At 43.3% G+C, this 71,851-nt stretch overlaps 5 protein-coding genes and 1 pseudogene across 8 annotated transcripts in view; 3 read left to right on the top strand and 3 right to left on the bottom strand.

Annotated features, from left to right (window-relative positions):
* mtres1 (mitochondrial transcription rescue factor 1) overlaps positions 1 to 782 on the bottom strand; it is a gene marked incomplete at its 5' end in the record, with an annotated part of 2,760 nt that extends 1,978 nt beyond the window's left edge. For 2 of the 3 annotated variants that reach the window (XM_083633652.1, XM_083633654.1), the window contains one exon: positions 573 to 782. The remainder of the gene's footprint in view (positions 1 to 572) is intronic. The other variant, XM_083633653.1, reaches the window with a different exon arrangement.
* Positions 783 to 6,278: 5,496 nt separating this feature from the next.
* LOC310772744 (transmembrane protein 151B-like) lies at positions 6,279 to 8,414 on the bottom strand (the record flags this gene model as incomplete). Its single annotated transcript, XM_083632652.1, has 2 exons — positions 6,279 to 7,688; positions 8,337 to 8,414. The coding sequence occupies 2 exons, from the start codon at positions 8,412 to 8,414 to the stop codon at positions 6,279 to 6,281; spliced, it is 1,488 nt and encodes a 495-aa protein (XP_083488778.1).
* Positions 8,415 to 13,460: 5,046 nt separating this feature from the next.
* On the top strand, positions 13,461 to 27,421 carry utp25 (UTP25 small subunit processor component). The gene is made up of 12 exons (XM_083633400.1): positions 13,461 to 13,592; positions 15,112 to 15,151; positions 15,349 to 15,514; positions 17,057 to 17,305; positions 17,482 to 17,570; positions 17,741 to 18,151; positions 18,812 to 19,028; positions 20,750 to 20,952; positions 23,283 to 23,465; positions 23,746 to 23,855; positions 24,345 to 24,590; positions 27,152 to 27,421. The coding sequence occupies exons 1-12, from the start codon at positions 13,486 to 13,488 to the stop codon at positions 27,405 to 27,407; spliced, it is 2,277 nt and encodes a 758-aa protein (XP_083489526.1). The 5' UTR covers positions 13,461 to 13,485; the 3' UTR covers positions 27,408 to 27,421.
* Positions 27,422 to 28,352: 931 nt separating this feature from the next.
* Positions 28,353 to 29,359, top strand: LOC310773507 (b(0,+)-type amino acid transporter 1 pseudogene; annotated as a pseudogene). The gene has a single exon. The product of its transcript is annotated as a b(0,+)-type amino acid transporter 1 pseudogene (transcript).
* A 6,685-nt stretch (positions 29,360 to 36,044) lies between these two features.
* LOC310773506 (b(0,+)-type amino acid transporter 1-like) lies at positions 36,045 to 41,795 on the top strand (the record flags this gene model as incomplete). Its single annotated transcript, XM_083633401.1, has 6 exons — positions 36,045 to 36,761; positions 38,116 to 38,249; positions 40,088 to 40,217; positions 40,432 to 40,556; positions 40,982 to 41,069; positions 41,565 to 41,795. 6 exons carry the CDS (start codon positions 36,045 to 36,047, stop codon positions 41,793 to 41,795), a joined length of 1,425 nt encoding a protein of 474 aa, XP_083489527.1.
* Positions 41,796 to 49,679: 7,884 nt separating this feature from the next.
* adprs (ADP-ribosylserine hydrolase) lies at positions 49,680 to 71,456 on the bottom strand. The gene is made up of 6 exons (XM_083633567.1): positions 71,148 to 71,456; positions 70,345 to 70,441; positions 61,991 to 62,198; positions 60,537 to 60,724; positions 55,274 to 55,374; positions 49,680 to 51,232 (listed from the first exon to the last, which is right to left on the bottom strand). Exons 1-6 carry the CDS (start codon positions 71,341 to 71,343, stop codon positions 50,841 to 50,843), a joined length of 1,182 nt encoding a protein of 393 aa, XP_083489693.1. The 5' UTR covers positions 71,344 to 71,456; the 3' UTR covers positions 49,680 to 50,840.
* Between the last annotated feature and the right edge of the window lie 395 nt (positions 71,457 to 71,851).

Genomic DNA, 71,851 nt, shown 5'->3' with positions numbered 1-71,851 from the left:
TAGGCTCTGGAGGAGAGCTTTGAAATCACCACTTTGTTTTTATAGTTTTATGGAATGTCCTTTATCCTACTGTTTTGCTACCCTGTGTTTTTAGTTTTATTTATATAGTTTATTTTGAGTTTGATGTTTGCATTTATTTGATGATTAAAGCACTTTGTAACGGTTTAAGTGAGTGCTCTAAACATAGTTTAATGTTATTTTGTTTATTTCGATTTCTGTAACTAGCCACGTCAAGTCGGCTAGCTAGATGAATAACGAGCAAAACACCGGACGTACAGCGATTCTGTCTTCAAGATAAGAGCATAACCATTACGCCAAAAGTCGTTGCAAATCATGCTTGCAATGTTTTATTTTGAAAGTTATCACAGGAAGTTATTGTTTTCCGGGTTGCTTGACACCGACATGTAGTAAATAAATGAGAAATAAAAAAATACCCCCACCTCCAAACATTTAAAAGGCAGCGCTGTCACGTTTAAACCTTTAACTCTATTATGTGGCCGCTTTATTCAGCAAAATCATAAATGTATCACAAACCTTTTGGATCTTTACTTTAGTGAGCAGATCACCCTTACCTATAGCAGATCCAGCTAGCAGCTAGCAATCACTGTTTTCTTAACCGTCAACCAATAATGTCCATCCATGAGCGTACTCACCAAACCAGACTCTATTGCCAGTTTCACCTCGTTAAAAACAGCAAAATAAGAAGTCCGTTTCAATCATGCAAATATTGCTTGGTTAAGTGCACTGTTAAGTGAGTCTGTTGGTTAAATTCTTCGTTTCAATCTGCTCTTATTATCAGTGCTGTTTGTGTGCTAACTGATGTGTCTGTGCTGCCACCTAACGCACTGGAGGGGGACGACATGTGACCCAACTGGTGGGTGGCAGTCAAAGGGAGATACTAGTCTGGCAAGACTACAGTCAAAGTAGTGTTCCCCACACAGAGTAGTCAAAATTGAAGGGGTTATTGTTTCTTACTGTGATATGGCATATACCATGTCACTCTATCCTTTTGTTAATACTATCATCCATGTTATGATGCACTTGTTATGATCATTAGCCTCTGGGGCTTATAGCTTACTCAAGGTCATTAGCCTCTGGGGCTTCATACTCAAGGTCATTTGCCTCTGGGGCTTATAGCCTCAAGGTCATTAGCCTCTGCGGCTTATAGCCTACTCAAGGTCATTAGCCCCCGGTCATTAGCCCCCGTTCACACAGTACGCCGAAGCAACGCTCAACCTAAGCTGTACCTACGCTGAACCCACAAGTTTAATTTAGGCGTCCTTGTTTTTTTTTTTTTTTTTTTTTTATTTAGCAATTTAGATTTTTTAGAACACAGAAAAACAAACCAAAAACAAACACAGATACAGTAAAAGAAAAGAAAGAAAAAACATACATACACTAGTACCACCAGTTACAGCTTGTAAATATACATAAATTATGCTTGCAAACATATATACATATATACAAATGAGTGGGATCCCACGCGAGGGAGGAAGACCGGCCGGGCGAGTCACCCATCACCCCTAACCTCGTCAAGGTAGGCCAGAAACGGGTCCCAAATAGTTTGAAATCTCCCAGGTGAGTTGGTCCTCAAGAACCTGAGTCTCTCCATTCGTATGATGGAGATCATGTCCGCCAACCACAACTGAAAACAGGGTGGAGTGGGGGACTTCCATTTCTGCAGAATGAGTTTCTTGGCAACAATTGTCCCCTGTGACAGAGACTGCTGCACAGCTGTAGGGAAGTTCAGAGAGGACTCCGAGCAGCCGAAGATGGCGAGTTCTGCCTCTGGCTGAAGGGTTATTTTGTAGGCCTTAGAGTACCAATCAAATATTTTGGCCCAAAATCCGGTCAGTAAAGGGCACGACCAAAAGGCATGAGACAGAGTGCCCTCCGACACCCGACACCTGTCACACAGAGGGGGGATCGATTTTTCCGAGTTATGTAGGTATAATATCACATCGTCGGCATACAAACTGATACGCGTCTCAATACCACTGACCTCCAGACCTGCAAGGCTTGGGTGACTACGTATTTTTAGAGCAAGGGGCTCGAGTGCGACAGCGAAGAGGGCCGGCGAGAGAGGACAACCCTGCTGGACCGAGCGAAGTAGTGGAAATGTGGTTGACCTGTCACCATTGGTTATGACTGAACATGTTGGACTATCATATATGAGCTTTACCCAAGATATAAATGAATCGCCAAACCCAAATCTGTGCAGTGACTCGAACATATAAGGCCACTCAACCTGATCAAACGCTTTCTGTGCATCAAGTGATAAAATTGCTGCTCCGCTAGTCTTATTGTGATCTGCGTATATGGTGTTGAGGAGGCGTCTGACATTGGCGAAAGAGAACCTGTTCGGAATGAACCCTGTCTGGTCAGGATGAATAATAGACGACAAATGTTTATTTAGCCGGGTAGCCAGCGTTTTAGTAATTACCTTCCTGTCAAAATTCTGGAGTAATTTAGGCGTCCTTGTTAACAGGCGAAGTCATTCACACCACCCGCGTGCGTGCCACGCTGACACCTTGCCGAAGCCACGCTCACACCACGCCGAAGCGATCACTCAGGATTGACGCCGATTTTCCAAGCATGAATTAGCGTCATTAGCCTCTGGGGCTTCCTACTCAAGGTCATTTGCCTCTGGGGCTTATAGCCTACTCAAGGTCATTCGCCTCTGGGATGTATAGCCTATAAGGTCATTAACCTCTGGGGCTCTGGCTGTGATTATCTTCGGCACTCGGCCTGCGGCCTCGTGCCTACGACTGAATCACAGCAGTGACGATATTAGCCAACAACAGCACTCCCTCTCATGTGATATTGCTTATATATATATATATATATATATATATATATATATATATATATATATATATATATATATATATATATATATATGTGTGTGTGTGTGTGTGTGTGTGTGTGTGTGTGTGTGTGTGTGTGTGTGTATATATATATTCAAAAATTTCAAATATGTATATATATATTAGTAATAGAGTCCAGCGCGCTTCAGCCAGGTTCGGAATAAAAAGGGTCCTGGTGCTCAACAGTGGAGGACAATATGCATAAAATAATATTTTACCTGGGCACTTCACACAGACTACCCGAAGTAAAGACACCGGAGCACTCTTTTCCGTCTGCACGTTTTAATAGAAGGGGCTGACTGACGTTTCGACAGACAAGTCTGTCTTCCTCAGAGTCTGACTCTGAGGAAGACAGACTTGTCTGTCGAAACGTCAGTCAGCCCCTTCTATTAAAACGTGCAGACGGAAAAGAGTGCTCCGGTGTCTTTACTTCGGGTAGTCTGTGTGAAGTGCCCAGGTAAAATATTATTTTATGTATATATATATATATGTATATATGTATATATATATATATATATACACACACATATACACACACACACACACACACACACACACACACACACACACACACACACACACACACACACACACACACACACACACACACACACACACACACACACACACACACACACATATATATATATACTTACATACTGTACATGTATACATATATACATATACATATATTTTGGGGGGTTTGCTAAACACGCATATTTTTTACGGCACTGGCCTGCCTTTAATTTTTATATTTACACACCTGGGAGCCCCCCAGTACCAACAGAGACTTATTGTTGGAGCAGTAGAGGGTGGAGTGCCTTGCTTAAGGGCACATCAACAATAGTTGTTGAAGGAGGTGGGGACATTATTAATTCGCTCTCCCCGCCCACGTTTTCCAGACAGTTTGTGGATTCAAACTGAGTGCATTTTTATTTATACCGGTATGCGGGAGCTTTCTAACCCCAGACATTTATTGCAAATGTTCTTTTTCCAGCATAAGAGAGACGTGAATACACATTTTAAAAGGTAATCAAACTATTTACACATCCCATTTGATTATTATGACAACAAGAACATGTTAACATTTGACAAGAAAGTAAGCTTTCAGTGGTCATGTATTGTAGCGTATGTCTGAACAGTTGTGCAATTGTCCATAATAACAGTGTCATCACATTACATTAATACTTTATTAATATATTGGAATTTACATCAACATTCAGCTTGACTACGATTCATAATGTCTAGTGTCACTTCAAGTGCATAATACTGGTATCACTACATTATTGAAAAAAATGTAAGAACAAGATGTTATTTGCTAAGATGCATATGTTTCCGTTAGATGTTATAAAAATCTGACTTATAAAGTTTGTATGTCTGTCTGTAAACCTAAGTGCATTTACATCCTTGCATATGCTGTCTGTAAACTCTCTATTCAAAGAGCCAAGCTCCAGATACAAAAATCAAATATCAACAACCGAACTCACTAGTGCTTTTGAAATATTGTGGCTTGTTAATGTGTGGTGTGCTCTCTCACTATGTGAAGACATTCAATATACAATGAATAGTGAAACAGCCACTTTACAGATTAAAAATGGAGCATCATTCCTTTAGTGTGTAGATACATAATGGTCATATACTGCATTATATGCTGGTGGTTTACATTCAGGTATGACTTCTTGTGGACTTTGTCACATTCAGTTTTAACAGTAGGAAATCATGCAAATTTGAGCACAGATTTGATGTGAGTCTTTTTGCTGCTAAATAAATACACACATAGTTTGGTTGTTTGACAGATGATAATGATGTGATTAATATGAAATCCCCCATTTCATGTCTTGTTTGATGTAACATTTGATGTAAACCTGTTCTTGTCTTTCCTTACTATGAAATTAATGTAATGCCATGTCCATGTGTTTGTCCCACAGTTGCCGGCAGGTTTGTCATGGCAGTAGGTAGCAAAAAAGTCAAATTTAAGACTAAATGTATTTGATATTCACACTTTATATTGTGTACATAGTGCACCCCTTGAAAGCACTATGATCAGACCTAGCTAAAATAATGTACTTGCTTGATTGGATGCTTGATTGGGGGGAAAAACACATTTTTTGTTTAGTTTTTCAAGGTAATATAAAAGTAATACCACAAAACCAGTGTTGGTGTTTGCAACTTCTGAGTTTCTGGGTCAGAAAAGCCAAATTGATCAAAGGTCAAAGGAAAAATCCACTATAAAAACATTAGCTTGGCAATGTGCCTTGCATTCCTGGGCTCTTTTTGTTGTTTGGTGATGTATTTTCTTATTCCCAGGCAGGGATAACTGGTCAACACATCATGTCAACATATTTCCAGCACAGATACAAAGGAGTTCAACAGTAGAAAAACTTTCAATTATCTAAAACATCAACAGTAAATGTCACGTTTTGGTGTCAGTCCTTCAGGATCAAAGAGCAAAGGCTTCTGTCTAGAGCCGCCACTTCGCACCAATGTTCAACAGGGTCAAATTCATAGAAGAGGAAGAAATACCAATTTCACCACCTCAATAGACCAGAATGCAATGCAGCCACAAGACATGGTGTGTTTTGAATAAATCGCTCGCTCTACGTACATGTCAAATCCACAGCTGTTCAGTCCATTCTATGAGTGTTGTCAAAAGTCATTCTGGTAAATGTAGGAAAATACTCCTGAATCTATTGAATGTCATAGCTTGATCATTTAGAACAGTGTAAGAGTATCCTAGTGTCGGTTTTTCATTTAGATATTTAAGGGTTCGATATTAACCCATGTCTCATTGTGATATGCATAAATGCAATATTTTTTGATGGTTTGAATGTATAGCACTATGTTCTTCATCTTGCTCCTTCTATTGAGATTATCGTATTCATTTTCACAGTTATTGCTGTAAATAGAAGTTGGCGAGCCGCAACCTTTCCAACTACATTTCAACAAATTTGTGGAAAAGTCCTAAAAATGTTTGTCGGAGAATGATAAAAGTTTCTCAGAGCAGCTCCACCTTTTTGTTTGAGTTACGGAGAGTCCAATGTATGAGTGAAATATGTTCTGTAGATTTACACCTGCCCATCTGCTCCGTGGTCCTTGAAGAGGTCTTTTGAGGTAATTACAGCTTCAGTTTCAGATGTACATAATGTTTAACAGCTTTTGTCTACATAGTTTCCATTGGACGCCAAGCCAAACCACATTCACTATGCTCTCCACCCACATATCACTCTGTTATTGCTTGGTGTTTCTCTGGTATTTTTTCTTAACAGAACAGAATCACAATGCAGCATGTTTGTGTTCTATACATGTAGGCCTACATCTCACATGAGACCTTGTTTTTACACTCTGCATCTGCTGTCCAGTTTCTTTGTATGCTACAGAAATGCCACTGTGTTTTTGTCAGTGACTGCATAATCATAGAGAAGTCTCCACACAGGAGCCATTTCTGTGGAAGGACCTGTGGTTGTGACAATTCTCGCTGCAGTGGACAATGAGCACTGGAAAGCAAAGGGCGTCCTGGTAGTCTGGGGGATCCTCGTCGTCTGTGGTGAGGCGCTCTGACAGGCAGCGGGTGTTTTCACTGGGACTCTCCTGGTCCTCCAGGCTGCCACTCCTCCAGAAGCAGCTACGCTGGGAGCCGTAGCGGCGAGCCAGGGAGAAGCGGCTGCCGCTGAAGGGAATGCGGGAGCTGGCACCGGTACAGATGCTGAGGGCGCTCCTGGAGAAGACGGACGAGCAGCTGATGGCTCTGTGGCAGCGCTCACAGTTCTGACGCAGGCCGCTGAAGCTAGTGGGGCACTGGGCCAGGTCCATGAGGCCAGCCTCCGAGTAGCTGGGAACGAGCTGCTGGTTGGATCGAATATGCCATTCCAGCTCTGTGCTGTCAATGGTGTTGACGCGGGGGATACGGCGGCAATACGGCCGGTCATCACAAGGGGTCACTGGAAAGTAATCGTGTCCAAAGAGCTTCTCGACACGATAGTGGACATATGCAGTACGATACTCTGTGAAGACTCTCAGAGGCCAGGAGAAAGTGAAGAATGAGGCAAGCCAGAAAACATAGTGGGACAGATACCAGGGGTGGTGATCTGGGTCAGAGAGCACCATGACATACTCCTTCAGGTCAATGTTTTTCAGGTGCATGCCCTCCCGGGCTTCCATATAGTCATCAAGGCCCTCGTTGTCAGTGAAAAACCTTGCCCGCTGAGTGAGGTAGGAATTCTCCGACTCTACATTGGCAAAGCTGAAGCACTTGGTGAACCGCAACTTTGTAAGAGCCGACTTCTCCAGGCCAAGCAGCTGTTTTGAAACATCCTTCACGCCACAATGACTGTGGTCAAATTCAGCTTCTGCCACGTGGGTGTTGACACGTTCATGGTAAACCTGGGTACTGGTGTAAGCGTCTCCATTGCGATAGCGTGTGACTTGTCGAGTTCGGCGAACATAATGATAGCTGATGGCCTTCCACCAGATGCAGGGTTTAGCTTGCTGCATCCTTTGGGTACGCTCATAGATGCCCTCCACGTCCCCTTTGTGCTGCAGCTCGTTCTTGACATGGCAGTGCCAGCACTCCACAAGGTAGACCAGATAGAGCATGCCCAGTAGGGCCAGGGGGATGTAAATATAGCCATCAGAGCAGGGACTGTCATGGTACATCATGGATTTCCCTTTGAAGGCACTGTCAAAGGTGAGGCGGGTCACCTTGGTGACCTGACACCACACCATGGCTCCCATGCAGCCATACATGAGGACGGACAGCAGGAGGCATTTCCAGAAGCTCTCCCGGCATAGTGACTTGCTCAAAGATGGCTTCAGAGGCCTTTGCTGTTGAGGTAAAGCACACACAAAACCAGGTGGGAATTGAGAATAATTTCTTAGCTATTCAGTGAAAGTGAATGCAATGTGCAGCAGGACGGAGCGCAGTACACTTGAACTGCTGCTGCATGACAACATATGAATATATGAATATGAATATGGCAAACAAAAACAACAACAAACATAAATGAATCACTCCTTTTTCGATGATAAATGAGAAACAAGTGGCTGGGAAGCAATTGCTTTTTCCAGCTTTGCAGTGATTTCATGCCATTTCTATGGATCTTCTCCTGCACAGTGCTTTGGCAGGGTTATGTGCTGAGGAGAGAGATTAAGTTGAAATCAATGCAATTGGCCCACTACAGCAAACGACAAAGGCAGGTTAAGAAGCCCTGAGCCCTCAGAAGGCCCTGGCAGGTTACCAGTCACATGTAGGCTAGCTTAGGAGACACTGATTCTGAATTGATTGATGTATGAAAGCATTTCTATCTTCCCCTCAAAGTATAACGGGGGTCTTTTTTATTATATAAGACCATAGAGAAACCCTTCTGCAGTGTGTTACAGCCTGCACACCCTGCCACGAGATCTAACAAACAAGCCATAATGAAGCCCATTTGCTCTAGCAGACGATGACAGAAAACCAACAGTATAGCCTACCTCCTCTCTGGTGTCTTCCTCCAAGACGGTGGTCGCACTGCTTTCACTGGCTATCGCAGCCGATGCCGGGGGGGACATGGTGCTGGTATTATGATGATAGGGCGTGGAGTACCTTTGGCTCTGCAGCGTCCCTCAGCCAAGACGAGCTGCTTGGCACGCTTGCATTATATCTACGACCATTTGGATGCACCCAACCCTAAAAACATCCCGAGGTTTAGCAGGTGGACGCATGCATCTTTCCAGTCGGTGCAATGAAAAAAGCGGGCGGGACTTGGAGGGGAGTCCGCATCTCCCCACACCACGCTGGAGCTGTCAGTGCCGCAGTAACATGATCGTAGATGATTAGGCTGTATTAGCTGGTCGACTCGTCACTACAACACGAGCATGCCCTGCCCCTGGCGGCCTGCGCTGTAGGCTGCTCATCAGTATGCAGGAGGTAATTGTGCTTACTGCTTGTGCTTACTGCTCTATGGAGTGCTGGCTGGCAGGTCGCTGTCCATGGTGCTGAGCGATGAATCCATCACTTCAAATGGCTGCAGTAATCCCATAACGAGTTTTAGGAGGATACTATAAGAATACCAAAATAAAAACTAGTGATACCATTGGGGAGGATTAGACATTTATAAAAGGCACTAGGTGATCATTACATCAATAAAAATAATAAAATCAAATATGCTTTCAGAAAAGCATGATGCTGTTTCACCCTCTTAAAGGACCCTTTCCTCACATTCCATTCCCCAGTGTGTTTTGAGGTTTTGAGAAAGGTGAGAGAGAGGAGACTCCTTTGAAATTCACATCAATAATATAATTAAGTAACTTCAAGTGCCAATCACTATCAGTGGAACTGTGTGTGTGTGTGTGTGTGTGTGTGTGTGTGTGTGTGTGTGTGTGTGTGTGTGTGTGTGCGTGTGCGTGCGTGCGTGCGTGTGTGTGTGAGAGAGAGAGAGACTTCAGCTCTACACAAGTCTTCTTATATGAAGTAACACAAGGTTCTATAAAACGTTAAGTAGGTGTAAATTGTAGTAGTCCTGCAGGTCCAGTGTGTGGGTCGAGTGATACACTATGGACTGCAGAATGTATGAAGCCAACAAAGAAAGGAGTTAAAAACTACAAAATTTTAATCATTTTAATGCAAATGTGTCAAAATAAAATATATATTCATACAGCTACACAGAGTATGGTAATATTTATGTTATAATATTTGAAAAACAATTCTCAAAAATTATTGTAAGGAGTCCATAAATGTAATGGACAAGGCAAAGGCAACACTTGTTCCCGGAAACCAAACCACTGTATCAAACATTAACTGAGTCTGATGGAATGGAGCCATTAGCACAGAAAGGTTCACATCTTGTCTGGATATCTGGTTATGGATTAGAAATAATTGTGACCACAACAACATTCAATATAGTATAAACAGAGCATTACTTCTCATAAAAAAAACATTACAAAACAACACACAGCTTCAAGATTGTTCAGATATGTGTCATGCAAGAGACCCTCCAGCAATAATATCATAATAGCCTATATAACATGTCAGGTCACAATTGTACTTACAAAAGAAAAATACAAAAAAAAAACTTTCAGAAACCAATTCAAAGTCTCACAGATTAATACAAGACGGGACTCCAAGTTGTTGGCTTGCAAGCTTTGTTGTTGTTGTTGTTGTTGTTGTTGTTGTTGTTGTTGTTGTTGTTGTTGTTGTTGTTGTTGGAGGAGGACAGTCAGTCTTACCCATTTGATAAAGAGTGAGGATGTTGTGTTTTAATGTTTCTGAATTGTTAGGAGGGAAGAGTCTTTCACCCATCAAACCTTCTGAGATATAATGACGATTGAAGTTCTGCAAATAAACAGTGAGCTCCATAAATGCTTGCATATAACTACATGCTGATATTTTGGCTCCACACTTGTATTACTTTGGGCAGGAAATGACAGAATGACCCTGTGGTTGAAGAGCAGACTGTCAGCTTTAATAAATGTAGGCTTCTTTCTAGAACCAACGCTCAGCAATCATACAGCGAGAAATCAATCAGAAATATCCATTTCTCCATGACAGCAGCCTCAATAGATCAGAATGCTCTTTCGATGCAATGATGCGATCACCATTGCTCTTTCTACCTTTATATCCTGCAGCTGAAAACAACAAAGGTCAAGCCAGTTCCTGGGAGTGGTTGAAAGGCATTCTGGGAAATGTAGGAAAATTACTACCTGAAGTAAGAAGTAGACGAGGCAGGTCGAGGGAAGATGGAGACAGCAAAAAGGTAAATTAGTCTACACTCAATCACAAAAAATCCTGGAATGCACTGAACTTCACAGATTGGTGAGAAACGACAACGTAGGAGTTTTTGACTGTTTTTCCTTAAAGGACAACACATTATTTTTTTAACCCATTCTGAACAAAGTAGCCCTTCCAAAAAAATAAATAGTATATGGAGTCAAAACATGTTGCTTCTGTTTGTTACTGACCAAATACTTCTGAGTCATCTTAGGAAACAATGACTGAGCAAGATAAACTTCAAACTCTGTGGCCTTTGATTCCTGTTGACCAAATCGTGTGAATACAGTACTCCTACTTCCAATCTGTTCACTCCTTTTCCCAGGGTCTCCTGTTCTTGTGACGAAGGGTCCCCTTCAAGAGAGAGCCATGACATTATTGGTTATGATCAATTTTGAGATGCTCACAATAGGGCTGGGCAATACAGACCAGCCCTGTATTTAGGGTGAATTGTGATACACAATAGAAATCAATAGAAATGTTCACATAAGTCAAAGCCACATGTGAGATGTCACAAGCACTTAAGATATCACAATATTTTGACCAAATACCTCTATGGATATTGCAACAACATTGTAGGGTAGGGATGACTATTGGTGATTTCACTAAATATTTAGCCTACACAATGAGATGTTTGATAAATAATCATCAGTAATGTGGATATAATGACTAAAGGCAAATAATAGAAAAGCTAAGTTCAGAAAATGACATCACTTTACTGTAATGCAGGAAAAGTCAATACCTGCAATATCACGATATTACGATATGCAAAATCTAAGATGATATCTAGTGTCATATCAATACCGATACATTGCCCAGCCCTAGGTCACATGCATACATACTACTTTTCTGCCACGAAGAATCAACCTGGGACCTTCAGAGCATGTGAAACTTACAGAATACATGTTGGAGAGGTTGGAGAGGTTGTTGAAAAGCACTTGACCCGCGCTCACTTTGTTCCTCACGCCTCGCACGGTCCCGTTCTTGCTGCAGATGTTGATCCGCTTGTTGCTGAAGAGCAGCTCTCTCTTGGCACTGGCGTACAAAAGCAGGGGGTCGTCTGGCTCGCCCCCGCTGTCCTCCTGGATGGCCTCCCCCAGCAGACCACTCAGGTGGCTGTTGGCTTCGCTGCAGCTGGGCGGCAAGCCGTCCCGCTCAGCCTCCGGGCTGCTGGTGCAGTCCGAGTCCAGCGAGTCGCAGTGCCACGCCGTCTCATCCTTAAACACCTCCGTCAGCACGCGGCCGCTGTTCGCAGATGCCACCCGAAACCGCACCGTTCTCCCGCTCTTCTCTTTCTCCTGTTTCACATTTGGCCCCTCCATTGAAACACAAGAAAAGGTGTCTTACATGTTTTAAGTGCCACTCACCGAAGCCAGACGTGCTCTTTCAACCTAAGCCATAGCGGTGCGCAATTATAAAACAATAGGCTAATATCCCCATTGACGTGTCAAAACTGAGCCTGGAAATGGCCAGAGTGGGAAAACTGGACACCAGTATGGTTAATAATAAATGAGGTTCTGCCATGGTAACAGCTAAAACAGGCAAACAGTAAATTGATATCATCACGTCAATAATTTACCAAGGTCACTCTTCGAACACCAGACAGACTGTTGTCTAGTCTTTAGGTACTCAGATAGGCTACAAGCCATGATTGGCTTAGGAGCAGTATGGACCTGTTTAACCTGTTGCACTTTGCTGTACTCTCCATTACCCTTGAAGGCGCTGTCCAAATTTGATCTTGTAGATTTGGATGTTAATGGAGAGCAAAGATCAATCAAATTATTGTCAGAAATCTATTTGGAAGCCATATCTTATGAATAAATAAATAAATAAATAAATAAATAAATAAATAAATAAATAAATAAATAAATAAATAAATAAATAAATAAATAAATAAATAAATAAATAACAACAACAACAATATTCATTGATTAATTAATTAATTAATAGAGAAGTGTGCATGTGTGTGTGTGTGTGTGTGATTGAGTGAGTGAGTGAGCAGAATTTTGGCTGGCCACGGCTATGCCGTTTTACATATGATCGGGCTGAAACTTTCAGGGGGTGTAAAGAGCACCCGTGCGGGTGACCTGCATGATGGTGCTGGATTTTTTAATTCGGTGATTGCCCTAATTACCTAATGATGTGATGTCATCAGTAATGTCATCAGTGTTGATGTCATCAGTGATGTCATCTTTCTGAGAAGTGATGATGTCATAAGTGATGATGTCATCAGTGATGTCATCTTCTTCTTTTTGGTGTTTTATGGCAGTTGGTATCCTCAAAGTTGCATTACTGCCCTCTTCTGGATCCATCCATCCACTGTTTCCCTGCCGAGAGCTTGCTCTCTTCTTTTTCATCTTTGGTGCTTTATGCCACCCGGCATCCCTCACCTCCTCTTGTCATGTCATCAGTGATGTAATCAGTGATGATGTCATCAGTAATGGCCCTAATTACCTAATGATGTGATGTCATCAGTGATGATGTCATCATCAGTGATGCTGTCATGTTCCAGACCAGGGGGGCTAGGGGGGGTCCCCACGGGTCCCGCTAGTAATAATAATAATAATAATAATAATAATAATAATAATAATAATAATAATAATAATAATAATAATAATAATAATAATAATAATAATAATAATAATAATAATAATAATAATAATAATAATAATAATAATAATAATAATAATAATAATAATAATAATAATAATAATAATAATAATAATAATAATAATCCATCTTGTCCGACGTAAAATTAGTCCGTTCCGGTCCGTCCTCAATCTTTGTCCGACTCAGCGCCCGCATCGTCAGCATGAAAGGAAGCATGTGTGCGCCAGCCGCCTATCAAAAGAAAGCTACATCCATGCTGTCAACATGGGTAAGGGTAAACGAAAGCAGAATAAGCAACTTTTTATGAATTTGTCAAAAAAACAGAAGAAACATCTGAAAGAATTTGGAGAGGAGCACCCGTTCCATGACACGTAAGCAGCACAGTCACCTAGTCTTGTGTTAAAGCAGTATTTCGTATTTGTATTAGCTGTTTGGCTAGCTAACTTAGCCCACACTAGCTAACATTAGCAATGAAGGATGCCATTAACGATAACGTTAAGTCGTTAGCGTAACTTACAAGGTGTCTGGAGAGTCATAACATAGCCACGTACAAGTGACAAGTATGGGTACATGTTATAACGTTAACGTAAAAAAATGTTATAACGTTAGCGTTACTTTCAAGCAACCATTCACTACCAGCCAGGGACGAACCTTTTCCTGCATTGATTTGAGAGAACATTCACACTCATTCAAACTCATTAAAAAACCTGACTTTTTAACGTGGACTTGCTTATCAGCGAACGTATACGAACGAACATGAGAGAAGACCTTTTTACGCATTGTTTGGATTCCCCTTTGATTTGGGCATCTGATACACTGACCAGAACCTATTTCAGCAATATACAAACTTTTAGAAACAGTTCTCCTGTCCCACACATAGACATCTGATCATCAAACACCAAGTCACCGTGGATGTTAGCCCCATAATGTTCCACTGTTCCGGAGGGCTATGTGGATGTTTAGTTTTAATAGTTTTTTTTATTAACTAGCTCAATTACTTATATGGTGACATTTAAGGTCCTGCAGCCTGTTGCACCAGCTGAACGTAAGTTCTGTCTTAAGTTAGGGTGTAAAGTCCACACTAACTGCTACGTTCAAACTAGTTAGTTTGACACTAAAGTTGTGTCTTTGTTTGGTTGCACCACGGAGACGTAAGGTACATCTTAACTAGTAGACCCTAAAGTCCATATACTAACCAAAATAGTGTCGCAGACAATGACGTGTACAGTATCTGTGACCAATCAGTGAAAAGCACGGTGGAAACGGTGTTTATTTACGGTTGTTTAAGTAAGTGGAGTGAAAACAGGACATGTTGCCCACCGCAAATTAGTGCTTTCATATTTCATCAACACTAATCAAATGAGAACGTTATTGAGTAACGTTCGTTTAGGTTCATATTACTGTTAACGTTTATCTGTGAGCTCTTCATCAGTATTGTAGGCTAATTTACCACCATCCTAAATTGTTGCGGTTATTTTAATTTGTATGCAGTGCTGCAGCTTGTGGGAAACAAAAGCGTGAGTCATAAATATCAACGGGTGTAATAATTGATCACGGAGAGCGCGTTGCGGATGCAAAACAACGATGCGCCACGGTGCCAAGTTGCAATCCGTGCCAACTGCTATTTTACGGAGGACTTTACACCTAGTAAGACGTAGGTGTAAATTTTAAGTTCTAACTTATGCCTACGTTGTAACTATTTCACTTGGTGCAACCCAAATATTTTTAGTAGTGCGTAAACTCAGACTTAGTGAGACTTTACGTTCAAACTAGCTTACGTTTCAACTTACGCACAGCTGGTGCAACCCACTGCTGTCAAGGTTAAATACCATCCAATGTTACTAAACCACATAACTGAATTAATTCCAAGTGTGATTTATGTTTTTACAGTGTCAACGAAAGACCTGAGAGAACTCAAATAGTGGACCTGGTGAGTAGCAATGACGAAATCCTATGTACTGTAACCCCATTTTATGAGATACAAGCTTGATTGATGCATACAGGTGCAGGGTCAAGAATTGGCTCGATTTGTTGAGACTAGATGTTCTCGGCAGCATTAACAGGGATCTAGAGTTTGTTGAAGGACATTTTGAGCCATTCAGTTTGACCATCTTTTCTCTGCTACAGCCGGCAAGCCCAGAACAGTCTGACGTTGAGAGCGAGGATGATGAACCAGAACAGAAAACAGCCTATCAGAAACTTCTTTCAGCTCTCGGCCGACCTGCCAACAACGACCAGAGTGAGGAAGAGGATAGCACGGGTGATGAAGAGGAGGAGGAAGACGAAGTTCTTGGTGAAGGCAAAATGTTTATTTCTGGCTCATATATAAGAAAAATTTACTTTTTGTGTTCCAAAAAAGATGAAAGGGTAGCACATCTCAATTTACAAAGTCAAGGAGGACAAAATACTCACATTTCACTTCACACAAATCATTTTTATTTGGCTCACATCACAAAAAAAACACGCATTTCGGTAGAGCCTTCTTAAGAGCGTTTGAACTATACAGGTTCAGTTTGGTATATTATAATACTTTTTGTGTGAGGGCATTTGTACAGATTAACATAGCTGTAAGAGATAATCAATTAGTAGGTGTGTGTTACATGGTTTTACATGGTTGTACGGCACAACATGGAGGCAAAGAACCACCCAATGTGAAGCCGAGTGTGATTCAAATAATTCCAGTCCCTTTTACAACCAATCTGCAATGGGGTAAGGTTGGCTCCATCGCCGTACACAAGCTAGTGTTGTTGCGATCTCAGGTTTAGCCAATTTTCTCAGCAGCTGAGCAGGAAACGGATTTCACCATTGAAATCGGTGTGAATTGTACTTGTTAGTCAGCTAGTGTTTCAGTCACTGGTGTTTTGAGAAATCGTTGTTACAGGTTGAGTAATGGATTAATTTAGAACGGTGATTAAACTTGAGCCGAACTACGTGTGCAATATACACAGTTTTAATCCACACCTGTCAGAAATCAGAAAAGAGTATTCACACTAGGGCTGCACGATATGAGGAAAAGCTGCAATGTGCGATAACACTGCGATGACGATATGACCTGCGATAAATAAATAAAATGCTATAAACAAAAATATTAATGGGTAGGGGTGCTCCGATCCGGCTAAGCCACGATCCGATCCGATTCCGATTCCTGGGGTCATGATCCGATTCCAGAATCGATTCTCGATTCCAACAATTCTCGATTCCAGAATCTAGAATCGATTCTCAATTATGTAGTTTTATATTGCAATAACACTAAATCTAAGACAAAAAATGACAAATGTATTAATGCTGAACTTCAAATTCAACTTCTGAAGTATTACAGTGAGGGCCTAAATTCATTTTGCAATATGAGTGTGTTAATTTAAGCATACGTATCAGTAAGTGGCACGGGATTCTCAAAGCCTGTGTTGAGGGTCATACGAACAAAAATGCACTCTTGAAGCAAAAAAAAATCCAAAACCAACAAGTTAATTATTTACATTTTTACTTCAATGTAGAACAGTCATTTCTTACACATGAGATTACTTTTAGCCTTTTAGTCATAACGATTATTGAAAGATATTCCATATTCCAGACTGAAATGTTATAACAGAAGTGGAGTATTGGCCAGAATGACATGAACATTTGGACACTTATTTAGCCGGTATCTTGCATGTTGCGTTCAGGTGCACTGTAATTTTTTTTTTTTTTTTGCGATAACACGTGACTTTTACGATGTGTTCATCGTGCATTTTCATATCGCGATGACGATGAAAATACGATTAATCGTGCAGCCCTAATTCACACAGACCATGGTATAAAGCAATTGAATCAATCATATTGCGGCTTGCCCTTATAGGGGAGACTGATGGAGTCGGTGAGGAGGATGGTGATGAAGGGGAAGAGGAGAAGCTGAAGGACGGAGATGAAGCTCTGACTGAAGCAGTGGAGGAGGAGGAGGGGGCGGGAGTGGAGGAGGAGACGGCAGGAGAAACAGAGGAGTTCACAGACAAGGAGAACGAGTCTCAGTTCTGTCTGGAGAGCAACTTCACGAGCGAGGGAGAACCGGAAGATGCTGAATGCACCGCTAAGCAAGAGAACAGTAAAGGTGAGTAAAGAGTTAAATACGTCATCTCAAATGCAGTATATTGTTCAAAATCTTCCAAATTTAGAGGACTGTCACTTTTTTCAATGGAGGATATACCTCACGTTGGAATGAAAAGCTTCAAGTTATAATGCATTGTGAATATGATGTGACTGAGGTATATTTTTCTGTGTATGCAGACACATTTTTGCATCATCTGAACACAGAGATTAGTGAAGAAGATGTGCAGAAGATTACTTCTGGTGCCAAAGCCAAGGCTCCGATCACGGTATAAATTCCACAGTTTTACTTTAACTATAATCTCTCCTCTGTCAAGTGCTGTTTGAATGTAAGCTACCTGTTCTTCGGTTTTTCAGTCAGCCAGATTTTTCCCTCAGTGTAAATCCTACAATATAAAGGCAGTTCATGTGCTTCTATCTTTGTCCCACCTACACGCAGTGGCCAAAACTGGGCACTCTGCTGTGCACCAGCCCCCTGGAGAAGTTTGGCCCCATTGGCCAAGAGAAAGACACCAGCCCCCCTGCTTTCCACAAAGTCCTGGAGTCCCACTGGAAATCTCTGAAACAGACCTCCAACCTTGAGGGGGTGGCAGAGGAGATCAGCCCCATCCAGCTGGAGCTGCTGGCCCTCATGGGCTCATACAAGGACTTGTACTACCCAGAAAGCTCTTCTCTGAGTCAGGGCCCACAGGTTCGCAGCACCTACTGCCTCCATGCGCTGAACCACGTTCTGAAGGCTAACTCCAGAGTCCTGGCTCACAACGCCCAGCTGAGAGAACGGAAAATTGAGGTGAAAGCTGGAGCCGAGCCACAGGACGAACCAAGAGACCAAGGCCTGACCCGGCCCAAGGTAAGACACTCATTGAGTTTTGGTTTGTTAACACTGCTACTTGTGTGGAGAGAGGAGGTCGCACACTCGTAGCCACAATGAAAAAGTTAAAACATCAACGTTTCGCTTCTTGTCAAGATATGTTGGTCTTTTACACATTCTATTTTTGTGCCAAGTGCAAATGCAGCTTAGGTGTAATAGTTATTTAGGTTGTATGTTACACATCCTTGACAGAATTCTCCACCTAGTTCTGAAGTGAACTCAAATCAGGTGCGCTTGTGTTATGAGCCAAAACAGATTTTAAGCACTCTGCAGTCAGACTTGAGTGGTTCACTTCTTACCTCACAGAGAGCAAATTGTCAAGCTGAGGATCTCATGTAATCCATAATTAATTTTGTGTTGCTGCTTAACGTGTGTAGAACTGTCATCAATAATACATCCCTCAAAATTTAATGTATTTAGTCATTCAACGTTTTTGAAACAAGTTTGATTTTCTGTATATTTTGCATCAGTCAGTAGCCTTTTGCGAGCTGTTTGACCCATCTGTGTTTTCGGATGACCGATTAAAAAGACGCATATGAAAAAAACGGACTCTGTGTGCAAAGACCTGAGCCACAATGTTTGAAAATGCAAAACCTAATTTCTTTCTGACCAACCACTCGGCTGTTACGCCCATGCCAGGTCCTGATCCTCGTGCCGTTCCGAGACGGAGCCCTGCGAGTCGTGCAGACACTCATCTGCCTGCTGGAGACCAAGAGCAAGAAGATGGTCATCAACAACAAGAAGAGGTTCAAGGATGAGTTTGGAGAGGAGCCGGGAGACAAGCCCCCCAACCTGCAGAGACCAGACGACTACCACGCCATCTTCTCAGGCAACGTCGACGATCACTTCAGGATAGGTACATTTAAATACAACTTCTACATGTTACATTTACAGCTTAAGCCTGCAAACATTACAATAAACATCAATACAGAGTGCAAGGGTCAAGGTTGCAGTGCTCTGAATGAAATAGGTGTAACAAATATTCCTATTTACCTAAAATGATCATGTATGATGGACAATTAAAGCCAGAGTTGTTGTTATTAATAAAGAAGACAAGACATTTCAGTCCAAGTAGAACAGGAAGATCTGGGGAGGTATAGGAGTTTTTTGTTTTTTTTTTTTTTTTTAAAGACAACAGTTTTTACATACACACATTAACCCTGAGGAGAATTTTTTCTGAGATTTTCGGAAATATCGCGATATTCTGGAATTATCACGGTTTTGAAAATTTGCTGTCAGAGGCTGTAGTGGGCTCGCTTTTAAAGCCAGAGAGTGAAGTTTCTGGTATCATAGGAAACTAGAAGACCTAAGGCAGGGCTATTCAACTGGCGGATGAGTTCTAAAAAATATATATATATATATATATATATATATATATATATATATATACCGTATATATATTTTTTTTTTAACAATTGAACCTCATTTACTTATTACACCCGACTGGTTGTTTTTCAGATGTGATCTAGCTAAAGTGATCTAAACAAGTCAGATCCATTATAAATGTTTTTCAGGAGATGCTGTGATGTAACCACAAGAAAGGTGCAATATAATGTTTTTCAGGAGATGGCGCTGTGATGTAGCTAATCAAGAAAGATGCATTATAAATGGTTTTTCAGGAGATGTGTGCTGTAGCTAGCTAGGTTCTAAACAAGAAATATGGTTAAAATGTTTACAGTAGTTTTCCTTTCTTGTTGCACTACAATGTTACAATGCTGTGAGACATAGCTAAACACAAAAGATGCAATATTAATAGTTTTTCATGAGATACTCAGTATTTAATACTGTGCTAGGTTCTAAACAAGAAATAATGTTTACAGTTTGTTTCCTTTCATGATGCACTATACATTTTTACAATGCTGTGGTGTAGCCATTTGACGGCTGACATGTGTTGTAGAATACTTAGATTTGTTTCAAATGTGTTAACTTTTGGGGCTTTAACACAGCTTTTGTTGCACAGAAATTAAGCACTTTTAAATGAAAATTAAGCTACTTTTGCAATGTAGTGAATTAGTGAAATACAAGTTTTCAAAATTGTGGTGGCGCATTGTATCAAGTGTACATATAATGGGATTAATAGCTCGTGGAACGGTCCGGCCCCTTAGGTTTCTGACAATGTGGCCCCCTGAACAATTAGGTTGAATAGCCCTGACCTAAGGCATTGGTTTATACTGCCAGCTCCCCCATTGGTTTATACTGCTCGGTCATTGGTCATGCTAGCTTGTAAATAACACTCCAAAGTTCGGCCAAATTTTGGCGAGGGAAAAAAAATATTGTCAAAGGGGTCCTCTTTTCACAGCCGTGTGTGTGTGTGTTGAACCTCAGCCTAACGTTATTTAGACTTTCTGATGCTATTGCATGGCTAAATCAGCTAATTTGATTTCATGGTTGGGGGGGGGGGGGGGGGGGGGGGGGTTTGCACGTAGTGGTACTTGGTCTGAAAAGTTTGGGAACCCCTGCCTGTGAGAATGGGAGGGCTATAAAAAGCAGCATCAGAGGTGTGACATGACAGTGGATTTATAATGCAACGTTGTGGTCTCTGTTTGAAGCCTGTTTCCCATCCCCTCTCTCCACCAGGCATTTCCATTGTGAGGAGCAGCATGCGTCTCTACGCCCCCTTCTACTCCTCTGACATCATCATCGCGTCCCCGCTGGGCCTGCGCACTGTGCTGGGCGCCGACGGAGAAAGCAAGAGAGACTTTGACTTCCTGTCCTCCATCGAGCTGCTGGTGGTGGACCAGGCCGACGTCTTCCTCATGCAGAACTGGGAACATGTCTTGGTAAAGATACTAACCTGTTAAACATGACAAATTACTGCATGCCTTAATCTCTTCAATACATTAAAAACAAATCTTCTTCTTCTTCTTCTTCTTCTTCTTCTTCTTCTTCATCTTTTTTTTTTTTTTTTTTTTTTTTTACTGCTGGTGAAAAAACAGTACCCTCTGCTGTCCCTCAGCGGCCAGTGTAGATTTTTTAAATGACCACTTGCCTTTAGAGAAACATTGCAGCAGCCTTGACAGTATACCAGATATTTGTGCCAGATATTATGCCTCTGAAACAGCATTAACACTATGGGACACTAAAAGTCTCCACTGAAACTAATAATAAGGTTATTATTATTTTGATCTGACCTCCCCTTAGATTTGGCAATGTGGACTCTGTTTGTCCGGCCTCTGTTTCAAGAATTTTGTCTGGCCACAGCTATGCCATTTTACGTGCGATCGGGCTGAAACTTTCAGGGGGTGTAAAGAGCACCCGTGCAGGTGACCTGACGGAGCTGGATTCAACGGTGAAGAAGGCTTATAGGCTGAAACGTTGTGAATGCCTAAGAGAAATTAAAGAACCTCACAAAGGACATCTAGAGTGCTGGCTTTTCTCCTGTTTTTATGATCACTGATGACATCACTGATGATGTCATCAGTCTGAGGCTCATGAGGAGGGTGAGGGAGAGAGAGGAGAAGGAGAGAGACGAGAGGGAGAGAGAGCGGGAAGAGACAGAGAGTAGGGATGGGGGAGAGTACTCGGGTACTCGAGTACTCGTTTGTAACGAGAGTACTCGAGTACCGTTTCCGCTGTCCGGGTACTCGCCCCACCCCCCTCCCCTATAAAAATGGCCGATCTAACGTTAACAGCGTCTGGCGAATCGCCAGCAACACAGACGTCCATGTATATTAACGCAATCTATATTCAGCAGATGTAAAATAAACAAGATTTGATTGCAGTTGTTTTCCATTCATGGCCAATTTATATATAGATGTGCAAGCAAAGATGTTAACGTTAGATGTTTTTTACTCGGACGGACCACTTTGACTAACGGACCCCTGACAGTAACTTTGTTTACCATAGCCAAACGTTCCGTGTTTCACCACGGGCGGGGACCATCACTCGGATGTTGTTGGTGGTTTTTGCGGTTAACGTTAGCGAACATTATTACTGTTTGCAGTTATCATGTTTGCAGTTATCACTTTTTGGCAGAACACCAGAGTTTTTAATAAGTGAATTTACTTAACAGTGATCAAGAAGCAGTATGGAATGATTACCGACATGTATTGGGAATTACTTTTACTGAGGTAGGCTAACGGCTAACACCGGATCACCTTATCACAGTCAATCTGTAAAAACTAAAAAGTGCACCAGGCAGCGCTTTTTCCATGCAAAATTGGTAATGTGTGTGAAGTTGCTGTGAACAGCCCCATACAAAGCAGATCACCCCTGCTCTCATCACAGGCATTTGGCGAATGCTAATGGTAACTGCTTAACATAGCCAAACTTAGGATCTTTCATGTGTGTGTGTCGTTCCCCCGGGGGGGGCGGAGTACTCGAGTACTCTTTCATAACAGAAGGAGAGTACCGGTACTCGAGTATTTAAATCCCTTACAATGCCCATCCCTAACAGAGAGAGAGGGAGACATTGCGTGTGCGCCAATAGGGCAGGCAAGACCACGCAGCAGCCGAGCTGTGGGCGAGGCCGCGCAGCAGCCCAGCTGTGTATGTGAGCTGCAGGGCCAGCTCGGCGAGCTGCAGGACAGGCAAGCCTAGGAATCGAGCGTGTGAGATGCCTAGTATGTGAAAACTGTAAAATGCAATGCTCTGGCGGACCACCAGCGGAGCCTCGCGGACCACAGTTTGGGAACCAATGGCCTATGGGATCATGATTATGTTATTTGATCCCATAGCCATGATGAGCCAAGATAGCCTGATGTTGCATAGTGCATACATTAAAAAGGTCTGTCTGACTCTGAAGGCATTTATTTATTCTGACTCTGTAAAGTGGAGAAAAATGTCACATTCCCCAAAACTAGTGTATCTCTGAATTATCTCTTTCACCAAATCACACACATTTAGGCTATTATATGAGATCTCCTTTTAAACAAATATTATATTTTTTTACTTCCATTCACTGAGCCTCCCCTGAAATGTTTAACTTTGTTAAAACCTCTGGTTTCGATAGAAAGCCAACTTACTAAGAAAAGTTTGGGCCAGGCTCAGGCCCATAAATGCAGCCATTTGGATGGGCAGGGATGGGCTCAGACAGAATGCACGAGCTCGGGTTGGGTAGGGGTTGTTTTTGTAGGCTCGATCTAAGCTCAACTTTGTTCGCCCTCAACAGCATGTGATGAAGCATGTGAACCTGCAGCCACTGGACTCCCATGGGGTGGACTTCTCCAGGGTGAGGATGTGGAACCTGAACAACTGGTCCAGACACTACCGGCAGACGCTGGTGTTCAGCTCAGTCCAGGACCCGCAGATCAACAACATCCTTTCCAAGCACTGTGCCAACTACCGTGGACAGGTACTGCACTATATATCCACCATAGACCATATACAAATATGGACATAGCCACCGTGAGGTCACCCATTGGTTTGTGTACTCCTGTTTTGAAGCCTTGAGTTTGTTCATTTTGACGGTCGCCATCTTGGTTATTTGAAGCCAAATGCAGCTAGCGTGAGACTTTTTTTCTTTTTTGCATGTTTTTAGCGGGGGCTTCCTATCTGGAGGAAACCCCATGGGAGCATGGGGAGAACTTGGATGTAGGTTTGTTTGAAATATTTTCTATATGGTTTTATTCCAGATTGCCACTAAGAACATGCCAAGGACAGGTTCGATCTGTCAGGTCCTGGTGCAGCTGCCTCATGTGTTTCAGATGCTCTCCTCTGACAGCTTCATGGACCAGGACGTCCGGTAAGGACCTCCTGCATTTTAAACATGTGACTTTACCATAGCCTGATAATCAAATAGAATAGAGCTGCAACGATTAATCCCGTCATAGAAGCATGGTTGGTGCCGGGAATGTATGGCAATATTGAGATTATAGGCTATAGCCTGCTATCAATTGTTTTTAATATCAATAAACACAGATCCAATATTTACCTGGAATTTATTCCATTTGACCGGGAGACTGAAATCTGCCGGGCACGTTGACCGGCACTGGAAATGCTGGATGGATATATTAATTAGTAATTACTATTACTACTTTTTGCCACATTTGCGCGCACACAACCCCACAGATGGACATCACGATGGTCCGATGTAGAAAGCTCAGAGATCGATGGGGGTCTGCCCATCGACGATGGTCGATGCCATCCTCCCATCGTGCCAACACTAGTGTAAATAAATCAAACTAGTCCCACCCAGTGATATTTTGCGTTGTTCTGCACACACTCCCTGCAGGTTTCAGTTCTTTGTGGACAAAGTGCTGCCTCAGTACAGGGACGCGGTCATGTCACACACCCTGGTTTACATCCCGTCCTACTTTGATTACGTCCGTCTGCGCAACTACATGAAGAAAGAGGAGATCAACTTTGTCAGTCTCTGCGAATACTCCAGCAAATCAGAGGTGTCCCGGGCCAGGCACTTCTTCCAGAAGGGAGACAAACAGTTCCTGCTCTTCACCGAACGATTCCACTTCTACAAGAGGTCAGTTCCTTAAATGCTTCATCTTTAACAGTGTGTATAGTAGGGATGGGCATTTCTAGCAAAAACACTATTCGAAATTCGCTGGCCAAAGTCGACTTTTAATCGAAATTCGAAAATAAATAAAAAAATGTAAAAAAAAAAAATTGTTGCATTGTCTCCCCTGATTCTAAGTCTAAGGCTTTATTAATTAATAGAAAAAGCTTCTGCTGTGGATTTTTAGCTCAAACAAGCATTGCACCACTGAAGTAAAAACATGTTACATGACATTGACATTTTCGAAAATAAAAAACGGTTTTGACAATCATGAGTGGTTCATTAAATATTTTGTAGGCTCAGGTCTGAGTGCCAAAGGGGTGCCAAAGTCACCCCCTCTCCCTCTTCATGGGATTTCATCCGCCATTCATTTTTCCATAAACCTTGCTTAAAATGCTTATAAAAATTGTTTTACTTGCTCAAACCAAGCGATTTGACTATACTTAGAATCAGGGAAGACAATGCAACATTTCACTCACAAAAAAAATAAAAAATAAAATACATTTTTTATTTTATTTTCGAATTTCGACTTTCAATAATAAAAGTCGACATTGATAATAACGATTATTCGAAAATTCGAAATTCGATGCCCATCCCTAGTGTATAGAGAGGCAAAGTGACTGCCTACTTCTGCTTCAGCACTGTACCAGAGATGTTCATCCGCCATTTATTTTCCCATACACAATTTCATAAATTCCGTATAAAAATAGTTTTACTGGTTCAAACCAAACGGTACAGATATATTTAGAAACAGCAGAGATCGCATAACTAAATGGTAAATGGCCTGCATTTATATACAGTGTAGCGCTTTTATCCAAAGCGCTTTACAATCAGTAGGTACATTCACCCATTCATACACCGAAGGCAGCAGGATACCACGCAGGGTGCTGGCACACCATCGGGAGCACTTCGACATGCAGGAGGCGGCGGGAATCGAACCACCGACCTCTTTTATCCAAAGCGATTAGTGGACAACCCGCTCTACCTCCTGAGCTACAGCCACCCCCATTTCACTGGGACCAAAACGTAAAAAAAATGCGGGTTTAAAGAAAATATTTTTTCGATGTTGTTTTTTTAAGTTTTGGTCCGAGTGAAATGTTCTATGGTCTCTCCCGATTATAGCGTTAGCTATAAACCGTTTGGTTTGACGAAGTAAAACTATTTTATAAGCATTTTACTAAATGTCTATGGGAAAATAAATGGCGGATGAAAATATCTGGTACAGTGCTGAAGCAGTAAGTGACGTTCCACTGGGTTCTTTGTTTGGTTTGAGGGGAATGTCGTGCTTAAGTATCTTGCTCAACGAGACTTCAGTAGGTTTGGCTGCACCAGGGATCAAACCCAGCCCTCTGCTTGGGGACCCGCCTGGCCAACCACAAGGCCATCCCGACACTAGAGGTTTTAGTATCAACTTCCATGGCCTCATCTGTCCAAGCCCGAGCTTGCCGCCTGGTTAGCTCATTTCCCCTGATGATCTGTATCGGTATATATTGTAAAGCAGCTTTTCAAAGTGTGGGGCGCGCCTCTGCTGGGGGACGCGAGACAAGTTGAGGGGAAAGAAGAAAATGGGCAACTTGGCCATGCTGCACAATAGCTGCACAGCCTCCACCGCACAAATCAGCCGTGAGCAGAGCTCCCGGAGTCTGACTGCCTGTTGAGACGAGTGAGGAGTTATCAGAGGAGAAGCCTGCAGTTCCAGCGCAGCTGTCTATACTGTATGTTCTCTGAGGGGAGGCTCACTTTCCCACACTTTAAAAACCCCTGTTGTAAATCAAAGAGGATTATGTCGGTAAGATAACTGTTAGCATACTAATCACGGGGGCAAATGAGCTGAAGGTTACAGTGAAAAGGTTGAGATTATTGCTGTCCAACAGCACCACCCTGAAGTAGAAAAAACAACTATAGTTTTATGGGTGGAGTGTCCCTTTTAAGTATTAACACATCAATTACTTTTTGCAGTTCAAAATTTAGACCACTGATTTCAATCTGTGAAGAGTCAAAGAATTCAAGTCCTTTGCTCAAGTCTGTAGCTACTTCACTTATAGTCTATCAATTGACAAACCACACACCAACTTCTACCAGCTAAGTGGCCTTGTGGTCTGAGTGTCCGCCCTGAGACTGGGAGGTCGTGAGTTCGATCCCCGGCCGAGTCATACCAAAGACTATAAAAATGGGACCCATTGCCTCCCTGCTTGGCACTCAGCATCAAAGGGTTGGAATTGGGGGGTTAAATCACCATGTGATTCCCGAGCGCGGCGCACGCTGCCGCTCACCGCTCCCCCAGGGGATGGGTCAAATGCGGAGAACAAATTTCACACATTGTGTGACAATCAGTGGGACTTTACCTTTACCTTTACTTACCTTTTAGCTTGAATTGTAATTTCAGTGAAAAGATTTACTAGATTTACTCCAAACAAGAACTTTATGTATTCGACAAACTCATGAGATTTCACAAGGTTATGCAACTGTACTCATACTGCACCAGATTTTTGCCAGAGTCCTGCTGATTTCTCCCTCCCCGTTTCTAGATACACAATCAAAGGGATCCAGAACCTCATCTTTTATGGGCTGCCTACCTACCCCCACTTCTACAGTGAGGTGTGCAACATGCTGGCGGCGGGTGGGCAGAGCGAGGAGGCCAGCTGGACCTGCACTGCCCTCTACACCCGCTACGATGCCCAGAAACTAGCCGCCATCACTGGGGCCCAGCGGGCCGGACAGATGGTGCACTCCAACAAGACTGTTCACCTCTTCATTACCGGAGGGGAGGACAAGGACTCTTGACCATCTAGAACAGTTAACAGAGGGACCACTGTACTCTAACTATTGTAGATCAACTGTACATAAAACTACATCAGGTATTGCCAGTATACAGACTACCTGCTCCTCATGTTATTAAACTAGGATGATTTGTATTGAAGCCTTGCTTGGATGTTAGAGGGAAGGTGTTGAATGCAGGTATGTGGGTTTGCAAAGTGCCATCTCTACAACAGTTCTGCCTGTCAAATACTGTAGCAGAATAACTGGTCTGACATGCACACTCAGGAGAAGAACATGGTAATATTTGCTGTGTTTTGTAAGTAAGTATTACTTACTTCCAGCTTCAACACAGAGTCCAGGAAGGTTAAGCCATAAAATACAGTCCAGGACGGTTAAGCCGTAAAATGCTACCCTTGGTTTGCAGCCTAGTCACAGGTGTTATCACTGAGACAAGAGTGAAAACGTGACTTACTGGTTGGATGTATATTTACAAATTCAGCACAGAAATGTTTGAAAACTCGTAAACTTCTCTTGTTGATTATCATGCGAAAGGTCTCCTGTCCTATCATTTGACACAAGTCTACGTCTAGAAAAGCCATGGAGTCATCCTGTTCCTAAAGTGATATGTACAGTATTTGATGGTACATGTTTTGATAATACATGCTTTTTGTTTACTGAAATTAGTGTCACTCTTTTATGGTCCTTAGTCCAGTGGCTTTCCCACTATAATAATGTATGAAATTAATCTAGGGTAAGCAGTCACTGTTTAGGTATTTAAGGAATTTTAAGCCATAAGAATTTACAGTAGTACTTGTACTACTCTTGCCTGGCCAATCAATCTCACTTGGCCCATACCTTGATCCCCAAAGAAAGAATCAACCAACCAAAGCAATGCATACAGTCATTTGTAAAACCCATTCCCGCCCATGTAATTATTAACTTGCAGCAACGGTGACTTTGGACACACAGAATTAAAGCATGTCTTCCGTCAAGAGCATGGAAATGGTGTCGGACAACAAACTGTCGGTAACCACTCTAACTATGGACAAGAAGACACAGAAGCTCAACCTGAAGCGGGAAATAGGTCTGGTACAGGCCGTGTCCCTCATTGCAGGGACAATGATTGGATCTGGCATCTTCATGTCCCCGCAGTCGGTGCTCTACAACATCGGCAGCCCTGGAGGCAGTTTGGTGGTCTGGGCTTGCTGTGGTCTGCTGGCAATACTGGCATCTCTCTGCTACTCTGAACTGGGCACCGTCATACAAGAATCGGGTGGAGAGTACATCTATATCCTGAGGACCTCAGGCCCAGTCCTTGCTTTCATGTTAGTCTTCAGCTCTGTGGTATTTGTGAGGCCTGCGAGTGTTGCCGGCATAGCACTAAGTTTTGCGGAGTACACTGTGGCCCCTTTCTATTCGGACTGTACCCCTCCAGTGCAGGTGGTGAAGTGCGTGGCTGCAGCTGGGATTTTAGTGTTAGCCGTAGTTAACTGCCTGAATGTCCGGTTTGCAATATCGGTCCAAGTGTTCTTTACAGTGACCAAGGTCCTGGCACTGGTAGTAATTGTTATAGGAGGTGTGGTGATGCTTATTAGGGGCCACACTGACAACTTTGAAGATTCCTTTGAAAACACAAACTTGGGCATCAATCCAATCGGTATCGCTTTCTACCAGGGGCTGTGGTCCTATGATGGCTGGAACAATTTGAATTATGTGACCGAAGAGTTGAAACGTCCAGAGGTAAGAAACAAGTCTTTCAACGCAGTTTGATATCATGCAAAGAAGAGTTGGTGTGTTAGAGCAAAAAAGCAATCCATGATTTGATTTTGAGTTTTTGTGTGTGAAGAACCAGCAATCATATCGGTATTGGCTGATGTTAGTAATTTCTTAACATATCGGCATCGATCCGATGTTGCAATGTTAATATCGGTTATTGGTATCAGCCGAAATGTTCACATTGAGAGAAAACAATGATGTAAATCTATGATTTATGGGCTTTTCCCAATGTTTGGAAATAAAGAAATGGATTGCTTTCTCAAATTCACAGTGGTTACATGTGTTTTTCAGTATGTACAAAATGTTATTCCCATAGAAACGTGTTTCTATACAGATCATATCAACATCGGTAAATATCGGTTATCGGCCATAACAGCAATGTTAATATCGGTTATCGGTATCGGACAAAATTTTCATATCGGTGCATCCCTAAGCTCAATGAGGTTATTGTTTGTGAGGACAATGTTATTAGCAACCTCATATACCCTGGATTATTTGTCCCCACATTAGTTTGACTGAAGACTGGCATTGCTCAGTTAAAATGTAACCTATGAGAAACGGTACCAGCCATGGAGATTTGGTATTATATATCTCATATCTCAAACTAAAAATTCAGAGTCAGTCTGTTACTAATTCAATGTCAATGGACCAACTTCAAAAAGTGTCACCTGATGACATCATGAATTAAAGTCTTGATGCTTTGATTTCCAGCTAAGGGAGACAGTTGTGATTGACAATAGAACAACTGTTCTGACATCAAGTGTACCAATTGAAAATACAGTTAAGATTGTAGTTCACATACAAGGAACATGTTAGTATTTGCCGTGTTTTGTAAGTATGTTTACTTCCAGCTACAACACACACAGACGAAGGATGTTAAGCCATAAAATACAGTCCATGAGTAGGTTAAGCCATAAAGTACTATCCTGGGTTGTAACTAACAGTATAGTCATAGTTATCGCTGAGATAAGATGCTGTAAAAACAGGCTGTCATAGGCTGCAGTATCACAATACTGTATATAATACAATTACTTCTCCCTTTAGTTTCTCTCCTCTAGTACTGTAGGTAAAACAGCCACTTGTAGAATCCAGTCGTGTCCTAAGTCATAAACTGCCAAGAACAAGGTGCATAAAACACAGAAGGATGGATAGGGGCAGGGGGGTCTAAGAGAAGGCGATGGAGAAGAGATTGGTCTTGAGCCGGGATTGAAAAACTGGGGGACTCAGGGTCTCTTGGGGAGGGAGTTCCAGAGCCTGGGAGCTGCCCTGGAGAAGGCTCTGTCTCTGAAGCTGCGGAGGTTAGACCTGGGGGTGGAGAGAAGGTAATCTAATGGAGCTGGGCCTGTGGACAGTGAGAAGGTAGTCTTACTTGAGCTGTTCCACTGCAGCCATCGGGCGCCAGGCATTGCTATCAGCCATCGGCCATCGAAGGAATAATTCCTTTATCAGCATGGAAAGATGCTGTAGGTTCAAAGGGAGAAACGAGTCTTTCAACGCAATTTGATATCATGCAAAGAAGAGTTAGTGAGTTGGAGCAAAAAAAGCAACGCATGTCACATATAAACTGATCAACTACAAAACGTACATAACGGTTTGCTTCAGTGGGAAAAAAGGTAATGCATTCATTATTTTGGTAAGACTTTATATTAAGATACACATATTCACCGTTACCTAGTTGTTTATTGGGGCTGGGTATGATTTAAAAAATTATGATACCAGTACCAATTAGGTACCAGTGATACCACCACTCCCCCCCCGTTTTACACAAATACATTTTGATGGTGTTCAAATTACTGTAATATTTATTAAATAACTACATGAACTACCAACTCCTTCACATCCTGTACACCACGCTCGACTTCACCACCACAGACTGTAGTGTGTTGTAGGTGCTGCGGTATGGTAGCCTGGGTAAACCCAGCCTCCACGTGACCTCTATGTGCTATCAGTCATGAAGAAACTTACGTTGAAGGCGTTTACCGAGGCTTTTACTGGGCTAATCACGTCGCATTGTACAGTATCAAAGAATGCTTGCGGTGATGGCTGTGAGCAAAATTATATATAAAAAAGAAATCTGAATTGAATGCAGGTATCATTTGACAGAAGTTTTGATACTACTTGATACTGTGTTATTTCTGTTGATATCTCAAAGGTATTGAGGTACCGATACCCAGCATTTATTTGCATGCATATTCGTAGCATATTGGCTGTTTATTAGTCATTATAAAGCACTTATTAATGCCTTATTCTGCATGACCTTATTCTACAACCATGCCATTAACTAAGAGTTTCCCTCAATAACTTCCTACTGCTTATTCTTATTGATAGTAAGGAAGTTGTTGTACAATTACGATCTTAATATGCTTTAGTGCAGTGGTTCTCAAATGGGGGTCTGGGGACCCCCAGGGGTCCTTGAGGGGATTCCAGGGGGTCCCCAGCCAAAAGGGGGGTAATTTATTTTCACTATAATTCCATTAATAAGTAACACAATGACTATTTTGGTCATGGGTTTTATACACTTTCTATAATAAAACATCTAAAAGCATCAATCCTATTATCATATAGGTGTCCGTGGGACAAAATCCTATCAAATGTGGGTCTGTGGTCTAATCTTTGTCAGTGTAGGGGTCCCTCATGTGAAAAAATCAGAGAACCACTGCTTTAGTGGTACTACCACCTTATAAGGCGCATACTGAGCAAAGTTAAGATCATGTTCTGAAACTCATCCCGGCGTATAGGTATCTTGAGAGAAAATCAAGGGCACTGCAGCAGCCAGCAGCACAGGCAAAAATTGCATTATGTATGTTGCTAAAGAGTATTAGCCTACACTGAGCAAAATGAACTTTCCCCTGATTCCTTGCAAGGTTTATGGGATGTGTAAAGAAGATCACATGTAGCAAGATAAAGAAGGAGCCAGATGTTCTAGCAGTATGCAAATGGGCATACCTGTTCTGTCTGTGCAGGATATTAACTGAAGTGTATGGGACTACTTTGCAGCTCCCAGGGCAGTTTATCAGTCTAATTAGATTTGTGAATGATGCAATTTCTACCTCCGCCAAGGAGGTCATGTTTTCTGTGGTGTTTGTCTGTCTGATTGTTACCGGGATTACAGAAGAACTACTTGGCCGATTTTCATGAAACTTGGTAGAAGGGTGTAGCATGGGCCAAGGAAGAAGCCATTACATTTTGCCACAGATCCAATCTGATTCGGAGTATTTGCCTTGGTGGAGGTCTGCGCTCTCCGAGTGCACTTACTTCATGATTTGATTAATTTCCTGTGACACAGGATTTCGGGGCGTAACATAATGCAGTGAGGAATCATTCAAAAGTCTACAGCAATGGAATATGAGTCAGGGAAAGAAAGACTATTTTATTTGATGGGACATGTGCGGAGGGGTGGTATTGTTACAGAATCTGATGGTTTTATTGGTTAGAAATATATGTTTATGCCCCTACCTGTACTAGTGCAGCAGGTCACAATTAGTTAATTGCATTGGCACTTTAACCCATTTGATTATGTGGATTAAAGAGATACTCAACACTTTTTCCACTTTTTTCTGCTGAAAATCAGCTGGAAATTAGCTGTGTTCTTGAGGAATCCAGGTCAAAGTCCTGACATTTACTGTAAATCTGAGTAATTCCTCATCTCTTCTCACATACCTGTGCCTAGCCCCCCCCCCCCCCCCCCCCCCCCAGACAAAGTTTATAAAAGGTGTTGTACACCATGCCGGGCCTTGTAGCGAGTGTGGAGAATAGTTGTTGAGTAGAGCTAGAGAGAGATTTGTGGAGCGTTTTGATTAGAGTGCATAGTGTAAATTGTAGTTGTGTGTAGTATTTAGTAGTTTAGGTTTAGTTTTAGAGTACGTCAGATAGCCTAGGTTGTGTGTTTGTAAAAAAAAAAAAAATGTGTTTGTTCGTTTGTTTGTTAAAGTTTAGTGGCCAGGGACAGGTTAGGGATAGTCATGGGTCGAAAGTGTTGTGTTCCTGGGTGCAACAACTACACCGTGTGCACAAGTTTCCTGCAGACCCGGACATCAGGCGGGAATGGCATCGACAACTGGGCCATAGCAGATCCGCAGCATGATCAAGAGGGTGTTTGCATCCTGCATTTCCCACCGGATAGTTTCTCCAACCGCATGGAGGAGGATATGGGTTTTCAAAAGGCATTGAACCTGAAACCCAACGCTGTACCCAGTGCCACACTACTGCCTAGGCCCAATCCCCGACCTTCCCCAACCACCACTCCCACGGAGGGAGGAAACCCAACAGAACATGCATAGTCAGTTTCACACCAGCTGTAAAGTTGTGCCGACCACTGTGGTGAACTTAAACACACACAAATCAGGGATGATTTATATTTACACTAAACACGTGTGGGGTGACGCTTCTTTCGACCTTGGGGGAATATAGTTGGAAGTAATGAGCAAAGTCAGACACAAAGACTTGACACACCTTGCAGGGAATTAAGTGGGTTGGTTTGTGTCCAAGGGTGATTCTAACTACTGCTGTGGATATGGACCTTTGCCTTTTATGGTTCTAACTGGAGCAGTCTTTTCCTTTTAATGGAAAACAGACACTTCACAGAGTTATATGGATACGAGTATTGCACCTTGCAAGAAACAAGACCAGGGGTGATTAGAATAGCCTGCACCAGGTTCTGCGGAGTGCTGAAAAGTCTGACGAGCGAATTGAAGCTTGATGACTGGCGGCAGCACATCTGAAAAACTGGTTCATCTCTAATATTTTACTGCATGGATATACTGTATCTTTGTGCCAATGCTGTAATAATTAACAGACATAATCTTACAACTGTAGATATAAATTTGGCTAAGAGATTGGATTCCAGTGTGTATAGTGTGGAGAGGACACAGCAGCACTTGCACAATGGACGGTGACAAGCTCAATCTGAAGAGGGAAGTGGGGATTACAGGAGCCGTGTCATTCATTGCCGGAACCATGATGGGATCTGGGATCTTCATATCCCCCCAGTCTGTGCTGTCCACCATCGGCAGCCCCGGAGCCAGCCTAGTGATTTGGGCCTGCTGTGGGTTGATATCCTTGCTGGGGGCCCTCTGCTATGCGGAACTGGGCACTGTCATCCCCGAGTCCGGAGGGGAGTACGTCTACATCCTACGAACATCAGGCAAAGTGGTGGCCTTCATGTTTGTCTTCAGCTTCGTTATTGTCATGAGGCCTGCCAGTGGAACAGGAATCGCTTTGAGCTTTGCCGAATATGTTGTGGCCCCCTTCTACTACGACTGCCCCCCTCCAGAGCTGGTGGTGAAGTGCGTGGCTGCAGGAGCCATCATCCTGCTGGCCATTGTCAACTGTATGAACGTCCGCTTGGCCATGCTCATCCAGGTGTTGAGCATGGTGGTTAAACTGCTGGCTTTGACGGTGATCATACTGGGAGGGGTGGTAATGCTTTTCAAGGGCCACACAGAGAACTTTGAGAATTCCTTTGAGGGAACAAATGTTGGTGTCAGCTCCATTGGGATTGCTTTCTATCAGGGCTTGTGGTCTTATGATGGATGGAACACTTTGAATTATGTAACCGAGGAGCTGAAACGTCCGGAGGTAAGGATTGCAGTTTACTATTGATAGATTATAAACTTATGCGATCAACTAGATCAGTGGTTCTCAACTGGTCTAGGTTCACGACCCACATTTTTCCTAGTCATTAAGTCGCGACCCAAATGTCAGATTCCTCAATGACTATGTTTTTTAAACAAGTTTAAAGCGGTGATGCTCGCAGCAAGAATGACATGTTTGGCACCAATGGATGACTTAGGCCTTCTAGTTTCAGAGGATACCAGTATCTTCACTCTGGCTTTAAAGTGAGCTCACTACTGAAAGACAGCAATGTTGGCCACGGACACCGGCGTTCTCAAAGAGTAGAACTTTTTTTTCATACACACATCCGCGACCCACTCAAAACGGCCCCGCGACCCACTTTTGGGTCCCGACTCACCAGTTGAGAACCACTGAACTAGATGACACTCAGTAGAGCTATCTCCACCAAAATGCATTTGTTAAGATATTCTAGTGTCAGATTTTCAATAAAAGTTAATCATTTCTTTTTGTACTTTTTGCTAGGTTTGACTTGAAAAACCAGTCTTATCAAGTCAGGATTTACTGCCAGGAAGATTAGGACTAGAATACGTTTTACAGAAATACACAGTGGGAATACACTGTAGATAGTCATATTTGCACCAGAGAAGCATAGCCTATTTATGTTGTCCTCCTCCTGTCTCCTAATTACTGTCTTTGTCTTTACTGAGGACAGAGGGGGACGGATCTATAAACATTATTTGGATGGCTATTATAAAGTTGCAACTGATGTTTATAATACTTTGTGATTGTGATGGTTATTATAAAGTGGAAAAGTAGCTAATTTTAAATGTAGTCAGAGTAAAAGTTCAAAGTAGATTATTTGAAAATGTTAAATTACAAAATAAAGTAAAGCCAGATTACTTTTCTCTGACTTTTCCCTTTTTGATGATCCGCGGGTAAGTGTTATAACAGAATGGGGTGGGTGGGGGGGAAACGGTTCACACAAACACCTATACAATAAATGTCTGGCAGTGTGTCAGATGCCATAATGTCATGATGATATCGTACACAAGATAAGCGGTAGCAGTGTTTAATTAAGCACAGATCTTGAGAATCTTTATAGCCATAAAAACTGGCAAATGTTTTACAGTATCTTATGTTAATATTAACTTTTTAGATTTCCCCATATCTTTGTCTGCTCAAAGCATTATCGTTTCATACCAGTCCTACTCTGGCACACATAGCCGTACCTTTCAGATGACTTTTTTCCGTGTAAGTTTGGATATCATCTGCCATCGTCTGCGTTCCTGAAACCAGGACTGCTATCTGACCATGGCAGACAAAAAGCCTGAGGGCCTGAAACTGAAGCGGGAGATGAGTTTGTTTGGTGGCGTAGCACTACTTGGGGGAACCATGATCGGATCCGGTATCTTCATGTCCCCGCAGTTTGTACAGGCCTACGTAGGAAGCCCTGGAGCAAGTTTGATCATCTGGGCTGTCGCAGGTCTCATAGCTATGCTTGCAGCTCTGTCTTATGCCGAGCTTGGGACGATTATTTGTGAATCTGGCGGGGAATTCATCTACATACTGCGCATCTACGGCCCGTTTCCAGCTTTCTTTGCAGCATTCACCTTCATCATGGTCTCGAGGCCATCGGGCATCGCAGCAGCAGCTCTCAGCTTTGCAGAATATGCCATAGCACCATTTTACACTCGCTGCCCTCCTCCTCAGCTGATAGTGAAGTTTGCTGCTGCTGTGGTTATACTGGTTGGTGCCACGACCAACATCTTGAATGTGCGCCTTGCCATCAGGATCCAGGTGGTCTTCTTGGTGGCCAAGCTGCTGACGTTGACGGCCATTGTCATCGGAGGGATCGTGGCGGTCATACAGGACAGCAGTGTCATTGTGGAAAATTTGAAAGTTGAAAATGCGTTCAAAGGCACTCAGTACTCTGTGAGTGCTCTATCGATGGCTTTGTTTCAAGGCCTCTGGTCATATGCTGGCTGGTACAACTTGAACTATGTCACAGAAGAGTTGAAAAGACCACAGGTGAGACTGGAAGAACATGTGTGTGTGTGTGTGTGTGTGTGTGTGTGTGTGTGTGTGTGTGTGTGTGTGTGTGTGTGTGTGTGTGTGTGTGTGTGTGTGTGTGTGTGTGTGTGTGTGTGTGTGTGTGTGTGTGTGTGTGTGTGTGTGTGTGTGTGTGTGTGTTTCTGTTCAGCTCAGCACAACTTTGCAGTAAAGTTGCAAAGAACTACTGAGAGGTAGGGTTTTAAAGGGACAGTTCACCCCAAAATCTAAAATACATTATTTCTTCTTACCTGTAGTGCTATTTAGATCGTTCTGGGTGAGTTGCCGAGTTTTGGAGAGTCGGCCGTAGAGATGCCTTATCTTGAATACAATGGAGCTGGATTGGTGCTCAAAGCGCCAAAATCAATGAATAAATACATTTGAGAAAACTCAGATGTCAGAGGAATGTCTCTTTCCAAAATCATGACCTGGTTACTCAAGATACTCCACAGACCTTGTTGTGAGCATTTTCTTGTAAGAACTATTTTCCTTCGACCAAACTACATCCGTTCGCTGCTAGCTAGCAGCAGCTCGTGGGTGAGATTTTCTTTTGACCAAACTACACAGCAGCTACCAGGTGTAGGTCTAAAGAAAATAGTTTCTAGATTAAACTCCTCACAACAAGGTTTGTGGATTATCTTTGGTAACCGGGTCATGATTTCTGGAAAGAGACATTTCTTTTGAGTTTTTCGAATGTATTTTTTGAGTGCCACCCAGTCCCATTGTATTCAAGAGAAGACAGACATATCTATGGCTATCTCCAAAATGTTGCAATCCAGACCAAAATGATCTAGATCAGTTTTTCTCAAGTGGTGGGTCGTAGCCCAAAAGTCGGTTGCAAGGCTGTTTTCAGTGGGTCACGGATGTGTGCTTGAGAAAAAAAGTTCTTCTACTCCTTGAGGACACTGGTGTCTGCTGCCGACATTACTGTGTTTCAGAGGGTGTAGCGGGCTCATTTCTAAAGCCAGAGTGAAGATAGGGGTACCATACGAAACTAGAAGACCTAAGGCATCCATTGGTACCAACATGCTAGCTTGTTATGGAGGGGGGCTAAATTTGGGCTGAATTCTGAAATTTCAGTCGTGACTTATTGACCAATGAAAAATGTGGGTCGAGAGGCTAGACCAGTTGAGGACCACTGATCTAGATGGATAAATAGCACTACAGCTAAGAGGGAAAATGTGGTGGATTTTGGGGTGAACGGTCCCTTTAAGCTATTTTAGACTTGCATAATATTCCAACTCATTCTGCATCCTGCTCATCCAGGTTCACCCCAGATCCAGATTCGTCATTACAAACTAATGATGGTGTTGTTTTTGTCATCCTTGGTCAGGTGAATCTTCCCAGAGCTGTTCTGATAGCCATTTCCATGGTGACTGTGTTGTATCTGCTGGTGAATGTGAGCTACCTAGCAGTAATGACGCCTAAAGAGCTGATGTCCTCCAACGCTGTGGCAGTCACCTGGGGGTAAGACAGCATCTGACAATGTCACTGGGAAGCTGGGGATATTAAGAAATTTGGACAGTGTTCAGAGGCAACTCGAGTCATATGACTTGGACTCAAGTCAGACTCGAATCACAATTTTAAATGCTTGAAATTTGACTTGATACTGCATGAAGATAATACTTGACTATATAATAAGACTTGACTTGGGTTCTGGTGACTTGGAAGTTGACTGTGCCTTGTATTTTGAAACTTGAAAAGGTGTCTAAATGCCTGAATTTAATTCTGTTTTCTGAAATTGTATTGAATGGTGGAATTTATTGAAGCTGAAAGGGATTATCAAACCATTAACTCATGATGCATCATGTTTTTATCCCGATAACACCATATTGCATTGAAAAGTCCTTGATATTTTGATATTACATTAATACTGTACTAACTACATTACAACTTGAGAGTTGACATTAATCTAGACATGACACTTGACTTGAAACTTGATATTAATGACATGGACTTGACTTGGTATTCAAGACTTGAGACTTCAAGGCTGCCTCAAGACTACTGACAGGCAAGGTGACTGATGGACTCAAGAAAAGTTGATTTGCACCTCTGCCAGTGCCAGATTCAGATAGTTGGTTCCAGAGAGATAGTTTGATTTGCTATTTCTGTCATTAACCCTTGTATCTGTTTAGTTTATGCTGTACACATGTCTGGTTGGAGGACCTCTATAGGGAACAATGTGATTTTTTTTTTTTTTTTTTTTTACTTTTACTGTTGTTGTTTTTATCATTGGTAACTTATTAACCAACATTTCATTCTTACTCAGAATTTTAACCCATCAAATGCCAGTTTGGCACAGGCTATTTGAGCCAAAACACCAAAAGTGTCCTTTTTGCACTTCTTGAAAACTACTTGATATTTGCTTTTATCTTTTTTTATTTTTTTGCATTCATCATGGAGGTAAGGCCTCAAATTTGTAGTTTTTAGTGTGTTTGAGTATTTTCCCAGGTTTGGCATAGAGATAAAAAAAACTTGGAAAATAGTAAAACACAGTAAAAACCACAAATTCGAAGCGGCCACTCCAGGATGGATCCATAACATCAGGGAATTCATGACTTTTGTGAAAAATGGCAGGAAGTAAAACAAAAAAGTCAAAATTTTAACATGGAAACCAATGGGAAAACGATGACATCAAATTTGATGTCATGTACTTTTCACAAATCTTCAACCAACCCCAAAATATATTTTTATTTGACAATTCGAAGGCCTTTGGTCCAGGATGAAAAGATAAAAACATAATGTGAGTGCATTTTACCCCCAAATCCTGGAGGGTCAATTTTTTTTAATTTGAATGGAAGTCAATGGAAGACGGAAACCGTCCTTAACCAGACGTGTACAGTTTATGTGCATTGGGGGACAGGAAGTGTCCAGAGCATGGCGAGTGTCACACTTTTGTAAAATACTAAAAAAAAAAAAACCTCTGCCAAACATCCACACACAAAAACCCCAAAGGACGGAATACGTCCCCAACCAGATAAGTTAAAATGGCAAAAAGCTATAGGGGCATTACATAATCTAGGACCTTTATCAACTTCTATTGGAGACCATTAGGAGTTGCAATAGCATTGATAGACCCACCCATGTCTCGAAAGAGTATGGGCTGGAAAGTTAATTCTGAAAGCCAGAAGTCTCAGCACCAGGCAAAGTAATAGTTGAGTCATTATTGGTATTGATCAGCTATTATGTTCTTGAAATCTTTATTCCTTTCGCTGCCTTTTTTATTTATTTTTCCATGACAATTTGGACTAAATATGGGGAAAATGATGTTGTGTGATGTCCTAACCTTTGCCATTTCTCAACAGGAATAAGATGCTGGGCAGCTGGGGGTGGATCATGTCTGTGGCTGCAGCATTATCTGCTTTCGGCTCACTGAATGGATCGTTTTTCAGCGGTGGCCGTGTGTGCTTTGTTGCTGCAAGGGAAGGACATATGGTGAGAATATCATTACCTCCTTCTGGGCTCATCTCAAATTTGAGTTTTCAAGATGTGGCAGCTTGTGTGAACTACTTAATCCCATGCAAAAATGTGAAAATAAATTATAGTACAGGTCATTGAAGTCCCAAATAGGATACAATAAATCAAACTTACGAGGTCTGCATTTACTTTTTTCTTTCTTTTCTTTTTCTTTACATTCATCTCTTTGTAGCCAGATATTCTGGCCATGGCTCATGTCCATAGACTGACTCCGTCTCCAGCACTGATCTTCACCACTGTCGTCTCCCTCCTAGTTCTGATACCTGGAGACTTCCAGTCCATTGTCAACTTCTTTAGGTAAAAACTATATCCACTCAGGTGCTATCCATGTATATACACTGGAAAACCATGACCTCTCTCCTATTTAGACTCATGTACACACTTTACTTCTGCCAAATTGTACAAGGTTTCTAAAATGTATTTTTGTATGTTCCTTTCCCTTTAATCTTTTTTATTTTACTTTACTATAAGTGAAAAATGGACAGCAGAGAATGTTGAAACACTTTTGCATGGATATAACCTCTGCTGCTGTGCTTAAAAAATAAATAAAAAAAACTATCCACTCTTTCAGTACAGAATGAGTGATTCATCAAAATAATCTTGCTACTTGCTACTACAACATATTATATCTGATATGTTCATCCGATACATTCCTTCTTATGTGTACAAAGAATATATGCTTCTCTTTGTCTAACAACATTAATCTTTGTCGCTGTTGTCAGTTTCACTGCCTGGTTTTTCTATGCAATCACCCTGTCTGGACTCCTGTATCTTAAGATCAAGAAGCCAGAGCTCCCCAGACCATACAAGGTCAGTTTCACTGGTTCACTCTGTTACATCCTTGCCAATGCATGCTACTTGTTGCTGATCAAAGTAAACTGCTGATTAATCACTGTAAAATAATTTAAAGACTGAAATTCAAGACTACTGATGAAATGCACGTGTCACATGATTTCTAAATATATCTAAACCATTTTCTTTTTGTTCTTTCAACACAATCTGCACTGTAGTTCAGTGGTTCTCAACTCTTTGTTTCTGAGCAAACTTAAGAAAAAAACTGAGCAACATCAAATTATTGGCTGCTTTAAATATCAGATTTTAATTACTTGTCGGAAATGTTAAATAAAGTCTGATTTGAACATTAGCGGGGAAGTAACCACTGGATGAACTACCGTAAACAAAACCACCATAAACAGTACCACCGTAAACAAAAAACTGATTTGCTATTTATAAGTTGAGAAATATTTGAAAACATACTGACAGTTATCCTCTTGTTTTGATACTGTTCTCTTCCTCTCTTTACAGGTTCCTATTTTAATCCCCATATTGGTCCTCATTGCAGCAGTTGCCCTGGTGCTGGCACCCATCATAGATGATCCCCAGATAGAATACCTCTATGTGACTTTATTCATCTTCAGTGGCGTTTTCATCTACGTGCCCTTCATCCATTATAAGCTCTGCCCCAGCCTGTTGAAGAAGGTTACAGTATTCCTGCAGCTTTTGTTAGAGGTTTCGCCTGCAGAAAAAAACCTGTGATCGGAGCAGAATTTACATGACAATTTGGCAAAACCTTGAAAAGAAAAAGAAATCTTGGAATGGAATGTTATGGAACATCTGCCTTTTCAGTACAAAGGAAACAGTGCTTTTAGGGTTATCTGACTCAAACAAATTTTACACACTATTCTCATATGCACCTTGTTTATGATACAAGGCATGTAAGAGTTTTGAACTTCATTGCAGGCTTTTGTAAACATGTGCAGTGGACCAGTTTGGCCACTTATTTTGGCTCCTGTAAAGCCATCCAGCAATTGGTCAAAAATAACTAGTTTCTGATAGTATTGTGTCTTTCAAAGATGTTAAGTTATGTGCTTTGTGTTTGTATTTTTGGTTTTGAACTTTTTGCAATCTAATATGTAATCCCTCTTTGCTTCAATGACTTTCTTAGTCAGATTAGAGATTTACAGTAATAGGAATCAGATGCATTCACAGGTTACAGGTATCCCACACTGTGCTCCAGCACTCTTTTTATTATCACCTAAAATCTAGGTGTGATGTATTGAAGGGGCCTGGTATGAAACTCCCCAGCAAATACATATTACAATTGTGAAAAGAAGAAATCAGTATATTCAAAATGCCTGACTAGTACTACAACCAAAAGATGAAGTATGATCTAAAGACCATCTTGCGATGGGATCACACCTTAAAATCTGACTTAATTTGAATGTGAACTACACTAAAGTTTCTTTACACACCTGTAAAGTTTTGTGATGGCATCTTGCGTGATGCTATCGTGTTTACAAAATCTGTCTGCAGACAGACAGGCAGATAGTGAGCCAGTCATATAAACACCTGGCAATACTCAAAACCGCTTCTGTTATTCCCACAAGGTGTCTTCAGGACCACATTTTGCCATGATGACGCACACACACACACACACACACACACACACACACACACACACACACACACACACACACACACACAAACACAGACTCACAAGATGGAAACAATACCAGCCAACGCTGTCACGGCTGCTAAAGTTTAGGTTATGAAAATGTTGCCTGCTGTGAGTCACTTCATCCCAAGCGAGTACTGATAAAATTGAATCCATTACAACCTAGATTTTTTTCATTTGATTTTTATAGATATTATATTGAATTTCCATTCCAGCTTGATAGAAAAGACTATTTGTATAGGTTTCAGACCAAAAACTTTATATCAACTCTAATTATAGATCTATTAGATCTGGAGAAGTTCTTCTCAACATGGATTCCTGTGCTTCTTCTACTCTTCTTCACTTACACCAGGGATGTCCAGCCCAGGGGCCTATTGTGGCCTGCGGACTGATTTTTAGTGGGCCTCGGCTAATGTTTTCAGATGATAAACAAAAGAAAAGAGTACAATTTTATTGTAGCGTGTGATTTTTTAAATATATATAACTCTTATGTGAGAAGCAACCCCCCATTATTTTCACATTATCTAATCTGGCCGCCATTCAAAAAAGTTTGGACACCCCTGACTGACTTATACACCTGGGTTGGGAGATACGTATACACCAGCCACAAACCAAATTCCGGAAACCTTTTGGTTATGGCTGTTTTTTTAACTGAGGGCAACTCCTCCGAGTTGTCTGAGTCAAGAAGCTACTTTTGGAATACAACTGAGAAAGTTTTAAATAGTATTAGAAACCTATGCAGTTTGACTACTGTAGTAGCCAGCTGTGAAACAAAAACTTTCCCACCCTCACTGATGCATAGAACTGGACTTTCAAAGCCACTCCTCAACACATTGTTACCTCCGCCAAGGAGGTAACAACAAGGATGTATTGTCATTTGTTTGTTTGTTTCAATCATGAGAGGAAGAATTAATAAACTTTATTGAACAAATACAGTTTAAGTATATGACTCCATGATATGATGGCGCTCCTCTTGAGATGAGAGAGGGGGGGCGTCAGTGCCGTATAGCATAGATAATCCCCCAAAAGAAATGGAAGTTAGACCGGGATAATGTTTATAACAAAAGCGGGTCATGGAGCTCGCCAGGGATATGCAAATTGTCCGAACGTGGGCTGACGGAGGTTTATGCAAATGCCAGGATAATGGGTTGTGCAAATTGTCAGGACATGGGCTGACTGAGGTTTAAGCAATGGCAAGGACGCTTATGGGGTTATATGCAAATTGCCCGGGCATGGGCGCCGCACGGGGATTGGGAGAGAAGACCACCACCAATGGAATGCATTAATGCTTCCTACCAATTATGGCAGGAGGGATCTTTGGGCTAATGATATAGCAGCTTGCTCTGGACGGATGTAGGACGTGGCTATAGGCCAGCCTGGCCTGATTAGTTACCATGATGAGCTTTGCATGACATTAGATCAGAGGAATTAGATTATAAGCTTAACCGCTGAGGTTAAAGGCCAGCAATCACCTGCACAGTTAGCAAACAGTGGCCAAAAGGTCAGCAATGACCTGCATGTTAGATGACATACATGATTAGAATTATGCACTTAGCAACAATAAGTAAAGGTTAGCAGTGACCAGCACAGTTTGGTATTAGAACCTTGGGCAGCAAACATGCAATTGCCTGCATGATTATGGTCAGCAATGACCTGCATGACAAGCAAAGCCAGCAATGGCTTAAAGGCCAGCAATGACCGCCAGACAACTGCTCCAGTGATGACGAACAGCAGCTGATGGGCTCTATTCATAGCTTTCAAGGGGCGTTACGTGCTGCCGGGAACGCCCACCTGGCGGTCAAAAAACAAACTTGTTCATTCGCTGCCAGCCAAGTCGACTAGGTTCTCACGCAGTGTTTGTTCAGCCGTTTGTACACACGTCTTTGCGGCCAACATTTCCTCAAAGGTAAGCTCAAGTAACGTTACAATAATGATTAAAATACCCCGTTAACGTTACTTGAGCTTACCTTTGATGAAATGTTGGCCGCAAAGACGTGTGTACTTTGATGGTAGCCATTTGCCCTCCCCAGCGACTGAACCACGTCTAATCGCACAAATCCACAACCTCCTCCTGTCTGAGTTTTCTTTCTCCGACGGCATTCTGTAAAAGCACAAGCCAGGCGTGTCTCCTCGTCGGTTTAGTGCAACCGATAGCACAACAGGTAGGCTATGCGGCACTTTGGCTGAACAAACAGCGTGAGTCGACTCGCAGGCAACGGAATGAACAGGTTTTTTTTTGACCGCCAGGTGGGCGTTCCCGGCAGCACGTAACGCCCCTTGAAAGCTATGAATATACTACCAAGAAAAAGGGGCAGTTGTGACATCACCACTCAAGCAATTGTGATGTCACCAGTGATGTCACTCGAGCAATTGTGACGTCATCAGTGATGGGTAATCAGGTAATATAATATATTAGGAGTTTACTACTTCCAGAATTGTACTGTTCATATTATGAACAGTACAATTCTGGAAGTAGTAAACTCCTTGCAGCGCAAAGGTCATTCCCCCTATCTACTCAAGTTAGTCATGCCTGGACGTGGGGCAAGTTGTCACAATTATTCCAGTCAATTATTAAAAATGTAAAAATGCATTTTTTTTTAGAGAAGACCTTTTTCTAGCTAGAAAAATAGATGTTGAGATGTGAGAAATACACCAATGAGCAAAAAGTGTGACAATATGCCCTTCTCTCCACGAAGTATTGGAGTTTGGATCAAATATAAATTCTTTCAAATCTCATACTGATAGACAAAGTTGGGTTTTTTGTACAGAAATTAAATCATGAGAGACTAGTAAGAAGGTTCAATACACTTTAATGAAACAATAAATTAGGTTTGGCATATGACGCCATGATCTGATGACGCTCCTCCTGAGATGTGCGTGGAGGGCGTCAGTGATGTATACAGGATAGAGAATCCCCCATAAGGAATTCTTCAGGAGTCATGACGTTGGTGGTGGCAGGGGTGGAGGTGGGGTGAAACAACTGCTTCAGCGATGCAGATCGCAGCAAGTGAGGGTGACAACACATAGGTGAGTAACGACCTAGTAAAAACAAGGCCTCTACTGAACTGCTTAGGTGATTTGCTCAGTGGAAAAGCGAGGGAAAAGGAATGGCTTGAGGTGATTGGTTATTGGAAAAGCAAGGGAAATAAATGGCTTGAGCTGATAGGCTATTGCCAGAGAGGGAAAGTGTGGGTAACTGTGAATGGATGGGGAGAGAGGCATGAATGAAAGGGGGCGTGCATAGCAATGAATGGGGTGATATAACCTGAAACTGGGCATTGGCTGCAGGTAGTCTTCATGCTTGAAATTAGTCTAAGACAGGCATGCATGTCCAAAGTCCGGCCCTGGGGCCAATTGTGGCCCGCGGACAGATTTTAAGTGGCCCTCGGCTTGTCTCTCAAAATATACTATATGTGGCCCTCCACACAGTATTGGTTAATCAAGCAAGCTCAATTTGCATTTTCCCCTTCACCTAACGATGACAGCACTATCATAGTTTGTACAAGCACCAGGTAGGAACAGTACATGCAGAACTAATGTTTTCAGATGGTAAACAAAGTACAATTGTATGTGATTTTTTTCTTTTAATTTTATAACCCATATGATGCGAGAAGCACCTGGCCCCCCGGCATTTTCGCATGATCTAATCAGACAACAGAAAAGATGATACAGGCAACATTTCTCCCAATTTTAGACTATGGTAATGTGATTTATACACTTGCTTCAGCAACACATTAAAACAATTAGATCCCATTTACCATGCTGCCCTTGGTTTCTTTACTGGTATAGATTTGGGACACATCATTGCAGCATCACTATATTAAAAAAGTGGGCTGACCATCTCTTTCTTTGAGGCACGAACATCACCATGTATCATCTCTTGCAGAAGCTTCTTTACGTAACATCAGAAAATGTGTCCCAACTGCTAACATGCACCAACAGGCCTATCGTCTCCCTCAACTCCCTCTTTCTTGCCTTCTTCAGATCATGCATAACACCTAATTTATTACCTCCGCCATTAAGGAGGTTGTTTTCAGTGCTGTTTATCTGTTTGTCAGCAGGATTATGGAAAAACTACTGGCGATGCTTATAAAAAGTTTTACTTGGACAAACCAAATGATTCTGCTATATTTAGAAATGGGAGAGACCATAGAACAGAGCTATTCAACTGGCGGATGAGTTCTAATATATATATATATACATATATATATATATATATATAACAATTAAACCTCATTTAGTTATTACACCCGACTGGTTGTTTTTCAGATGTGATCTAGCTAAAGTGAGCTAAACAAGTCAGATCCACTATGAATGAATGGAGATGATGTGATGTAGCCACAAGAAAGGTGCAATATTAATGTTTTTCAGGAGATGTGTGATGTAGCTAGCTAGGTTCTAAACAAGAAATCTGGTTAAAATGTTTACAGTAGTTTTCCTTTCTTGCTGCAGTACAATGTTACAATGTTGTGAGACGTAGCTAAACACAAAAGATGCAATATTAATAGTTTTTCAAGAGATACTCAGTATTTAATACTGTGCTAGGTTCTAAACAAGAAAGAATGTTTACAGTTGTTTTCCTTTCCTGATGCACTATAAATGTTTATAATGCTGTGGTGTAGCTAAGAGAAGTCAGAATTGACCAAATTATATTTCAAATGGCTGGCATGTGTTGTAGAATACTTGATCAAATGTGTTTACTTTTGGGGCTTTAACACAGCTTTTGTTGCACAGAAATTAAGCACTTTTAAATTAAAATTAAGCTACTTTTGCAATGTAGTGAAATGCAATTTTTGAAAATTGTGGTGGCTCGTTGTGTCAAGTGTACATATAATGGGATTAATAGCTCGGGGAACGGTCCGGCCCCCGGCCCCTTAGGTTTCTGACAATGTGGCCCCCTGAACAATTTAGTTGAATAGCCCTGCCATAGAACGTTTCACTCGAACCAAAATGAGAAATGAGGGAAGATTTTTTTTTTAAATAATCAGTTTTTTTTAAACGTTTTGGTCCAAGTGAAATGTTCTATAGAGAAGTGAAACGTCACTTCCTGCTTTCTCCCTGTACCAGCACTGGAAAAAATAGGAATGGCAGTGAACAGAGAATGGCTGGGTTTCCCAAAAGCTTCTTAGCGCTAAGAAGCTAATTTAACCCTTCTTAAGGCCCCCTTAAGAAACAAACGTGTTTCCCAATTGCTTCTTTACGAAGGCATGCGTTTCCCAAAAGCTTCTTAGCGCTAAGAAGCTTATTTGACCCTTCTTAAGGCTCCCTCCCGTAAGAAGCCAACGAAGCCAACGCGTTTCCTGATTGCTTCTTAGCCTAAAATGATCTTCCGTTAAGAAGGCTGCGTTTCCCAAAAGCTTCTTAGCGCTAAGATGATCTTTCGTTAAGAAGGTTTTGTAAGAAGGGTCTGGGGCATTCTTAATTAACACCTTCTTAATTACGAAACACTGGCAGATCCAGCCGCGTCAGGCAAAAGGAGATACTTGTGTCCACTGTTCCTCTTGTGTTTTTCCCTTTTCCTTTCTTTCATGCACCCTTTAGTGGAACACTTGAAAATCTCCCCTGTATGTATGGTTACTTGTGTTTTAAATGTTTTACATACATAAAACTATATTCCTCTAATCAGAATGGATTCCTTTTATAATAAGAATCTTGTGGATTTATATAGCACCTTTCACAGAACCCAAGGTCGCTTAAATTCTGTAGTGTTTCTCGCAATTTTGTTGTATGCTGTGTATATAAAGCAATTTGAACTGCAGTCCATGTCTGAAATAAATAATGTTTAATAGAAGAAGTTCTTGTTTAACATGACCACGATTAGGTTATTCTACAACAGGGTTTCTCAACCACTGGGTCGTGGCCCACTGGTGGGCTCAGAGTGCCATCAAGTGGGCCGCAGAGGACCTCTCACATCGAGATGGTGGACAGCTCCAGTTAAGATGCTTCTTAAGAGCCTTCTTTTAATTTTTTCTTCTCTTCTGTTAAGAAGGCGTTTGGGAAACACTTCTTTGGAGCCTTCTTAACTCCTTAAGAAGCTTCTTAACGCCTTAAGAAGCTTCTTAACTCTTAAGAAGCTTCTTTGTTGGGAAACTCAGCCAATAACGTTACTTTTTTTTATCCCGTTTGAATTGTGCCACGGGGTGCCAACGTTAATTTTGTCCATTTAAAACATAACTTTGCATGTCAAGAAAGTTGCAGTTTGTCGCCAAACTGTTGCACTATAAGTTATAAATCAGAAAGACTACATACACTGTCGCCTAAGTGTCAGTTTCTCTACCGGCAAAGCTGAAGACCGGCGACATGCCACAAGCTTCCACGAGCTATGTAGTTTTTATACTAAACTAACCCCTACGTTTCAGTTTCAGTTCACCGCCATTCATATTTTTTCAGCGCTTGGTACAGGGAGAAAAGCAGGAAGTGATGTTGACTTTGCCTCTCTATAGTCTCTCCTGTTTCTAAATATAGCTGAATCGTTTGGTTTGAGCAAGTAAAACTATTTTTATACGCATTTTACAAAATGTCTATGGGAAAATCTGGTGGATGAAATATCTTGGTGCGTATGTAAAGGTAAAGGTAAAGTCCCACTGATTGTCACACATTGTGTGAAATTTGTTCTCCGGATTTGACCCATCCCCTGGGGGAGCGGTGAGCGGCGGCGTGCGCCGCGCTCGGGAATCTATCATGGTGATCTAACCCCCCAATTCCAACCCTTTGATGCTGAGTGCCAAGTAGGGAGGCAAATGGGTCCCATTTTTATAGTCTTTGGTATGACTCGGCCGGGGATCGAACTCACGACCTCCCAGTCTCAGGGCGGACACTCAGACCACAAGGCCACTGAGCTGGCTTTGGCCCTCTATATATTTTGTTACCATCATAATGCAGGTGTTGAATTTTAATGAAACACTCTTATACAAATTATGTGAATTAAAAAAAGTTTATTAAATAATTGTTTTTCCACCAAAAAAGATAAAACATGGTAAGTCATGGTCAATTCATAGTGCAATGTTCACATGACAAAAGATTGTTCCAACACAAAACAGGGAAGAGCATGGATGGGAGAGAGAAGCATGTGTGTCTGTGCATGTGTGTATGCTTTTGCACACACATTTTTGTTCATGTTTGTATGTAATGAATTTGATCACTCAGTCCGACAAGTGTGAGTCAGTTTAAAATGTTTGTGTCCATTTTAAACTTTGTTGTTTTTTTGTCTTTTTTTTTAACTAAATTCTTCCTAGCTTTTTGTTCACTGTTGTTACATGGCAAACAGCTTGCTAGCCTTCTTCTTTGAAACCAGTAGTTTTGTATGGGTACGCTTGAAGTTCTCAGTGCCTATTGAATCCAATGAGGAATAGTAACAATGCAGATGAGCTGTTTTTCCAAGTAAATTAATGATGCGATGTAGAACTTCACAAGTAACCCGTAAACAAAAACGGGTTGAAACTGAACATGGTCAAGGTATATAAATGTAAGTGTATGTTCAGTGTGTGTAGGTGTGTGTATTATTTGTTAAAGCAGCTACGAGCAACTTTTTCGATTGTTATTAAACAGTATAATTACAATATTGATGCATCACATCTTACCTATAATAGCAGCTGAGACCAAAGCCGTGTGAATTGGAGATTGCTCCCTTGGATGATTATTAAGTCTGTGTCTGTCTAAACTCGCGTCAACAGGGGGCTCTCTCTCTCTCTCTCTCTCTCTCCTTACCGCCGGCCCGGCTACCCGGAAGTGAAACGCGGAAGTGAAACCCGGAAGTGAAACGCAGCTGCCTGCCTCGCCGTTTGCGCTGCCTAGCAACATAACATAAACAATGTGAACGCCACGCATACTCTCGCGAACATCTCTCGTTATATTCTAACAGGTTTTTTGGAAGTTATTTTGTGGTTATGGCCGAAGTGGCTGCTGCAAACCGTTTCATTTCACTTCCTGATCTTCCCTGGCCACAGACAGCCTACACTGGCCGATTCACTCGGGGCTCAAGCGAGACTACTCTGCGTTGGTCTCGTCGACTATTAGAGGTAAGATGTGATGCATTGATATTAAATTTATACTGTTTAATAACAATCGAAAAAGTTGCTCGTAGCTGCTTTAAGTGTGTATGTGTCCCTCTAAGTCCTGTTCAAAAATCACTCCGCTCCCGTCTTCTTCTCTGTGGTGTTCGAAGCGTTTGATTGGTTTTCAGACCCGTCATCGCAGCTCTGCTTCCCCGTCCCGCTGTCGCCCCCTGCCACTGACTGGTGGTAGAGCGCGTGAAGGCGCTTGGCGTTCACGTCGGCGTCTTCCGCCGCCTCGCAGCACTTTATCCAGGTCTGAGGAATGGTCTCGATGCCGTAGTGGGCCCCCGCGATGGCCCCGGCCATGCAGGCTATGGTGTCTGTGTCCCCGCCCAGGGCCAGGCTGTACGCCATTGTCCTCTGCAGGCCACCGTAGTTCTCCGGAAGGCTGTCCCGTGGCTGCAGGCAGTGGAGGACACAGAAGATGGCGGTGGGGACAGAGTGCAAGGCCGCAATGCCGTTACCTGGAAGAAATGAAGAGAGGAAATGTTGAGTGATGAGAGACACAGAAAAAGGGGGGGGGGGGTGGTGGATGGGAAGCCAACAGGTTCATTGAAGATTCACTAGTTTAACTTTATATAAAAAATACATCCATTTTATTCAGTCTAAAACCACAAAGTGGGGCTACAATAGTGTCCCATCCTCGTTTATTGAGATGCTGTGTAGATTGTCTGATTTGCCCAAATAATTCTGGTGTCTGCCACAAGAAGTGACAAATCAAAACTTGAGAGTGAAATACAGAACACCCCCCCTACAATCTCCAATCTGTCATCCATCTTTCCTTCTTTATTTAAAGTATTCTTTCCCAACCTTCCATTACCTGTTTGTTTCCTCCTGTATTCTTATTCATATTCATAGACGATGCGAGTGAACACTGCATTCTAGGTTCACATGTGCACAGTTTACTGACATTATATATTACATGATTTCTGGGAAATGAAGTCCTTCAAACTATCAAAAAATAAACACTGTTCTCTCCCACAGCCACTTGAGGGTGCCAAAGTGCAAAGTTACCCTAGTGCACCTGTGGGTCACTGCAGCAGGACTGAACATAGAGAGGCAAAGTGACCGCCTACTTCCCGCTTCAGCACTGTACCAGAGATTTTCATCTGCTTTTATTTTCCCATAGACATTTCGTAAAATGCTTATAAAAATAGTTGTACTTGTTCAAACCAAATGGTTCAGATGTATTTAGAAAGAGGAGAGACCACATAACATTTCACTCAGACCAAAACGTTAAAAGAATTGCGGATTTAAAGAAAATATTTTTTCGGGTGTAGTTTTTTAAGTTTTGGTCTGAGTGAAATGTTCTATGGTCTCTCCCGATTCTAATTATAGCTGAACCATTTGGTTTGACGAAGTAATTTTTTTCTTATAAGCATTTTACCAAATGTCTATGGGAAAATAAATGGCGGATACAAATCTCTGGTACAGTGCTGAAGCAGGAAGTAGGCGGTCACTTTGCCTCTATACAACATGAATACTAGGGATGGGATCACACACCCCATCTCTCTTTCCTTCTCTCTCTCTCCTTCTCTCCGAACAGGGAGAGAGGTCTCCTCCGAGAGAGAGAGAGAGGGGAAAATGTCCCTGCTGCAGACGGGACACGCCCACACAGTCCGCGGGAGAAAATACACACATAGGGGCCATTCTATTCACTCTAATTCTATGTGTGTGCAGCGTGTGACATCATACGCTAGCAATGTGCTCAGCACGCCTGCCTGGCTGTTTCCAAACAAGCTGATGTAGGCTAGGCAGCAGCAGCTAACAGCATGGAGCAAGCCAAAGGATCACCTATTTGGAGGTCTTTCACGCTAGCTACACCAACCAGTTTGACACAGGGCTGCCCTGTTGATAAGCTGACATCACACACACGGACCCTCTCTCTCCCTCTCTCATCTCCCTGACGCAGCCCTGCTTGATTAAGAGCAGCTAGTTAACGATCTTTAACGAGCAGCAGCTGTTGCATGCTCTATGTGGTGAAACGCTGTCCAGAGACAATAATATGGACTGTCTATAACCCTGAAGTTTGCGTGAGGACATAGCCTACATGTAAACTGTGATATTTCTGTTGTGAATAATTCTACCTCATTCTGTTTGTTTGTTTAGCATAGCCTACTTGCCGACGTCTTGCTCAATTGACTGACGGTTTAAGTACCCTACTTTTCAGATGAAGTTACCTTACGTTATCAGTGCTGGTCAGGCTAATGTAGGCTAATGTTGATTATTGTGTGCTAATAATAGTAGCCTAATTCTGTATGGCTTTATTGGTGTATGGACACAGTTGAAATGTTTATTACTCTCCCTTATTAAGACAATCTGTTAATATGTGCTAAACAAGAGAGGTAAAGTTAGTTACTTATCTCAATACACAGTGTACTTAGCTATTGTATAACAGAAATAACCGTCATATTTGGATTTAGGCTACATTAAACTCAAGACCATTTATTTGCTTATGTTTATTTCAGACCCTGTAATATCTGTATGTTCACTCAGTTCATGGAAATAATCAAACCTCAAACAACAAAGGATTCTGTCAGGATTCAGGAATCATTTCCATATTGTACCACCAACCCATGCCAGTTGACTAAGTGCATAGTATCTTAATTACTAAAATATAAGGTGACTAAGAATGGCAACCATATTACAGTTTCGGCAACCAAAAGCTGATGCCTAGCGACTGTGGAGTCGCAGGGCTGCATTGGGGAGATGAGAGAGAGAGAGTCTGTGTGTGATGTCATCTTATTAATATTGATTTAGGGTTTTAGGAATATTAGAAACATGTTTATTTTGGGGTGCACATTTTGCTGGTTGCTGTCCCTATTGTTTATATGTTAAAATGTGGTTGCCACTGAGGCAACCACAGGCCAATTCTTTTTTATGGTTGCCAAGGGCAACTGGACAGCCGTTAATGTCAAGCACTGGTATCGGATCGGTACTCGGTATCGGCCGATACAGGACCCCCACATATCGGAATCGGTATTGGAGGCGAAAAACGCGGATCGGAGCATCCCTAATGAATACATGTGTCATACTGACTGATGATGCCATACACTCTGCGAACCGGATTTGATCCATCAGATGTCATGGACTGAACCGATATCATCCGTGATGTCACTCAATTGTGATGTCACTCGAGCGGCTGTGATGTCATCGGTGATGTCACTCAAGCAACTGTGATTCATCGGTGATGTCATAAGTGATGTCACTTGAGCAGTTGTCTTTAGTGATGTCGTAAGTTAAGTACAAGGATTCTATCAATACTGCATGATTCGGATCGATCACCTGCAGCAGGTTCCAATTGAAATAATCCAGCACATAATACGTGGAGGGAAGCTACACCTTCCTCACACAGGGGGAACAGGGAATGAAAGGATAGGAAAGAAGACTTGAAAGTAGAGCTGCAACGATTAATCGATTTGTCGATCGACAGAAAATTAATCTACAACTATTTTGATAATCGATTAATCGTTTTGATTACAATCTTAAAGTCCCTGGAAACCAAAATCCACAAAAACCTTCTAACTATTAAATTTAGGGTCTTATGTGAGTAATTGTGTGTCTCACAAAGTGGTTTACATTACTTTCAACCCTAACCCCAAAAATCGACACTTTTCTACAACGTCTGGATTTCCATTTCCTCATTGAAGAGAGCGGTGCGCGCGGTGCTAAAATGCATGATCTTATCACGTCATAAGATTTAATCGAATCACACACACGCACGCGCGCACACACACACACAGTAGCGCTGTGCACTCGCAGCGGCAGAGCAGAGATCTCTTCCTCTCTGTCAGTACGCTATGCGCGGAGCAACGCGCGAACACACACACACACCCCATCTCTCTTTCCTTCTCTCTCTCTCCTTCTCTCCGAACGGGGAGAGAGGTCTCCTCCGAGAGAGAGAGAGAGGGGAAAATGTCCCTGCTGCAGACGGGACACGCCCACACAGTCCGCGGGAGAAAATACACTCTAAAAACTAATTGATTCTCATGACTTTTGCCATGACTGTCAAACCTAAATTTATATACTTTGCGACGTTCATCATCGTTCAGATTTGGCTGGTGGCTTATTAACATAGGTTCCTGTGATGTGATGAACTCAAACTGCTAAATAACTAAAAAATATTTCTGGTTTCCAGGGACTTTAAGAGAAAATGTCTAAATTCTCTGATTCCAGCTTCTTAAATGTCAATATTTTCTGGTTTCTTTACTTCTGTATGACAGTAAATTGATATTATCTTACAAAACAAGACATTTGAGGGCGTCATCTTTAGCTTTGGGAAAAACTGATCGTCATTTGCTACCATTTTATAGACCAAACAACGAATCGATTAATCGAGAATATAATTGACAGATTAATCGATTATGAAAATAATCGTTAGTTGCAGCCCTACTTGAAAGACAGAAAGAAAGGATGGGTGGCATGTGTAAAGATAGAGGACTTGACATATAACCAGAAAGACTTGACATACAAACAGAAAGATGTATAAATAGGCAGATACTGACCCAGTTCAGATATGACCTCCTCTATGCTGACCTTGCTCCTGTCCATCAGGTCTTTGACTCTGTGGAGGCGCTCGCAGAAAGGCTTCTCTGCCTCCTTCAGGCTGGAAAGACACACCATGACACTCATCTTAAAATGACATTCCTTAAGACAGTTTGAATTGCGTTCCTGAAATTATGAATAATCAGCACATCCTTTCTTATCATACCAGTGACCATATTCTGACTGGTCATCCCGTTTTGAAGCCTAGAGTTTGGCATTTTCCCTGTCACCATCTTGGTTATTTGGAGCCAGAAGCAGTTAGCATGAGGCCAGGGGTTTCCCACGGAGCCACAGCAATGCCTGTTATTGGTCTGTGATTGGCGAGGTGCGCGATCACTGGACTGTCGACCTGTCAATCACGTTCCAAAACAGTCTGCTTTATCATCTATTTGACTTGAAATGGGACCATACTAAATGAACATCATGCTGTATTGAAGAAGACTTGAAACTAGCGATTAAGAGACCATAAATAAACTCATTAGGAAAGTTTTTACTGAGGTCATAAATCAAATGAGAAGTAGCTCATTTTCCCATTGCAGCCAGTGGAGTCGCCTTCTGCTGGCCATTAGGAAGAATGCAGGTTTAAGTTACTTCTGCATTAGTCTCTCTGGCCAGCCTCCTTCCCTTCCGTCCGAGGAGTCTGGCACCGCAGGTCTCTCCATAACTGGGATAAACCCTCCCCTGCTCTACTCTGCTCTCCCATTTGAGCGACTGTTTCGGTGGCAGCCGGATGTCCGCTCCTGGCTTATTACAAGCTCTGTCATTGGCTCCGACCATGTCAATCAGAGCGGCTTCCGCTCCCTCCTTCCTGTGTGTCGCTGTAAATAGTGCCCTGCCGCCACAGTGAAAACAACAACGCTAACTAGCTAGCAAGCTAACAGCAGAAACCTACACGCTAGCTCATTGCTACACGCTGAAAACGGCAAGTTGGATTGTTTGAAACTATTTTCCAAGGGCACTGCCGCTAAGCGCCGCCCATCGCAATCCCACTATGGAGACCTGCGGCGCCAGACTCCTCGGACGGAAGGTAAAGGAGGCTGGCCAGCGAGACTACTTCTGCATTGGCTTTATTTTTCAGAAGCAGAGGTTGAATGGAATTAGGGGTGCCGCGCTATTGACTTTTTCCATACCGCACAAATGAGCGGAGCCAATCAAACCTTCGCGGTAACCGCCCAAAAAAAGTTGGGTAATTGTCCTTAAATAAAGGTTTTGGATGCATTTATTCATCTAGTATATTCTTTATAGTCTATCTTTATTCCAGTGTTGTTGTAATTAAAATAATCATAATAAGTATGACTTTGCAACACAGCCTACGTATATTGGTCGGCATTCCAGCCACGCATTCGGCAAGCACACATTCAACAGACAGCATAGGATTACTGAACATACTTGGTTACTTGTAACCAATGTGTCCAACACATGCCAGTTTGAGAGAGACAGACTGTCTGTCACAGGGTGAGTAGAGCTGCACTGCCAAATGACAGACATGGTATGTGCACATTCAGAGCTAGATTAATTTGCATTGATTAACTGCGGATCGGCGGGGTCTCGCAGTGCTCCTCCTCATGTCATGTGCAGGCAGACAGACACACACAGACACACGAGCTGCTTTCACACACGGTCATCCGCTGAAACACACTGGATGGGGGCGGCTGAGTGATGCCCTCTTTAAAGTGGGAATTCGTTCACCAGCAACACATTTTCGTTCTAAACTTTTATAATTCATCTCTGCTGATTTTTTTTGACTAAATCTGACATGTTTAGTTCAATAATTTGCTTGAGAATTGTGAGTATAGATTTTTTTTTCTGCCAGCGTTTCCCCCTTCTGATCAATGCATGCAGTTCCTAAGCAGTAGGCCTGAGAAATGTTTTTGTTTACTGTGCTGGAGGATTCAACTTGTGTTTTCGTTTTGTGACTGTTTTTTCTGCTTGCACATGTAACAATAAACGCTTTCTAATGAAAAAATAAAGCATTTGTTGTATGGTAATTGTTTACTGGGTCACAGACAGTCAAATAGCGCATTTTAATCTTCTCGGTTAACGATGGTAAAATGGTTAAAAAAAAACATTTTCGACATCCCTATCCCAAACGGGATACGTAATGTTGGGTTTCGCTACAAGAGCCAAGTTTTAAGTGCGGCAAGAAGATCAAAGCACTTTCTCCCATCAGAAAAATGCCAATTGGTGAGTGGAAATTTCCATCACATGACGTGAAAAAATAGGCCACACAATTATGATTACGGTATTTAAAAACTAATATTTCATATATTTCAGATCACAAATTTTATAAGCAAAAGAAAAAAAGGGTGGGGGGAGGCGGGGATAGGAAGCGATTATACGATAATCCGCTTGACCCTGTGGTGGGCGTGACTTTTTGTAACCGCGGTAATGTGATACTCGTGGCAGCCCTAGATGGAATATGTGATTTTCACAGGTAGGATCTTCTCACATTAGTTGTCTAAGGTCGCTTTCACATATAAGCTGGTGGACTCTGTGCGATTTGGGGGGGTGAAGTTGCAATATTGTTGCGATTTTCATTTGGTCTGGTTCGCTTTCCCACATACAATTTGCCAAGCGCACCAAACTTTCTGAACAATGTCACGTGGTCGAAACAGTCACTCGTCTATTGGACAGAATAGAGAAGGGAAATCTCTCCTCTCCAGCAGGCTTCTTGCCTGGCTGAGTGCTGACTGAACAACACAAGTGAATCCACAAAACACAAACCATGGAGCAACACCACCTGCGATATTGGGATTTCTGGTTTTACTTTGGTGTTACTATCAAATAATTATTTAACAAGAATGTGCCCAATATGAGCAGCAGATGAGGCAGCAAGCTGTTGAACATTTCATTCTGCAGATGAGAGTAGCCTACGTACCGAAGGAGATAGGCAAGCTGGTGCCAGCTGTTGAGAAATGTGATGTTGTTATGATGACGTACGTCACGACGTGGCGCACAGGTACTGTACTTGTTTTGCTCCCTTCTACCGTCTTCTACTCATGATGCACTGCATGAGGGCATGAGATGCACTGTCTGGCGCTCTTGTGTTTAGTCCGTTTTGCTTTCACACAACGATGGGTTAGGGTTCACTTGGAAACAAACCGAGACCCACGTTTTCAAGCGGACCAGAGTTCGTTTGTTTGTTCCGCCACAGAGTTAATTTGCGCTTTCACACAACCCCAAACGAAGCGCACTATCCGAGGAAACAAACTCTGGCGCGGTTAAAGGGGACTAAACAGCTTATATGTGAAAGTGACCTAAGTAATGGAACTTTTCCCTGACTGTGGAAACCCAAAGCTGGGATCAGATGTTTTTACCTACTTAGACAATAGACAGGCATGAAAAGATCACAGGCCCTATCTTCCCAAAAACGCTAATTTAGTGTTTGCGCATGTTTAACGCCGTGCGCAATGCAAATTGGGGGTGGCCGGACACAAGTGCATGCCTGTGATAATTGTACTGGGCATTGGCTGCCACATGCCAAAACAGGCGTTTCAGCAGCGTGCAATTACTTTGCACTATTAGAGCTTTGAAAAGGACCTCTTATGCGCAAATACCTCCCTGTGCTGGGAGCGCACCCGTAATCTCCGTGCAGCGCAGTGCAAAGTAGAATTCCTTTTGGAGATGTCATTACGCACAGCCTAGACATCAAATTATGCTGCTAAAATTGGGTATTAGCAGATAATTCAGTGAAGCAATCAACTATAACTCACTGAGAATCTTTTATCACATCGCAAAGAGGGAAATGAATTGAGAAAACGTGTTGGACAATGGACATAGGCCAGTGGTTCCCAACCTACGGTACGCGTACCGTAGGTGGTACTTGCGCCCCCTGCTGGTGGTACTTGGAAGGCTTTGTGAAAAAAAAAAAAAAAAAAAAAATTTTTTTTTTAAAGTTTTTGTGCAAAATCCATGGTGGTCATTAGTAGTAGTTTTCAAACATGTGAAAGTGAAATAATAATAATAATTATTAATATTATTGGCAGTGTTTCTCAAGGTAGGTGGTACTTGCGCCCCCCCCTGCTGGTGGTACTTGATCCCTGGAATCCCAATGTTTAAATTACGGTATGAAATAAACCCAACTTTAAAATCAATTGTAAAACATGTTTATCTATCAAAATAATACTACGAATGAAAATAAACTTGTGATCATTGAAATTGAGGTTTATTTTGTTGTCTTGAGATTTAGAAACAAATATTTGTTTCTGACGGACACTATACCTGTTGCGCATGCACAATTACCCGCCCGCCCCGCATGGTTACACAAGTGGTGAACAAAGACGAGGAGGGATGCTAAAGTGGATCAAGACGGGAGGGAATCGTAAAAGAGCTGTAGTAGAGGAGAGCAGCAACGATGAAGCACAAGGAGGTGAAGACAGCAGTCAACCCAGCACAAGTGCAGCTGCTGCAGGTTGCACATAGGCTGCAGGTTGGAATAAATTTGCCTCCTGCGTGAAACTGTGCATAGCTGAATAGACTGTATTTTAACGTCGGTCATATGGTGGTACTTGGAGAGCCAACTACTTTCTCAGGTGGTACTTGGTGTAAAAAGGTTGGGAACCACTGACATAGGCTATTTACCTTCATAGCCCGGAGGGTCGTTGGCACCACAGACGATCTGTCAATAAGCTCTCTCTGTCCTCGCAAGAGTGAGTACACTCTATTACGCATGGAGAGAATGACAGCATATTGCATGCCTCGCGCAAACAGCCATTGCGAGACAGGAATCTGATTGGTTTTAATTGACGTAATGCCCAGCATTGCCTAGCCACGCCTGTGAATAATTCTGGTAGTTAAGACCGCCCAAATCCCGTTTGCGCAGGCATTTGGGGGCGCAGATGATTTTGGCACGGCTCTAATTTGCGTCTGCGACAGGTGCCGTGAACGTTTCCGCATGCCCGCCGAGAATTGCATCCCCAACATATTTCTGGGCCTTTTTAACTTAGAAATCAGGGAGGTCACGTCTACCAGACAATTATATCACTTTTAAACAGTTACATTTCTGTATAAATCATTACAATATGCTCCCGTGAGGTGGGGATGCTGCCGGCGCTGGGGTGCAAAACTCTGCATAACACCTGGCGGACGGCGCAAGGCGGACTGCTATCTTCCCTGCCTTAAGGCACGCGCAAACAGGTGCGCAAGCGCTATTAGGGGATAGCGCCTGTCGGAAGGGCCTGGGATGGTTTACCAGGCTACAGACTTGATGTATGCAGCACTCACACTCTGGCGTCGTTGCGTGTGGCCTCGTCGCCCTCCACCTCCTCCATCTCTGTGATCAGCCTGCTGATGAACTGCTGGGGCAAGTCTAGTGCCCCCTGCAGGGAGAGGTGGACCGCTAACGCCTGCAGCACCGCTCCATTATAACCCAGAGAACAGGAGTGGGTCAGCATGGCTCCCAGACGGGCAAACTAGGAGGACACAGAGAGAAATCACTCACTGTTCCAGCAGCTCACGGACAAACCATTTCCATCCAATTCCTGACCTCTACACACTTTGGCTGCGTCCTGTATAGTATCATGAGTAGGACTGGGTTAAAAATATCGATTCTCCGATTTTGAATCGATTTTTATTTTAATCCTTTGATATCGATTCATGTCCAGAGATCGATTTTTTTTATTATTATTATTATTTTTTAAATAAACATAGGATATAATATTATAGGCTGTGTGTGGTAGTTGAAACATAGTTTCAAGTTGACGTTTATTTATGTTTGTAGTTTAAACAAAAACATAAATACTGTAGGCTACATAAATGGAAATGTTTGATCATTAATATCTACTTTTAGAAATGATATAGGCGGAAATCAAATCACTGTGCATAATTGTGAAAGTGTCTTTATTGACAGATGAAAAGGCTGTTATTTACCCTTTGTCACCACCTGGTGAGTAAATATATGTGTAACTAAAACCATTAAAATTGACAACCGGTCCGCAACTTTTTTTCCCCATGTATCTACTGGTCCTTGGCGTAAAAAAGGTTGGGTGTGTTACATAACTGGACAGTCATGTCATTCCGGTTACAGCTCAAAAAACATGTTTTAGTATCACTAACCAAATCGATATTGAAATTAATCTAATCGGAATCGAATTGGGATTAATCAATTCGGAACCTTGTGAATCGGAATCTAATCGATTCGTGAAATTTGAACCAATACCCAGCCCTAATCATGAGGCATAAGTTCAACAAATTACACTGAATGTGAAAGGTTTACATGTTAGTGAAGAGTCATTATGGCTAAGAATTATTTTGTTTTTTAGAATTGTGGAAACATGAAGAGAAATGCAAGGGGAAAAAAGGCAAAAATAGATCTGTCATCCCAAGTGTGCCAGATTTGTGATTTAACTGCAAAGCCTCTATATAGGAGTTATAATTATTTTCACTATTATTTTAACCATTTTTCCAGCACCTGTGTGTAAGCTTTTTCAAACTAATCACCATTCTGATAATGCAGTAAGTGGGGAGGGGGGGGGGGGGCTTTTGATGATGATCAATTAACCTAACAACAAACTGAATGGTTAACAGAGGATTAATTTAAAGCTGCAAGAATAGACAAGTTGACTTGACCATAAAGCGATGGCATTGGAGACAACAATTTTATATACACTATGTGCTTGTCTTGAATGCACATGTCCTCAAGGAAGTGGTGTTATGCCACCAAATCGCCCATCGCTCACCCTCTTAACATCGGTGGGGTTGGGGAAAGCCAGTGCGAAGGGGGCCGCTCTCATGGCGCCCCCGTTCCCAAAGGAACCCCGGCCGTTAAACTGGTCCCTGGCTGGCTGGTACACATCACTTAGCTGGGGGGACAACAGCTTCTTCAACACCTTGATCACTCCAGAACCATAACCACGACCTGGAGACATGCTGTACTCCTTCGCAAACCTAGGGGGGAGCAAGAGACCAGTGTTTCATTTGATGTATGTCATCATGTCAGTGCTGCCCTTGATTTTAGGCCTTTTAGGCACTATTCAAGCCTTATTCCACTAAAACTCTCCAGGTTGTGCAGGTGTGTGTGTGTGTGTGTGTATAACGTTAGGGTTGTACTACAACCCGGGTTTTACGAGTGAGAAGGAGAGCTCTCACTCGCACCTTATCCACTGCGTACGCAGCCCACTGGAAGACTGTTATTTTTACTCCAAAAATGACCTTTAATTTAAAACCGACCACCCACCAGTAGGTGGCGTGGTGCCCCCCTGGGGCTGATGCGGCCACCCACCTCACCCACGTGACTACGTCACAGCCCCAGGATAGCCACTCATTCTTCCAGCCCGCTGAGAATTGACGCAACCAACGACGCAGCAAGGCTGGGTAGTGAGAGCTCTCCTTCTCACTCGTAGAACCCGGGTTGTAGTACAACCCTAACGTTTTACTTCATTTCGAACTCGAGCTCTCACTCTAGTGCCACATTCAACCGCCCTTGCTCCCGGGAGCACCCCTCAGAGCGACCCGAGAGGCATCGGTGAACCATGGCCGCATGGCAAACGTTCATGCCCGACCGTATGACATTTTAGAGCGGCAACGATACTACTTTCTTGCCACTGACAGTACCGCATGCGCGAAATGCGAACCGGACATGTCGAGGCTGTAGTACCTAACAAACGTGTGATGAAAGGACCATGAGGCCGCAGCGCACATCCACATCCGTCCTCCACTGAAACACCACGCAACAACGCGGAGGATGTCGCAACCCCTCGCGTAGAATGCGCCTTGATACCCTCCGGGGGTATCTTACCCATGGCAGAGTATGCCAAATTAATCGCCTCCACTATCCAGTGTGATAAGCGATCCTTGGAAAGGGGCCCACCCTGGGCCTTCTGCCCAAAGCAGACCAACAACTGGTTTGTAGTGCGTAACGAACGCGTCCTGGTCACATAGGCCGAGAGCGCCCTTAAGGGGCACAGCATGTGCAAGCGCCTCTCCTCACCCGAACTGAACGGCCGGGGACAGAATGCTGACAAGTCTATGACCATGGACCTAAAGCTGGCATTAATATTCTTAGGTTGGTAAGCCGGGTTAGGTCGCAACGTAACCCTGCGCCCATCATTCCCAAAAACCATACAGGCCTGCTGCACCGAGAGGGCAATCAGGTCACCAACTATCTTTCCTGACGACAAGGCCAGCAGCAGCGCGGTCTTCAAAGACAGATATTTCAAATCGGCGGAGTCCAAAGGCTCAAACGGATGACCCGTTAGCCCGTCCAGCACCGTAACCAGGTCTCATTTGGGAAAGACGCACCACGATGGCGGGCGCAGCCTACGCACTCCTTTCATGAAGCGCGAGACCAAAGGGCATGCCCCCACGGGGCTCCCTTCAATTCCCATGTGGCAAGCAGAAATCGCGGCTATGTACACCTTAACGCAACTGCGGGGCAGCGCCCAGGGCGGACCTTGCGCCAAGGAGACCAGGTCTGCAAACCATGTCTGCCTGGGCCAAAACGGGGCCACTAGAACGAGCCGGAGGCGCTGTTCCCTCACCCTGTCCAACACCTGACGGATCAGGGGGATCGGGGGAAACGCATAGAGCCCCTTCCGTGGCCACGTGTGCGCTAGCGTGTCGTGACCTAACGGGGGGCTGTCCTCCTGGATCGAGAACCACAGTGGGCAGTGTGTCGTGCGCCGCGATGCGAAGAGATCGACGCGGGCGCGACCAAACCTGGCCCAAATCTGTTCCACCACCTGAGGGTTTAGGCACCACTCCGTATGACGGGGATTGCCTCGAGACAGCAGGTCGGCCCCGTAATTCAGCCATCCTGGCAGATAAACCGCTGACACTGAAAGGAGACGGGGATATGCCCACAGGTGAATGCCCGCCGCTAACTGGTTCAGCGCCCCCGACCGCACACCGCCCTGTTTGTTCAGGTGGGCGATCGCCGCCATATTGTCCGAGCGAATCAGAACATGGTGTCCATGTATGAGCCGCTGGAAGTGAAGCAGAGCCAGGCGAATCGCCTCCAGCTCTAGCACGTTTATGTGGCGAAGCTCCTGAGCCTCCCACCGGCCGTTCGCCGAAAAATGCCCGCAAACCGCACCCCATCCCCAGAGGGCGGCGTCGGTGCGAATCACCAACCTGAGCGGGACAGGGCCCAACCGAGTGCCTCTCGAGAGGTAATGGGGGTCCGCCCATATGGCCAGCGCCTGCCGGGCCTGACCTGTCAGAGGAACCCTACGATGACGGTCCCTGGCCGGGTCCAGGCGAAGCCTGAGGAACCAGATTTGGAACGGGCGCATGTGTAGTCTCCCCAGTGGGAACACATGCAGTGCTGAGGCCATCAGGCCCAACATGACTGTGCACTGATGCACTGACACCGAGGGGCACAGACCTAACGTCCTTGCTGTCCGCACCGTGCGAGCCTATCGCTCTGGCGAAAGGCGGGCCCGCATGGCCCGGGAGTCTAGCTCGAGCCCCAGGAAGGTCGCCGCCTGCGCTGGGACGAGGCAACTCTTCTGCCAGTTCACCAAAAACCCTAAGGTTTGCAGGTGATCGGTCACCACCTTGGTATGTTCCGTGGCACGGACCCTCGAGTCGACCACTATTTTTTTTGATTGATTGATTGATTGAAACGATTTATTTCAAACAGTTAAAACAATACATAAAGTGAAAAAACAGTAAACATAACAGTCTAATAGACTTCATCAAAAGAAAAATACGTAAACGCAAACATAAACTAGAACGACCGCAACGCGGACTTACTGTATGCCTCCGCCATTAGTTCATTCTGGAGTCCAAATCGCCATTTGAGGCAAATTGGAAGAGATTCCGTCAAGGCGCTCCTGTGATGTTGCGTTACAGAGCTTGGAAATTGGGTGTGTGAGAGGTCACAGTGACCTTGAACTTTGACCACCAAAATGTAATCAGTTCATCCTTGAGTCCAAGTCGATGTTTGATTAAATTCCGTCAAGGCATTCCTGAGATATCGCGTTAACAAGCTTGAAAATGGCGTTGGAGAGCTCACCTTGACCTTTGACCTTTGACCACCAAAATCTAATCAGTTCATCCTTGACTCCAAGTCGATGTTTGAGACAAGTTTGATTAAATTCCGTCAAGGCATTCCTGAGATATCGCGTTAACAAGCTTGAAAATGGCGTTCGAGAGGTCACAGTGACCTTGACCTTTGACCTTTGACCACCAAAATCTAATCAGATCATCCTTGAGTCTAAGTCGATGTTTGAGGCAAATTTGATGAAATTCCGTCCAGGCGTTCCTCAGATATCGCGTTAACAAGCTTGAAAATGGCGTTCGAGAGGTCACAGTGACCTTGACCTTTGACCTTTGACCACCAAAATCTAATCAGATCATCCTTGAGTCTAAGTCGATGTTTGAGGCAAATTTGATGAAATTCCGTCCAGGCGTTCCTCAGATATCGCGTTAACAAGCTTGAAAATGGTGTTCGAGAGGTCACAGTGACCTTGACCTTTGACCACCAAAATCTAATCAGATCATCCTTGAGTCTAAGTCGATGTTTGAGGCAAATTTGATGAAATTCCGTCCAGGCGTTCCTCAGATATCGCGTGAACAAGCTTGAAAATGGCATTCGAGAGGTCACAGTGACCTTGACCTTTGACCTTTGACCACCAAAATCTAATCAGATCATCCTTGAGTCTAAGTCGATGTTTGAGGCAAATTTGATGAAATTCCGTCCAGGCGTTCCTCAGATATCGCGTTAACAAACATCGTACGGACGGACGGACAGCCGTACGGACGGACGTACGTACGTACGGACGGACAACCCGGATCCATAATGCCTCCGGCCTGGCTATCGCCGGCGGAGGCATAAAAAGGTGAACTGTTTGAAAAGGGGCAGGAAGAAGCCTAGGCTTATCGAGTCCAGCCCCCCAATCATTCATAAACAAAATCATACATCCCTATATTATATGCCTATCCCACCTCTTACGCTCCTCCATACACATACATACATATATATGCATGTATATACACAAACTTACCCATACACATACATCATAAATCCACCTACAAATCCCTATCAATACCCATTCCCAATAATACAATCCAACATTACCCCAAAAACCCAATCTTTTTATATCAACCTGTGTTGAACCAATGCATCCAAGAATCCATCCAATGTATAGAACAATTCTTTACATACTGTATATTACAATATAATTTACATCATGTACACCATATATTATACATTGTATGCATAATAACCTCATTACACATACAATAATTTTTATACATATATGTATATCATACATATATGTATATTAATGTACAGAATACACATCAGACCAGGTACATACACCCACCAATAACACAGTAATACTCTACCAGGAAGAAAAAAGGACATTGCCAAAAAACAGTAAGAATCCTAGTAACTCAAGATTCAATGTATTTCTTGATTAAATATTTTTTTAATTTAGATTTGAAAATAGGGATACTAGAGCTTTCTTTGATCCTGTCATCCAGTCTGTTCCAAAGAGTCACCCCATAGACTGTAATACACATGCTCTTAAGAGTAGTGCGAGCACACGGCTGTTTCAAATTATATTTACCTCTTAAATCATAACCTCCTTCTCTGTCTGCAAACATTTTTTGAATATTACCAGGAAGTAGATTGTTCCTCGCTTTGAACATAATTAGTGCAATTTTCGAATCAATTAGATCAGCGATCCCCAAAGTCCGGACTCCGGTCCGCATCCGGACCCAGAGGCCGTCCTATCCGGACCGAGCCCTATAACCTACAAATCATTGAGAATTGTTACATTTCACCGAGCCGGCACATGCTTTTCTACCCTTTACGGTAGGCTACTGGTTTAATCTGCCAGGAAGCTCACAGACCAATGCATGCGCTGTAAATCATCACACGTGATGCTACTGAGCCAATCAAATATACGATTTGATTCTGCCTGTTCCAGTCGACAGTCGGTTCCAGTGCTGCAGGCGAGAGATTGTCAGACACGGAGATATGCGAGAGTCATTTAACATGGTGTGCTCAAAAGAAACGAGTAGACCGCAAAAACAAAGATTTCGTTTTAATCCGGAGCAGGCAGACTCTTGATGTTCATTCATTGTTCTCACGGGCAGTTCAAAACCAGGCAGTATGTCAGTGCGATGCGATCCTAACCTGTCTGTGAAAGCGCCACAGGAGCAAACACACTCAAATCCAGACTGAGGGCACACTCACACATTCACTGCCCAACGGCATGTGACGTTTGCATTGCGAACGATCGATAGATCAGTTCGGCAACAGGCAGGCAGACAGACAGACAGGCAGACAGACAGGCAGGCAGGCAGATAGATAGATAGAGACGCACTGAGACAGATAGATAGATAGATAGATAGATAGATAGATAGATAGATAGATAGATAGAGACAGGCACTGAGACAGATAGATAGATAGATAGGGAGCTCACTTCTCTCAAGAGAAAAGGTGGAGTAAAAGGAAGAAAAGAAGATTTTCTTTCTCAAATTAAAACACTTTTAAGATGCACATTTTCCCAAAGCACTCTGTTGTATGTTATTTTTAAATGCAGCCATTATTTTACTTGAAATGAGAAAATAACATGTATTTATTATTATTGTAGGCTAGTTATTTATAATTAATCTAGTTAAATATGCAAACTAAATAAACATTGTTGATGTTTATTTTGATTTAACAGTCAGTCGTTGACTACATACAGACATTGTACCATTAGGCTACTGCAATCATTGAAGTAGCCTAAGTTCAATGGCACTGAATCATAACGCAAGCTACTGTACGTTACAATGTTCCGGACCTTTGCTTGAGGACATTTTCTCTAACTGGACCTCTATGAATTTTAATTGAGTGCCCCTGAATTAGATCCTTCAGTTTCAATGCATTTGACTTTATAAATAGTGCGTTAGTGTGTTCCAAATACTATGAGAGCGTCGTCGAGATATAGGAAGACGCGGATCCCCCTCGCACGCAGGGGAGCCAAGGCTGTCTCCACGCACACCGTGAAGGTTCGCGGGCTCAAAGACATGCCGAATGGCAAGACACAGAACTCGTAAGCCTTCCCCAGGAAGGAGAACCTCAGGTATTTCCTGTGTCTCTTGACTACGTGGACATGGAAGAACGCATCTTTCAGATCCACGGAGGTAAAGAAATCCCCCTGTCTCAACGCATTGAACAGGCGCGGAAAAGAGAGCATTCGGAACGGGAACTTCCTCAGCGTCTTGTTGAGACGCCGAAGGTCCAAAATTGGACGCATGGAGCCGTCCTTCTTGGGCACGACAAAGTACCTGTGGTAGAAACCCGAGCGCACCTCTGCCTTGGGAACCGAGCGAATCGCCCCTTTGGCGAGGAGCGAAAAAACCTCCTTGTGGAGTATGTCCATGGACTCCCCCTCCACGGCCGAATCGGGGATCCCGTCGAACCTGGGTGGGGGCCTGGCAAACTGTAGGGCGTATCCCTTCTGGAGGGTGCGCCGTAACCATGGGGATGGGGAACATAGACGCTCCCAGGCATTGAGCCTGTTGGACAAAGATGGTCTCTTGTGGCCAAAAGGAGCGGAACCCGCCCCTCTGGTCATGAGTATATTGTTGGGCACCGGGACCTGATCCGGTACCCTGATGGGGGAAGAAAATGGGGGGGGCAGGACATGAGAGGCTATGCCCCCCCGCCGCATGGTCAGCTCCATAGAAACTGTGCATGCTGGGGGAGAATTTCTTACGCAAGCTCCGCCTACTGACGCGCCCCGTGGGTGCGTCGTATCAAAGTAACCCCCCCGCCGTGCGACTTTCGCAGGCTGGGGGGACTGCGGAGGCAACGTTCTCTTTCGAGTCCGGCCGCACGCGGACTTGTCTGGCCGTGCGGTCCCCAGGAGAGCTCCCGACCAACAATGGGCCCACGGCGCCATTGATGGTGGGCTTGTCCTGGGAGCCTCTAACCGAGGCCAGGTGATGAGACCCTGGGAGAGCTCCCGACCGAACTCGGGGCTTGGGCACCGAGGACGGTGGGCTTGTCCCTAAAGCTACAAGCCGAAGGCTGGCTCTGAGCCCAAGCCTTGGCGAGCTGCCGTCCCCGCCAGGCGCATCGCGCAGGCGAGTGGCAGACTGGGTAGGTCCCTGCTGAGCTCCGGACCGAAGTTGAGCGCTGAGCTCCAACGACGGTGGGCTCATAGCCCCCCCCTTCCCCATGGGAGATGACTAAGAACGGGTCAGGTCACCCGCTGCCCGCGCACCCCCTCGTCCCCGTTGGGGGCGGGGGCCGCATATCCTGGCCTGCCGTGGGACCCAGGACGGGCCCACTGCGGCCGGATGGGGTGCCGCCATTGAAGGCGCCCGAGCCTGTGGGGCTCGCACCCGCGGGTGTGGAGCTCTACACGGAGGTAGCCTGCGCTTAATGTGCTAGCACACAAGATACTAACTGCACGGGTGCAAGCTAGCTATCTACAACAACACTGGGTGCGTTGCCCCGTCCGGGGACGCAGCCTGCTAATTAGCCTATTGTTCTGTGCTAAACAGTAATAATGCTATTCGCACGTATGCAAGCTAGCTTTCACACTTTGAGAGCGGACCTTGGTTAGCTCTCAAGCCTATCACTATCGCTACCCCAGCCGGGGAAGACGCAGCACGCTACACGGCGGTAGCTTTTTATACAGGTGTTAACTGTAATCAAGATACTCTTAGCTTTTAGATGACTTGTTCCGACGCCGCTGGTGAAGAGAACGGGATCGGGTCCCCGAAGCCTGAAGAATCTCGTCCACACAAACCGCTCGAGGTGGGCAATATAAGACGGAACAAGCCTTTTTTCTTTAGCTTCTAAGAGCGCCAAGTTGAGCTAACACGGAGCTTCTGAATAACATGTCCTCAGTCGCGGCTGGAAGAACGGTGAGTGGCTATCCCGGGGCTGAGCGGGCGTGACGTAGTCACGTGGGTGAGGTGGGTGGCTGCATCAGCCCCAGGGGGGCACCACGCCACCTACTGGTGGGTGGTCGGTTTTAAATTAAAGGTCATTTTTGGCGCAAAAATAACAGTCTTCCAGTGGGCTGCGTACGCAGCGGATAAGGCACTAGAGTGAGAGCTCGAGTTCGAAACGAAGTAAAACCTGCGAGCCATGTCCTGCTCATCAAAGCCGGTCCGGGTGAGGAGAGACTGAACCACACAGCGCGCCATTGCCGTGTCATCACTGTACTCCAGGATACCTGTCACACACAAACACACACAATCAGCACTATATTAGTCTCTGTAGTCTGGTCCTCTAGTTCAGTGGTTCTCAACATGGGGTCCGGGGCCCACCAGGGGTCCTTGAGGGGGATCTATCAAATGATGAATTGTTAAACTTCACCATTACTTTAGGGCTGCAACCAATGATTATTTTCATTATTAATCTTATCTTCTGATTCTTTTCTCAACTAATTGATTAGTTGATTGATTAGTGGTTTTGACTATCTGTTTGACTTCCTGACAAAGGCTTGATGACGAAACACGTTGAAGTTTGTTTTTTAAAGTCTAATATGACATTGCCATGCAAATAAATACTTTTTTCTTTCTTGCAAATAGACATTTTAACCTTTTAAAATGAGAGTGCCTTGCCCAAATCCCACGGGTCCATTAATCAACTATAAAAACAGTTGGCGATACATTTTCTGACAATGACTAATCGATTAATTGCTTCAGCTCGACATAATAACATTTTCAAGAAGTTAACACGGTTGGAGATAGAGAATGTAGCAGAATGACTGTTCTGACCATAGTTTCAAGTCAGTATGTATAATACAGTCAGTCATTGAGTTCTGGACTAGGGCTATTCATATTTGACAATAAAACATATTTTCAGATTTGGGTCCATGAGACAAAACTGCCTTCTCCAGTCCAGTCCAATGTGACATGTGCCGCAGTCCTCCTCACCGTCTCCCTTGGTGTCGTCGTCGTCCAGGCTGCTCAGATGCCGCAGCACGTTCTCCATGGGCACCTCCTCCGCTCCCTCGAACTCCCCGCCGACACAGTCGCCCAGCACGGCCCCGACCAGCGCGCCCCTGAAGCGGGACAAAGATGCCGGGCCCCCCGCTGCAGCTCCCACCGCTCTCACCGCCGTCACTGCCATTCATTCGCTGAGTTACACCATAAACAAAGCCGCTGCGCTGACCAGACTCTCGTACAGGGAGGATATTGTGCAAATGACAGCAACAACAACAATGTTCTCTCTCCTAGCTTCCTGGAAACGTTTTGATGGTTGTTTGACCCCAGTGTTACCAGATCTCGCGAGAGAAGCATGCAATCGCGAGATCTGGCAACGCTGTTTGACCCAAGCCAAAGAACGCATAAGAACGTACATTGGCTCGCCAAGCAGCTAGGCTAGGCTAGCCAGAAAAACGAGAGTTCGGTGAGCAGGCAGACAGCATGCACATTAGACACTACAGCAATAATAACAACAAAAAACAATGCACGTCGTTTACCTTCACCCCTGAACCCATTACTCTGCATTCATAACAAGATTCCGACGCTTCCATTCAAGCGGATTAACGATTTTGTTCCTGCATTAGCAGTTAGGTAGCTAGGCTTATAGTTCTTTATATTTTAGCACGGTTAGCTAGTCAACGTTAGCCAGTTAG

Source organism: Poromitra crassiceps (assembly GCF_964638095.1).
Source record: "Poromitra crassiceps genome assembly, chromosome: 3".
Lineage (NCBI taxonomy): Eukaryota > Metazoa > Chordata > Actinopteri > Beryciformes > Melamphaidae > Poromitra > Poromitra crassiceps.
The sequence above is the reverse complement of the archived record's forward strand: the minus strand, read 5'-3'. Positions and strand labels throughout refer to the sequence as shown.

Coding starts and splice junctions, on each gene's coding strand:
- utp25 (XM_083633400.1), top strand. CDS start 13,486: ATGGGTAAGGGTAAACGAAAGCAGAATAAGCAACTTTTTATGAATTTG. Junction 15,515..17,056: donor GGAGGAAGACGAAGTTCTTG/GTGAAGGCAAAA, acceptor TTGCCCTTATAG/GGGAGACTGATGGAGTCGGT. Junction 23,856..24,344: donor TTCATGGACCAGGACGTCCG/GTAAGGACCTCC, acceptor CACTCCCTGCAG/GTTTCAGTTCTTTGTGGACA.
- adprs (XM_083633567.1), bottom strand. CDS start 71,343: ATGGCAGTGACGGCGGTGAGAGCGGTGGGAGCTGCAGCGGGGGGCCCG. Junction 62,199..70,344: donor GAGCAGGACATGGCTCGCAG/GTTTTACTTCGT, acceptor GCTCCCCCCTAG/GTTTGCGAAGGAGTACAGCA. Junction 55,375..60,536: donor ACACGCAACGACGCCAGAGT/GTGAGTGCTGCA, acceptor GTGTCTTTCCAG/CCTGAAGGAGGCAGAGAAGC.